This window comes from Ascidiella aspersa, chromosome 3 (genome assembly GCF_963924565.1).
Source record: "Ascidiella aspersa chromosome 3, kaAscAspe10.2, whole genome shotgun sequence".
NCBI lineage: Eukaryota > Metazoa > Chordata > Ascidiacea > Phlebobranchia > Ascidiidae > Ascidiella > Ascidiella aspersa.
The window spans coordinates 14,775,388-14,840,639 of NC_139449.1; the positions used below are offsets into that span (position 1 = coordinate 14,775,388).

The following is a 65,252-nucleotide window of genomic DNA, read 5'->3' on the forward strand; positions in this document are numbered from 1 at the left end:
CTACAAAATATTTGGGTCTTAGTTAACTAGATTTAGAACTTATGGCAGCGCATTTACTGGCTATGCTGACAGTTTTAGATCTTATTCAAACGGCTATAGGTCGTAATCCGACAGGATAAGATTTAAATGTGACTATTTAGGTCCTATTCCAACCAAGTTAGTTTTTTTCTGACAGTTTTAGATCGTATTCTTGGGTATTTTGGTGTTATTCCGATTATTCTGGATGATATTCTGACGGATCTGGTTGTTAATCTAACATATTTTGGTAGTTTTACGACAGCTTTAGGTCTTTTTCCTATGGTGTATATCTTATTTCGTTTTAATGTTAATTGCATTGATGGTTTAAATCCGCCCTGGGTGTTATTCCAGTGCCGATTGTATTAAAATATAGGACCTATAGTTGCGTTGGTGAAATTGTAACGTTTGAATTATTCGAAGTTGACGTTAATCTATTTTCGATCTTATCCTTAATTGTTTTAAATCCGACTTTGAATTTATTCCAATTGCGGTCTTATGGGTATATAAGACCACAGGTAAAACGCATTTGAAATTCACCAGATAAACCGAACGAGGCAATCTAAAGGCCTGAGTGCACATAAAAAGCCAGTACTGATCGATAAGAAAAATTCGTGTAGGTTAAAAAATACAATTCTTGTGGCCATTGGAGTTACCAGGCCATACAATGAAGCAAAGACAGATTAAGCGATAAATCCAAACGAAATATTGCTCTTATTCGTCGTAAATTTGTAAATAAAATCTCGACAGTCCAATTATTTTATTCAAATGTGCCATGAAAAGTTTCGCTATATTTAAGTATTTGTGTTGTGTATAGTTTAAAATATATATATATATATATATGTAGTTTAGGACATGACCTCGTGCCCTCCGTGGATCCTTTCCTGTTTGTGGTGTAGTACAATCAATATGAATAGTTTTGTAAAATAAAATTTTAATATATGTTTTGTGACGCCACACTACCGAACACGGTAAAACTGAGTTGCGGACGATCACTATACAATATAACAAACGCAAAAAAAATAGCAAGGCTTCAATAAAAAAATTCAGCGCACAAAACCTGTTAACATTAACTCGCGCGTTGGGACAAAGACATTTTTTTTAATCAAACAAATTTTTATGTCAACTGAAGTTAAGTGAGTCGCGCGATGTGCGAAAATATTTTTGTTTATTTAGTTTCATTTGACAAAATTTTACTTCTGGTAGGAAACTTGACGCAATGTGTACTTAAAATATTCGCACATTGTCGATGTTCACGTGGGCCATTGACTTCATAGCCCAATGGATCAACCAAAACCACGGTAAAAGATTGAACGAAACGCCAGAAAACATTGCGGTTATCTTGCTCAAATCACCATAGCCCTACATTTGTTTAAGTTTAGCGAAACAACCGTATTGCAAAGATGCTATACATTATACAAAGCGCTAAAATTGCAATAAGTACTAGGTTGAAATAACTTTGTGCGCTAGCAGCAACTCTACTCACTAATACGACAACAAATCACCAGACATATTTTGATTAATTTAATAGGTTTGCAACACAACTATAGGATGATATTTACGCAGGGTTTAAAATCTTGCTGCAAAAAAAGTTGGCAGTCCCAGTCAAGACATTTTACTAGGACCAAAAGTCAATCAAATCGTTTTGCAAAAAATAACCCAGTCCAAGTCATCAGTTGCCCAAGCCATGGTATTGTTATGGCAAGTCAACTTCAAGTCATGCCATTGACATTAAAAAAAACGTTAAACTGTATTATGGACAATAACCGAACTAATAATACCAAAAACGCAACTCACAGCAAGTTTATCGTATAACGTCCAAAAAATTAGATTAAAAAATATCAAATAAAAACACTCAATTGAAACCTTTTTTTATTTGACACAACGACTCAAGTCATTTGTTAAAAAGACTTAAGTCAAGTCAAGTAATTTAAAAAACATTGACTCTTTAAGTCATCACAACACTCCAAAGTGTTGTTGAAGTTGGTCACAGTAAGCGCTTGTGCGATGCTTGTGCTTTACTTGTTCAATTTCTTTAAGCAGGACAGTTGGCGAGAGGTATCCCCCCTCCATAAGTACGTCTAGAACACAAATAAGATCTTTCAAATAAAGAAACTAGTAGATATCTGGACTGTTTAGTAAACCAGGTATAAAGTACACAGCCCAACAACAATCGTCAGTTCGTTTTAATTCGAACAAAGGACCTGAAACTAGTGCGGTATTTTGGAGGCTGAAATACTCTAAATATTTAGGACTAAAAACAAGTTGTCTATAGCAGTGTTTCTTAAAGTGGTGAATGGTTCACCCCAGGGTGAACAAAATTTTTGCAGGGGTGAACCAACCAAAAGGGGGGGGGAACTTATAAATAAACGATAAAAGCATCCACCGTTGGAACTATTTTTTATCCACATTTTATATGATTGGATAACAGGCTAGCAACAGGGGGACGAAATGTTTTGCGAAAAGCCTCCTGATTTTTGCAGTTTAGCGTCAATTCAACCAATTAAATCCAATTTTTTCGCGCTACGCGCGACCGACAATGAACTACACTATTTTTTAAAGTTGTCTCAGTGATATTTAATTAAAAATTCTTTTTTTCGTGGGGGTGCAAGTCATGGGAAAATTACAAAGGGTGCCGCTGCTGAAAAAAGTTGTGGATATGGCACGTATTTCTCAAACGTAACAATTCTATTTTCGCTTTACTTGCAGGCAAAAAAATGTCCTCTTTTTGGGTGCTAAAAATATGGTAACCCTAGTAGAAGTGTTTTGTGCTTTTTTAGCTTTATATTACTGGACTCGAGAAATTGTAGATTTACAATGGTAAAACTTAGCTTGAGTTGATTTTAACAAAAATCGAAACAACCTAAGTCATTTTGTGCTGTTATATATAGACGAGATAGTTTTATCATATCATAAGACAAGGGTGAACGAAATCTGGAGATAGATGCTAGGGGAGAACGAGACTAAAAAAGTTTAAGAAGCACTGGTCTATAACATACAGTTATCCCAACCTCGCACAGCAATTTGTATAGTAGTTTCAGGATCGTCCATATGCACTAGAAGACCTCCATAAATTGCTTCCAGATGGGCCTTGTAAAGACATTCGTCATAGGGAGCTTTAAAGCACTAAAACCAAATTAGAATAATAATTTACACTTTACCCCACTCAAACGATTTCAGTTAGGCAAAGGCTGTGTTCTACCTATATTTAACTCTGAAGTAAAGATAACACTTTACCGCTATCACATTTATATGTTCAAATAATGGATGTAAGCCTAATTTATATTGGATAAAAGCTTATACCAGGGGTGTCCAACTCAAACATGCCGACGTGCCAATTTTTATCTTACAACTTCCTCCCGTGCCAAAGTTTAGCAACTATTGTTTTACTAATATTAAAAGCGCTTTTACACACAAAAAAAAACAGTATAGTGTTATAATATCAGAAGTAATTGTTTGTTGTCATAATTGCAGGGTATTTGAAAAGTGGGTGTATTTTTTGGAGGCTTGCGTGCAATTTTTTATTAGGTCGCGTGCCACATTTGGCACGCGTGCCTCATGTTGGACATCCAACTTATACAGTCTACCAAATACTATGCAACGAAAAACCGGCTAACTTTAGGGTATTATCGTATCGGAGAAAAAACCCGATGCTACGAGGAAGGAACGATACTCGTCTGACACTAGGAACATCAGTATCGACCTAGTACCAAACTATAATATTAAGCCAGTTTGCCATCCAACTAAACGCTTACTATTCATTATTTTTCAGAAAAGTGTAAAATACAAAACGAAGATAAATCTAAAGCTTTTCTAATTTATAATCTTAAAAGCATTACGTTCATTGCGCCCTTTAATTTTACAATTTTGCTTTGGTGACGATTGTATTGATTTAAGCCACTGTTCAAACATAAACCGTTTTTCGAAAAAACTTAGTCCTTATAAAAATTAAACTAGCATGGTAAATTTCAATTTGTATAAACATGGTTATTATTTTGCTAGAAACAAAACAAGAACGCTGGTCTGTCATGACGTAGTTATCCATCACACGTTACTTATTAAATACAAGTATTTACGGAATTTGTTAATCAAAATTCTTGGGTTTAACATTTTAAACTGTCCAAGTATGAACAATTAATAAAGGGTTAAATTAGGCGGTTTTATGCCTACCATTAAACTAAGTAGTTGCTCTGAACAAAAATTTAACAAAAATAAATAGACTATAGGTAAATTTAATTTGACAATCATAAATTTATTTTCGTATTTATCGCGAAGCAAGCTACCACGCAGTAGTTTACAATGTACTTCATTCCATTGTAATTAGGTGTAAAATACATTGTTTTGATGATCAAGTAGAATAATTCAGTTAAAATAAATGGTCACCGTTGGGCAAAGTGACCAAATTAATAATAAAAAAATGTAACAATAAATCAGCGTAATGTTAAATGACGTCAAGTATTGCGAAATAGGATTGTATACAGCTCAGGGGTTCTCTAACAGGGGTAAGCGAGAAAAATTTCGGGTGTACACACACCAACTAATTGCTGTTATAATTTGCTGTTACTGCTAATATATGTAGAAAACTACTAAACTTTGTTCACCATAAGCAACGCTTTATCTTTACAACATTTTCTTGCCATGAGGATTATTATTGTCTGATCTAAAACAAATGAGCATTTAGACTTTGTAACGATAGTGGCCGCAATCTCTACAATTGTAAGCTTTTGATCTGATAAATTAACCAAATTATTAGTACCTAATAGTTCGATTATTTTTGGACAACAAAACAGATAAATTTTGACCAAAAAATAAATTTTTTTGACAAAATTTTCACCTATTTGGAAATCATTAATTTACAAACGCATTGTTGTAAGAAGCGGGGCTGCGTAGTCGGGACTCGGGGCTCCATGAGTCGGTTTGTTTTGATGGAGTCGGAGTCGGGATAAGATCACGTAAAACTACCCGAGTCCCGAGTTTGACATGCGCATGCGTAGTACCAAATTTTAAAACTGATATAGCCGCCAACTGGAATTGTAAAGGAGGAATAGCATATGGTGGAATATTTTCCAACCATGTATTGTAAGTAGATGAATTATACGATACCCCTTCAAGTGGATTGTTAAATATCCACGTCCACGTTATTTTAGTTACGTAAATTGGCGGAATACAGGCTGTAGAGTCAGGGCCGGACTCGGGACTCAACAACATCACACATTTAACCGGAGTCGGACTCGGGAGTCGGACCCGGGTTACTTTTAACCGACTCCGCAGCCCTGGTAAGAAGTACTGCATTAGTGTCTTGGCGTTGTCCACCGCTCGTTTTTAAGATGTTTTACTGACGAACGGTCGAACACAAATCAGTTGTTTTTTCATGTTTATGCAAAACTCTTTGAAAAGGCTATAAAAAGCCCAATAAGAAACAATACGCTGGTTATTTTAGAAAAATATTGTTGAAAATTTTTTGACCTAACGTTTAAGTTTTGACAAATTATGACTTTTTTGACAAGTCAAAAAATAATCAACCTGGTAATACATAATCCGATTGATATTAAAAGTGTCCAAATTAATTTTATTCGAGCTACCTACCACCAAAAATGACCAAATTAGTTCTATCCAAGCTACGTACAGCCAGAAAAGTGCCCAATGAGTTTGTACAACCAAAAAGAACTATACGACAAAAACGTACCCAAATCCGTTTTATTCGAGCTATATGACAACAAAAAATACCCAAGCAAGTTTTATCGAAGCTACAGGCGGACAAAAAAGTGCTACGTACAACTAATATGTGCCAAATTTATTATTAAACGAGTGTTGTCCTTTTCGTGTATTTGCTTTTATTTTATATTTTATTAGAAGAAATATTCGGCATTGACCAGGTTAAAGAGTATTTATTATTTTAATTTTAACTGTCAATGTACTATTCGCGTTGTACTTCCATTGCAAGTAATTACACCTGCAACAAGCGCGATAATTGGTGAAATCTACCTGAATTTCGTGTGGTGAAACAAAAGTAAGAATCCATAATGCTGTGGGCTCTTCGTCATTTTAGCATGTTAAAAATATCCATGTAATTTAGCTACCCTTGTGCGTTTTCAAAATTATTATTATAAAAAAATCAATACTAGCAATTCATTTGTAAACAAAAAGTAAAGTTATGGCTAGCGCAGTGGTTCTTAAAGTTTGTGCAGTTAGTTAAATGTGTTAAATATTAAATAATAAAAGCGAGCCTTTTGTATCCACTTTTCCTTCCCAATTCCTTCCTGGAACAAATTTTCTTCCCAAAATATAAAATTCCCTCAGGGGGCTACCAACTATGCAAAAATATTTTTTTCAAATGGCATAACAATTTTACTTGTGCCTAAACGTTGCGCTACAAGTTCGGCAAAGGTAAATTTCATAACGTGTGAAGTGTTTTTTTTTAGTTTTGCGGTGATCGAAAAACTTGCTGTCTACATTGTGGTACTGCAAGGGCGCTGGTCATTCCTATGTTGTTTGCTGTCCAATAAGAGTAACACTTTATAAGGATAAGGGCATACGGCCTGTGTAAAATCGGCACTTGATCGACTGTCGTGATATTATTGCAGTTATCGGTATGAACGTGAAAAATGAAGTTAAATGATCGTCTTCGTGAACTAAAATTCTTAATTTTTTGCAAAATATGTGTAAATCTCATGGCGTATCAGCGTTTAAGTTTTTAACAAAATGATCGCAAATATCTGCGTGTATAGCTTTTTTTGGTAAAACGAAGTTTTTTACGATTTTTTTACCTAAAAAGTTAGGACTTTGCAAAAACAAAATTTATGGCTTTTTGTTTTGTTTAAACAGTGTACACTGCGAAATTAAAATATAACCAAAAAAGCAATGTTGTGTGTTGGGAACTAAATGGATCGACTAAATGAGAAGTCCGTTGATATAATATAAATGATATTTTCCGAGAAATTAATGCGCTGATTTAAATTTCATTTTTTGTGTTTAGCAAGATATAGCGGAAATTTTAATCTACTGTTCCTCGAGCTATTTGTTGATTGCAGTGTTTTTTAAATAAAATTGAGAGCATAAGTTCAAGCATGAATTTAATAGTAGTTTTTTTGCTATTGTCTCATGGCCTAAGTAAATAGTAAATATTTTAATGCTGAGAATCCCATGTAAAAGTACCTTAAAAAATTGTAACCAAGTGTTTGTTACAGTTGCTCGAATCTCATCGCTCGAGTCGTCCATCCGCTTCAACAGCTCCATGTAGAGTTTGTGTAAAACCTCATCGACATCAAGATCATTCCCGCATATGTTTAACAACCTTAAATCCAAGTCAAATCCATTTTATATAATTCAAAGTTGCATTTAAATCACAACCAGATAAGTAGATGAGAGTGCTTTGATTTTACATAACAGAAAAATCGTTTCACACCTGGTTAGCACTTTAACAGTGGTAAGACGAGTAGTTGTCACGTCATCTTCAAGACAGGAGTTTAGTCTGGGTAAGAGCTCTTTTAAACACAAACAAGCGGTTGTCTTGCTAACCAAACCACTGCGTAGAAGTGACCAGAAGGTTGTCATAGCAATAGTACGAACTGCTGCTGCCGTTCTTCCCCCTTTCCAAACAAGATTGGGTGCGATTATTCCAATAATCATCCGCTTTACAAATTCAGAAGAAAACTTTCTGAAATTAAAACAGGCTACGGTAGACTCATCACAATTCACTTAATTGGCTGGAGTCGGACACAGGATTTAGGACTACTCTAGTCTGAGTGCTACATGCGCCGAAAGTACAGAACTGATAAAGCCATATACTGCAAATCATAATAGTAGAAGAGCATAGAGCACTGCTTTTCAATGGGGTGTGTTGTACACCCCAAGGTGTACCAGAAATGTTGAAGGATGTACCACATTAATGGGATGTACTGGGATGTACAAGATATCACATTAAAATAAAGCCTATGATCACTGATCAGGCATCACTAAAGCAGAAAAATCTATAAAACCATATTATTAAGACCAACGACATATTACAGCCAAATACGCAGTAATATTAAAGTACAGCAAAAGATCAAAATCGTCTGAATAAGACCTAAATATGTCTGAATAAGGCCTAAATTCATCGGAATAAGTCCTAAATTTATCGGAATAAGAACTACATTCATCGGAATAAGGCCTAAATCTGTCGGAATAAGGCTAAATTTAACAGAATAAGGCCTAAATTCATCGGAAGAAGGTCTAAATGGTCAAAATAACGCCCGAACCTGTGGGTAGAGCGTATGAGACGATCGGGGGCCATCGGTCTGGCATCGGCCGTTTTGGTGACTACGTTTGGACGCCCTAGTCTCAGGGCTCAGGGCGCCGCTGTTTTGGAACCGGATTTTGGTCCTGTTTGTGGTTTTTGGTGGGTAATGGGTGAGGTTAGAACATGGGTTAGTGTTGAAATAATTAGTTAGTGATGTACAAGTGTTGATTTGGCCTGATTCTGACCTTTTAGGGCTTATTCCGACGAATTTAGGACTTATTCTGGCGGATTTAGGACTTATTTCGATTTAGACGGTACTAACACGATTAGGATTAGTCCTATTTTATTCCGAATTGTTTTTTATTCTGCCGTTGCTGTTGTTCTTATCTCGGTCTTATAGCTGTAGTCCATTATAACCTTATATTTCTCTTGATAATCGTTATTGTGGGGGTAGTAACTAGTTCTTTATAACGGTTAATAGTTCTTTTTGCAGCACAACAGTGTGTATGTTTCTACAAGGTCAATGTATTGCGTGGACTGAGGTGTAGAAGTTTTCCCGGTAAACATAAAGTATGTACTGTTCCAAAAAAGGTTGACAAGCACTGACATAGTGTATAACGTTTCTCCCATATAAGTGGATTTATGTATAGCCACCCTTTTATGATTAATTGGGTGGGTGGGACACATTGGTGACAAGGTGGACTCTGAATTTCACAAGTCGACTGTGGACTAAATTTCTAGGCTGGCATTGGATCTGAATTGTCTTAAACGAACTCTACAGTCCTGGTTATAATAAATAGTTGAAAACTATAAAGTTAAGAAAAAAAATATATATTTAATGACTTACTGTTTACAGTCAAACGTGCTGTCAGCATTAAGCAATAATTTAGTCAAAAGACGAAATAAGTTCAATCTTAACTCCGGGTCTTTGGCAGGGTTAAGATTAGCTTCAAGCATAGGCATAATTTCAATCAACAATTCTCCCACAACATGACCTAGACAAGTGCATATGACAAAGTAACTGGTAACCTAAAACTTTAATACAAATTTACACAAGAATAACTTCACAAAAATGAGTGATCAACAAAAAAGCAAATCTATACCTGCCCTTGAAAGCAAAGTATCAAAAATCTTTTGTTCAACTGAGTATATCGTCCAACTTTCATATGTGCCTTGCATGGTATCCAACAAAGCTTTGGAATGTTTGGAAAAGAGTTCTAGCTCATTTGTGCCCATGATTGTTGATAAAATTTTCAGTAATCTGTCACACTATGTTTTTTTATTTACACTTTTAAATATTTTTTTTATTGTACACTTACTGAAGTTTAAAAAATACTTACTTTAGCTTGTGCCACTTCCTCTTTGCATAACGCCAACACAGTGACAATAATAGTAAAAAGTTCATTGGTGAAACGGGCCACTTTTCCTGGACAAGTAGATAATATCTCTTCCACACAAGAAAGTAAGGACAAGTGAAAATCAGTCTACAAAAAAAAGAATTTGTAAATTTAGTAGGTTTATATCATATATATCTGTAGTATGCACCAACAACAAAAGAAAAAATTTGAAACAATTAACAATACAACATCTATATCTTGATCATTCCACATTGGTGTGAGACATTTTACCAAATGTTTTTGCCAATGATAACAAAATTAGATAATATTTTAGATAATAATATAAAATGTTTGATTTTATAAAACATCTTTCATTTAATAAAGTCTGTCTCTGTATACACTTTTGCCTTAATAATTTTAAGGTTATGCTTAATTGAAACAACAATCATGTTCTACATTATGTTTTAGGAAAAATTGAAAATTACCTCCTATGCATTTTGATTAACAGTATAAGGTTATCAGGGTTTACAAAATCTGTTTAAATGGGATCAAATAAGGATGTTTGATGTTTGTTCTTGAAAAGGGTTGCACCAACATCGGCAAATACAGATATGATTACTAACACTTAACCCACCTGAACCCAAACCCTAACGCGAATCCTAACCCAAATAATGTGCGTTAACTTAATAATTATCGGAACGCTGGGGAAAAAAGCTCAAACTCGGTGGGCATAAGATAGTTTATCGTCCATTGTATAATGTATAGGATTGTAACATCACAAATTGAGGTATTGAGACCTGAAGCGTTATAATTATTAAATTAACTCATTATTTGGGTTAGGGTGCTGGTTAGCGTTTGGGTTCGGGTTGATCAAGTATTATTAAACTTAATCTTCTCATGCACATTTGTTAAGTCAAATTAGTGCATTGTCCAAGGCCTCAAAGTCTAAAAGTCGGACTTTTTGATCCTTTGAATGTACTAATTGTCGTAGACCTTTTTGCTTAGAACTGCACTAATTTCTGACGGATTGGGTGTTTGTTTTAAATGGGTGTAAGTCTTAAACCCTCAATTAAACGGCTTTAATCCGTTTTTCTAGGGAAAAGCATTGTTTTTTTGATTAATAAACAGCAAACTTGGTAATCAAACCAAATACTGGAAAACTTTACTTAGTAATACAAGCAATAGTTTTAAGATTTATTAGAATCTAAAGCAACTTTACGTTTCTTGGCAAAAATTCAAGGGAAAATGTTGATTGCAAATTTTACATTTAATTTGGGAAGCAGAAAAATCAATAATACCATAGTACTAACACCCATATTAAAGTCAAATACGCAGTACTACCCCCGACAGCATAAGAACTTAATCATCTGAATAAGACATAAATCTGTGGAGTAGGTCCTACATTCTTCGGAATAAGGCCTAAATAATGCCCCAAATGGTAGGAAGAAGGTATGGGACGATCGGGGCCATGGGTATGACATCATGTGGGGGATTGTGGCAGACTGTTGCCGCGGGCCACATTATCATGTAACACCGGAAACTGTCTGCGGGAACCTGGCCCGCGGGCCGTATGTTGCCGCCCGCCCCTGGTTTGGAAGAATGAATTTTTTTAGTAATTCACAGTAGACATAATATTTCATAATGTTTGAGACCGCCATGTGCATGCTTTCAAACTATATTATTTAATTTAACAGGCATTTTTTTTAATAATCGACCTCAATTTAAATAAGATGAAATTAGCACCTCATTTTGTTTTCCAATACTTAAAACAAATAATTCAAATTGTGCTGGAACTAAATACCACAGGCCAGTATATATAAATTATACACAATTTCATACAACTGTGGCTACACAGGTGTTTCAAAATTATGTTTTTTTATATTTTAAATTAACACATGAATTTGAATTTAACACAAAAACAAACACAATTTTTTTATTTGTTTCAATATTTAGCTTACATGTTGGTTTGATGGTTGCACCTGCATACTGACAACACGTTTTTAAAATACAAAGTTTACTTGGCTTAAGCACAACACCTGTAATGCTCTACTGTTAATCGATTCAATGATTTGTTTTTAACATACTCATTGGGCTGAACCCGCTTTGCAAAGCCATGTGTGTGGTTAAAAATAAGGTGAGTAGTTTTTACACAGTCTGGTTTGTTAAGTGCATCACAGTCCAAAAGTAAATGTTATTTAAAATCTTTGGGTGTTTTATTTAAACATGTTATAGGAAATGAGGAAATGAGGATGGCTGGGCAGCTTATTTAGGTAAGCCAGCAATATCTGTAGGCACATTGAAATGCATACAATGGAGAAACATTTACTTGAATTCCAATTGGTTCAACAAAGTTACTGGAGATATCTTTAATCCTATGTTTTACTGTTGTAGCCAATAGTCTAACTGAATGCAATTATTTGCTCTGTTCTTCTCTTAGCATTTTTTTCACAACTTTCTCCATAATTTCCTTTGCACCATAAACTTTAATTGTGACACGCTATAAAAATTTGTACAGCAAAAAATTGAAAATGTTGTAAACTAAAAAATTGGTTTTACTGGTGTAAATTTTAAAACTGATTTTATTGCCCTAAAAATGGTCTATAAGAAATATATATTTTAATGAACTAATAAATTGAGAATTTGAAGCCTACTCCTTATATATATATATGCAAACCATATGGCACGAGCCTAGTAACAAAAAATTTACATTTTTTAAGTACTTGAATAAAAGTCTCAATTAAGGTACAAAATAGAAAAGTGAAACTTTGCTGCACTGAATAAACGCAATTCTGTGAAATGTAATGTTACCTTATTTAGCAGCTATTACGACTCAAAACAGCTATTTTATGTAAAAGAAACAGAAGTTGGCCTATTTTATGTTTAATAATGTGATGCCATTACAAAAGAAAACAAAATGGTGGCAGTTGAAACCAGTGTAAGCAGTGTAAGCACACATAAACTGTACTAAAACAGCAGATATATAGCGATCCCACAGTGGGATCATATTTCACAGGTGACAGGTCGGAGACCACCGATCTAGTGGATATTGGATATAGCAAAACACAACCAAGCCATTTTAGTTTAAATAATATAAGTTCATTTGTTTACATTTGTTACACAATTTAGCTATTTTTCGGTGGACTTCTAACAAATTTTGCATGATATCAGAATTCACAAATATTAAAAACATAAAACAAGTCAGACTCAGTTAACTCATATTACAGCATTTACTACATTGTGTGATTATGACATAACAATATTCCCTTATAGTCCAAAATAGCAGATTTAAGCACTTTTATTAAAAGTAATGGGTTTACCTCTGCAATTTAGAATTACATATTTATAAAAAGAAATTAAATAAATCCTAAAATTTGAGATTTTTTCATATATGAATAAAACAAACCTTTTCTGAAGAACGGCACACTTCTGGATCACTGAGTGTTGCAATAATGTCCACTAGATTTTCTTCAATAGCATTTTCACTACAGCCGCCTATCACTCCAGAAAGTATCTAGTAATTCATATCAATAAAAGAAAGTCAATTTTTTTTAGAACCATCTAAAGTACCAACGTCCAAGACATTTTAATTTCAAGTCTATATTGATGTATTGTAGCTGAAAAAATAGGCTATTATTAATATTTTAAGTTTGCACTTGTAATGAAGGTGTTGAACTGGAATATATTTGAATATTTTGGAGCAGAATGTTACAGAATACATCAGGTTGCACAAATGCTCCTATGAGGTTGCAACATCGTAAGGCCTGCAAATAAAAATAACTTTGGGTGCGAATCACAGATTTGTATGATTGTTTTTAGTAATTTTACGTGATGACTATAACAGAAAATGTTTAGCATCTATGTTGTGATGGCAATGTGAAGGCCAAGATGTGTTATTTTTATCAAATTTGTAACATTATATATACTACATAGGAATATTGTGTTAAATCCAAAAACTAATTTGTATAAAATTGAGATTTATTTCATCTAATCTAAGATTTAATTTTAAAAGTGTTATTGACACCTCTCTTCCAGCAGTGTTTTGTTGTTTTTTATTGCGTTTGTCCATTAGTTTTATATTTTCCTTTGCAAACTTTTTTATTTTTACTTTTAAATATATAAATAAATAATTTGCCTTACACTACTAAGAAATTTACCCTAAAACCATAATTCAGCAACCTGAAACATTTTCAAATATGATCAAACACTGTCTTATTACAAGTCAGGAATCATAGGCTGAGGGTGACATTTGATGTCAGTGCTATTACTGACTGTTAGAAATACAGCCATACTTTAATGGGGAAAATCAGAAAAATACCCTCTAACTTACTGATTGAAGGAAATTAAATAATTTTTTTTTATTTCCGCTTTTTAAATATAAATTACTTACACTTTTTACAACGATAACTTGATCATCAGAGCATGCCTTCATTAGTGCTTGTACAAGCGGTTGCATATGCTGTGTAGTATGTTCTTCAGCATGCAGCAACAATTCATATAAAAGCTGAGAGGTAGCAACTCTGGTTTCGGATACCCAATCATGAAGATCACGGATAATGGCTGGTATTAGCTTGCTGAAATTACGTTGGACCAGCTCACGACAGCCAAGACAAGGCCGTGTCTCTACAAATATATACTTCAATTTTTTAAATATGTTTAGTACAAAAATGTCTTGAAATAATAATATACTAATTTGCAATAACTATGGAACCATAATCATTAATTAGGTAGAAAGGTTTTGACACCTGCTTGTCAAAAAACATTTTTAAGAACATATATCTTATTATGGTTTGCTTTCACTAGTATTTGTAACATTCAGTTTAGCAACACAACCATTTGCCAATGTGCCAATTATAACTTGACATACTGGCAACCATTTAGTTTGGTAAGTGCTGTAACCTAACTCTATGGCAACACAGAAAAATTATAAATTGCATGTAAAGGCAATATATTAACTGTTTGTTCAGTCTATTAAACAACATTGAAGTTTAAGGAAAGATTCACAAAGAAGATTGCCAAAACAGACCCTTAGATCAGTGGTCTTGAACCTTTATAATAAGCGACCCAACCCATTTTGTTTTCAGATAGAAATAAATTATAAATATATAATATTAATGCTTGTAACTAAGTAACACAAGTTCCAGAGAACTGTGGCTATATATGTGCCCCAAAATGATTTCTTTTAGGATTGAATTTGAATTTAGCACACAAACTTTTGAAAAAAATTAAATTTGCTTCAACAACAAATTGCATTTAGTGAGATGTTTGTGCCGTGCATAGTGTCCACCAGTTTTTAAAAACGCGACTCACTTTGCATAAGCATAACCCTGATGCTCTACTTCAAAGTGATTTACGATGTTTGTTTATTTACAGATAAAAAAAAACTTTACTCACAACAAAAAATGTTCAACAACAAATTGCATTTAGTGAGATGTTTGTGCCGTGCATAGTGTCCACCAGTTTTTAAAAACGCGACTCACTTTGCATAAGCATAACCCTGATGCTCTACTTCAAAGTGATTTACGATGTTTGTTTATTTACAGATAAAAAATAACTTTACTCACAACAAAAAATGTACAAACAAAATATAGATTATTATTTTGCACAAGTCAATAAAATGTGAAAAGCACCACTCAAAACAGAATTTTTATGGTGTGGTGGCTATCATTGATTTGAAAAAATATTTATAACAGACAATAGGTGTTTTCATATGTTAAACAACAATATTTGTTAAATTTTTATTTATAACCTGATGCAGTACTGTCTTTTCAAAAACTGAAACTAAAAAATTATTTAATGGATTTCACGCAACATGGGAAATAAAACATACAACAAACCATGTTTTGGATAAAGTGGTGGAATGGGCTGCATGAAATCCAGTTTATCTTTTAGATCTTTTTCATTTTCCTGTTGGTATAGTATGCCAGCTTCAGTCCATAATCTTTTTGCCACCTTTCTAAATTTAAATCAAAATACAGAGCATAAATATAAACTTTCCTACATAAAAACGTATATAAGCAAATTTAGAGATTTTCACAGCAACAGTTGTAAAGAAGAGGTTTGTTGCATGACTTATGACTCATCACCTTGGTGTCTAAAGGTATTTTTTAGTGGTTGGCCAAAATCTAACCAAGTAAACTTACACTTTTTCTGCATTTATTATAATAACCATGGAAAAGTACTTGGTTCTTACCTTATATCAGGCATCTCATCATTAAAACTTGTCAAAATTAGGGGAATAAATTTGTAAAAAAAGGAATATCGATCTGGAAGTTCTAGAAGCCATCTTCCTATCATCTTTGTAACACACATTCGTACCTAGAAAGAGAAAAATATTTGAATATATTGTTGTACCGTCGCATAACAATGTAAATAAGTAAGCTAACACAAAAATTTTAAAAAAAATGCGCCTCACCTGGGCAGAAGGATCAAAAAAACGCTGAGCAAAATGTGATACAACATCATCTACATTTTTTCCATTGCCAAATTGAATTACATCAGCTGTAGCTTTAATCACAGCAATACGTACCTATATTTAAAAAAAAGTTAATCAACTAAAAAAAGGAATAAAAAATGCACATTAACGAATTACATACTTTGGAATGTTGATGGGTTATCGTCTTCATTAAAGGGTTTATCAGAGACTCTGATTTCAAATGAAAGTATTCTGGAACTGTGCGAGCCACCTTGGAAGCAATATTACAGCTACATTTCCGAACTTCAGCATAGGGATCTAATATGGTATGTTGAAGGATTTGTACGACTTCATCTAAAAATCCACCAATCTTCTTTCCAGTCAGATTAATTATTGGTAAAAATATAGTGTCTAACATCGCCATTCTTAGTTCCTCAGATGGCTCATTAATATTTTCCTGTCCCAACTTTTGAAGCAATACTGGAATCACATATGGAAGTGCCTCCTCTGGGTAAGGTATTAGTGACAAATAGTCACCAATAAATGAAACCGCTAGTTCTCGATTAATTTCAGATGTATCATTTAAACATTTTAGCAAAGGCTTAATAACAAGGACTGATTGCTCCTGAAGTAAAGTTCCACCAAGTTTTCTTGATATCATTTCTTGCCTTAAGCCATGCAATCCATTTTTCCGAGTAATTTTTGAATCATCATTAAGACAGTTAAGATGACGCTGGATTTGCTTCATGCAATTTTCTTTGGTGTCAGCAACCACCTTTACAGCTGTATCGTCAGATATCTCCATATCAAAATATCTACACAACTTTTCATTACAATAGAAATAACGGTCATTATGTTGTTATGAAGACAAATCACTTTCAGTTGACAATAAACTCACTAAATCTCTCAGTCCATGCAAATAAATGTTTGAATAACAACAGCACATGCAATAAGCCACAGATAATACAACATTTAACTTTTAGACTAACTTACATCTAGTGTACAGACTTGACATTAGGTTTACCCTCATTACCAGTATTGGCAGGCCATATAAACCAGGGGCCGGCAAAGTTTAGCCATAATGGACAGATAACTGTAATACCTTAAGATCACAGGCCAAATATAAATTTTATTGAACTGATCTTTATATGGTTAAATGACGGAAAAGTAAATAACTGTTTAACAAAAACTTCTGATAATAATTCAAATTAGTTTTCGATTGCACTTGACAACAACTCAATTGTATTTTATCTTCAATGAAGACAATATGCCACAGGTTAACAAAATTAATCCCACAGGCTGTAGTTTGGTGATGACTGATATAAACATACAAATATTTAAAAGTGGTAATAACAATTTTAAAATTGTAGACTGTAATTTAAGTCCCAGTGAAATTTCAGTAGTCGTCTAACAAAATTTTGACTTGAACATACTTTAAATTCTTAAATGAATTGATTTGTTTGTCTAAACTTTAAAAAAATAAAAAAACACTATTTTAAGCATGTCATTGCAAATGATGCAAAAATCCTAGAATTTTGCTTCATCAAATGCCCGACGGGCCTTTTTTAGTTCCTCGTTCATCGTAAGCAAGTCTTTTACCCTTGCATATTTTTGGGCATCCTTCTGTATCAAATAAACAATATCTTCTACCTGAACGCGCCCCTGTCTTCCAGTCATTGAAGCCTTGTGAGTTAAGTCTGTGATAAACTCAATCACAAGTTCTTCCAAAAGTTCTACTGATTCTGTGTATGGGTTTTGGTCATCACCGAACCCATACATCATGCAACGAATTTCCTTAAAAAATATTTTCTTTTTTTTATCATCTGATTGTGCACTTGAACGGGAAGGTGTTCCTTCTCCAGATCCAGGTCCAGAATCATCAGCCATTTTTTATAGGTACGTCTTAAATTGTCCTGGTTATTATGTATAAACACAGTATTATGTATGAACACAGTAAAATATAAATTGTCAAACAATAACAACTACAAATAACAATATTTCTCAAAAAAATATACAAATATTTGCTAGAAGTAACATGATGCAAACTACAACCAAAAAATACAAAATTTGATGATTTTGACTAACTAGACATACACAGAAAAAAACAACAGTTACATACATTTTACATCATAACGCTGTTAATGAATATATTGTTGCCACCAGGCATTGTATCAACTGTAAAATTGTTCTTCAGGGAAACATATATATATTTTTTATATTTGCCGGAAGTACAATTTTGAAATTGATAACATTATTATTCAGTTCACACAGTACTCAATTCCTATCAGGCTATATTTACAATATTTTAATACTTATGCATAAAAGCAAACAACATGAAAAATATGCAAATTTTGGCATAATTATATAGTATTATATACATAATTTGATTTTCCTTGGATTAAAAGGTTTAGGAGTTTCTCCAAAAATCTTTTCGCAGCAAAGATCTCTCTAAAAGCTGTTCAGCAGAAGATCTTGATGAAACCAATGAAACCACATCTAGCGCTTTCTGATTGCGGGGATTCTTACCAAAATGTTGGAATTCCTCATGTCTCAATGAACCTTGAATTGGAGCTCTTGGAGATTGATGCAAGCGTTGAGGTAACTGTGCACCTTTTGGTGATTTACTATTGGTCAAAATATTTTCTTCAGGCTTAACATCCTTCTGTACACATGTTGATTTTGACTGGGTATCATATTTGAGATATTTACTGGAATGTTGTGTTTTAGGAGACCATGTTTTATCCTGGACAGATTGGTAAGGAGAGGATAATAGAGTCCCACCAGTACAAGGAGTAGTTAAATCATGATGAGAACGTAGTGCACCTCCAATTTGTTGTAGTTGTGGTGTGGGCAATCGACCTTCATAACCATTTTTTGAAAGCTTGGGTTCTTGAATATTTTCACATTCATTATCAGTTTGGAGTTCACTGTCATCACCCCATGCAAGCTTGCATGCCAGTGGCTTGTTATCACTAACAAAGCTTGTAATGGATGCTGTATCTTTTACATTTAGGGAATCTTCTTCTAAGCTTACCAAACTTTCACCAGGTTGATTAGGGTCACTTGATCCTGCAATGCTTTCATTGGACCCATTCCCCTCTGACAAACCACCCTCGATAACTGTATCGCTACTTTTTGACAAAATATCCCAACATTTGTTATCATTTGAAGGTAGTTGCACAGCATGAGCTTTATCAAAGCTACAAAGATCACGATTTAGCTTGTTGTGGTTGGCATCATCCCAAAGGTTTTGCTGTGAATTTATTGGAAATTGTCTTTTTGAAAATTGTTCAGAATACGCAGAAGTGTTGTTATTACCACAAAGATTTTGTTGCACAGGAGATGCAGGAAAGTTTTTCACTTTAAGCTTAAGAGATGGTGAAGCTGGGGATATGAATAAGGGTAAAGACTTACTCATTGGTGACATGTTCTGAAACTTGGAATCATATTCTGATTTCATTTGCATTGTTTTGCTTTTATAAGGTGGAATAGCATGGGAGGAGCAGTGAACAACATCCAAGGCAGAGATAAGAGGAGAGCTTGGGAAAAAATGTCTTGGCTTTTGATACATGCGCTGATACTCTGTTTGATAAGCAGAAAGAAATTTTGACTTTCTTGGTTTGTATTTAGGAGGAATATCACCTTTTTCTTTTTTTTGTACTTTTTGTGGAGAAGGTTGAAGTGATTTTTTGTCTGGTTTAATATAGTTTTGTGCATGGTTTGTTGTGACAGAATTTTGAATGTTTTGGGGGATATGTTTTTTTTGTATATCAGAATCCTTTTTAGGGGAAACTAAGTTGTTTTTATTAGAAATATCTAAATCATTTTTTTCTTTCACGGATTTTTCAGATTTCTTTGGTTTTCCATTTTGGAGTTCCTTTGGGTCAGTTTTACTTTTTCTTATGCCAGTTGATTTGTAAGGAGGTGGTTGTGTTTTGACATCTATGTAACTGGCAATAGCATCATTTTCATAGCCTTGTGCATCTTGAAACGTCCAAGCCATAAGTGATTGGGTTTCTGGATAGCGGTGTGGAACTTGACGCTTTCTTGTGAATGTTGGTTCTAATAGCAAATTCATTTGGTCTGATCGCAAGCCTGCTTCAGAAGCTTTTTGCTCGTCGGTTGGAATGAACTGGGCTGATCTATATGAGGGTGACCATTTAAATGAATTGGAATACTCACTAACTCCTTTAAACCGGACAGGCATACTTAAAATGTTAGTCAGAAAATTATAGATACTAAATGTTTATGCATATCTAAAAACAGTAAATTGTAGGAACGTTTAATTAATAAAAAATATGCATTTCATTACAAAAATGTAATAAACTTATATGATAGTGTCGTTTAAAAGTTATCTTAAAATTTAACTGAGTAAACATTGCAAAAACTTTTTACTGAGTGCATTTATTATCCTCAAGTGTTGGAAAAAGTTAACCAATTTGGGTTCTTCATGAAGGATCTACATAAATCTTCATAAAGGGTTCACGCTCTTGTAACTTGGAGAAGGTGCAATAAAAATGCTTTCAGGATGTGGGATAGGATAAGTTTTGTTGTTACATATGTAAAGTTGGCATACCTTGTGGTTTAAAAAGACAATTATAATATTGATGCTCTATTGTTATTTATAAAACAAACAACCTTGTAACCATACCATAAATACCAGTTGGAACAGCCACTATAGACTGGTTTTACTTCTCCACATTATTAACAAATACAGTCATTAAACAATGTCCAACAAACAACTGCACTCACTTTCTAATAATTAAACAAATCAGACATTTCATTTAAAATTAACTTAGTTAGTCATTGCAAAGCTTGTTTTCTTACTCCGTCAAGATTTTTTTTGCTTATTCGGCTGTGTTTTGTAGTGAGCCAAGCAAATATTATTACATACGCCAAGACGATTTCTGAATTTTATTTTATTGAATGCCTGATCAGAGAATCCAGTTGCGAAATTAAACGCACATCTGGACGGCCTTCTTGCTGAGTAGTGGGTAGGAATCTTGGATAGACACAAATAACGGGAGTCATCACTTAATTGTTACCAAATCTAGCTTCATTGCAGTGGTAAAAGCGGAAGATAAGCTTAACTGGAAGATTAACTTAAATACCTGTAGGACGTTTTACAATGAAATGTTTTTTTGGCAACTTAATGTTCTTCAAGAAAATGGCGTTTGCCCAACAGCGTTTGATGGACACTTATTGATTAGGTGAGGGTTATTGGCACACAATTGGTCCCACACTACTTGGCTAAATTTGAAGTGGCACAGTAATTGTTTTGCAACAATGATAGGCGGTGTTAATCCAAACTTGCCACTCACATATGTACTATTAGAGGTAAACTTTCCGACATGAAACGAAGACACTTTATTGGTTCCAATTATCCAATACAAATGTTAGAATTGGATTAAAATTTTAGCATCCGATATTTTACTTTGAACATTACAACTGGCGAGTAATAATTAATTATTATTTAAGGACACGTCAGAAAAATGCGTTACTATCTGTTACAAAAAAGGTTTAGAGTCCTAATAAAAACCACAACTTTTATCATACACAAATATAGAAACCTACCAATAGAGCAAAAATTGGAACCCTAAAGAATTTACAATTACTCTTTGCACCCTTGAGCGTTAAAATGACACCGTAGAGTGTTGCAGCACCCTGTCTGATAATATTATTTGATTTTTTGTGTAGTTTAATATTTTACAAATACTTTAAAAAAAGAATGAAGATTTATCTACATACATGTAGATGATTGCGTTGTTGCAGTTCTATTTGTAGTGACATTACATTAAACCACTTCGAAAATTCTAGTAGTGATGCTGTGATATATTTATTACTTCTAAGGGTGCCGCAAGCCATAAAAGTTAGGAAAACACTGTAGTAGTATGATATTACTTTATGAGATAAAAAAAATTGCAATCCTTTTCGTTGATTAATCTGACGCAAGCGGTGTGCAATGACAAACTGGTGTGCCACAAGACCATGTCAGGTGTCCTGCAGTGTAAAAGACTTTTAGGTGCGCTTTTTTCTAAAATAAATATCTAAAATTAAGTATTAACAATACAAAAAAGTAAAGTTTAGGCTGACATTTTGATTGTATGCAATAATTCTGGTAAATTTACTATTATTATATCTAAAACCTTTTTTCAAAAACCTTTAACCGCAAAAAGTATCAATTAGGAAAAATCTTTAAACTAACTCAACTACCAGGTCATTTGCACCTCTCGGTCATTTTGGGTATAGTTTTGCTCAGTCATTTTGGGTATAGTTTTTTTAATCTGACAGAAAACCGAAGAAATAAGCCCCAAAAATATTTTGTAAAAAAAAAAAAAATTAATTTTTTATTTTTTTTAAAAGATCGATTTTCTGAAAAGAACGCAAAAAATTTTTGCGCTTCGCGCAAACTTCAACGCCCTTTGACTATGCTTGTTTCTCTCCTAGACATGTTCACCCCCAGTCACCAAGCTGTACTTCAGCATACCCCATACTTATTTCTCAATGTTACAAAAAATTTTGCCTAATTTATTTACTTCTTAATAGTCTTGTTTATCGCCTAAACATGGCAAGGTTGATACATTACTTCACATAATTTAACGAACACATAATTTAAGTTTAGGGGCACAACCAAAAAACGAAGAATTTACGCCAAAAATGTTTGTCACCAGAAGTCTGGCAAGATTCTGTCAACCTGCATAACTCAATTACTAAGCCACAATCATAACCTAAATATTGTAAGTTGATTACAAAGTATATAATGAAGAGGTTATTTATCTAGACAACAAAGTGGTTTAAATGGACAATTACTAATAGGTGTATGCATACCCAAACCAGTCAGGCAAATAGCTAATAGGCACTTTATTTGGCTTTTACAAAGTAATTTATATATTTCAATTAAGAAAGGATTAAGGAAAATAATGCAAAACTCAAGAAATTAAATATAATAATATCACCAACCGAACCCAAAATGAATGTATAATCACTAAATGGCATATGACAAATAGCCACTTCCCAATTATTTATAATTATATAAATCTTCATTCTTTTTTTAAAGTATTGCTAATCACAAATTAATGTATTAAGAACAGGGGGATAAATCATGTGAAAAAATCAAAACTGGAAATTTTAGTTGAATAATATTCAGATGGTATAATGTCTTTGTTTTGTTACTTTTAAGGTTATTAAGATTTTATTAAGAATGTTGAATGCCCTGTTTAGCTAAATGACTGTCTACTCTCATAAAATAATACCAAACAGTAGCTGAATGTACAAATTATTATATTCAGGCAGGCACTAAAAATGGCTAACACAAACATGGATGGTATGTTAAGGCTAGGTTAAGAACAACTCAATCACAACCGCAATAATAACTCAATGTAGACCTTAACACTTCAGTGTAGATTTTGCTAAATGAGAACCGCCTTTATTAGTCATTTCAGAAGGCAATTTATGGCTTTATGCTGTTGGATAATTTCCCTTCGCGTTAGGGCAGCGATCACAAAGACATCTCGACGAAGTCTTGTCGGTCGTGGTAATCTGACTGGCGGCAATTTAGAAATACTGCAATTATCTCTGACCGATAGCAACACTAAAAAGTCGGGGGCTTAGAAGCCAACCATTTTCCATGAGAGGGCAATGGTGATTTAAACCTGATTTAGTGTTAAATATACTGACATAATTCCTTAAGTTAAATTATAAAAGGCACAATGTAAATTAATGATTCAAGTCAATTGCAGCAATCCACAACAAATGGAAACCATCTAAACTCATATGACAATGGACTAAGACTAATCTGCAATTAACCTTTAACATTGTGCTGTAATTATGTATTAAGGATTTTTTAGAAAAAATTAGCCGGTCACAAAGTGCGAAATTTAAAGTTTGTTAAACAACCAGTGCCTTCTTTCGCCATATATTTTCTCGCTATGGTAAGATTCAGACCAGCACAAACTTTTCCCATCCGTTTATCGAACTTCAAACTTCGCACTACTGTAACCGGATCTGCAAAATTACAATACATTTTTTATTGCTAAAGCCATTTACAGTACTTCATAAACAAACTTTAAAATTTCCACTACTGGGTCATTCCATTGCTACTGGTACAGTGGTGGCACCATATGTCGTAGATTAATTTAAAATTTCATATGTAGAATATCCGTGCAATTATAAGAAAAGTGATATCAATTTTACCGAAATCTGTCAAGTACTTTTTGAGATATCAGCGATTGAAAATAGGCCCTTTTCAGGCTTTTTCGTGATCGCTCATGCATAAAAATTAACTGCAAATTTTGTTTGACCTATTATGAAGGTGTTTTAAATGATAACTTAAAAATTACAATGCATATGGGTTCTTCAAAGTAAGGAGATTCTGAAAATATATATTGTTGTTTGATTTTGTATCACTACAGGCCACAAAGTGGTTTCACACATGACAAATTCGTGATCAGTCATGCATGACATAACTTTGATCACTTATAGCGAAAAATACTCTACTTCGATTTTTCTGCTACTTAGCTTAAATGAAAGGTAATTGTGTTGGCTTTCTACCCTCCAAATATGAAGTGGGACATTTGAGTTGAAATGACAAAATTTGTTTGTTTTGTAATACAATGCGTCAAGCTTTATTACGCACTATTATATTGTATAACTATGAAGTGGTTGTGTGGTGCCTCCAGGAAGTCAAGAAACTTAAAGAAATCTGCTGGTACAGAAATGCACACTAGAAGTCAATACATAGAACAATATTTTTAATCAATTTATGGAGAAAATTGCTATTAATTTTAATGTTTCACGGCTGAAACACTTTATGCACAGTCCGTGCACAATACATATATATACTAACAGAGAAGGATACTATACGCTGTTAAGTACAAGTATATATGCAATGTGCATATTGGAAGACACCTCATACTATATTTAAGTAACAGTTTACTGCCAAGAGCTTAAATCTGTTATTGAAAAGCATTCCCCTCATTCAGTTCCACCAGGGGCTGGAAACCTTTTCAGCAAAGGGAGCCAAATGTCAAATATTCCTAGTTGTATTTTTTTTAGGACCACAAACATCTAGTTATAGGTTGGCAAAAACTAGTAAATTGTGCAGGGCTGTTTATTTTGTTCTTATTTAAAGGACAAAACATAATATGCACCAAAAATGAATTAGCTAAGTTTGCACAACTCTGATTATATAAAGAGATTCACTCGGAAGAGCCGAGAAAATTTGCTACTATGAGTAGTAAAAAGTAAATATAAATTTAGGAAAGAGGTTGTGGCCGCCTGCAATTTTATTCAGGTTATGCTTTTAAATAATAACTTAGATTTATCTGGAAGCAAGATTCTTTCATCATAAGAGCCATAATGGTGTCACCAAAACAACCATATGGCTTGCGAGCCATAGGTTCCCGACCCCTGAGTTACACAATAATAACAACTGTACAGTATGTTCTAAACAGCCCTTATTACTAAGTAATAACTAATAATACATCTGAAGAATCATCACTCATTAATGTTGAAAATTTGATGGAAATAAGCTGGGATGTGATTTCAAATCATGACTGAAATTATCTGCAAATCACACTACCTGTTACAAAACACTTATAAAGATGCGCGAGACCAGTCACACCACTTTTCCAAAATCAGGCTTTCATCAGACTCTGGGATGTGGTATTGTCCTCTTGATGTTAACAAAACAGGACATTCCATGTGGCACAAAACATGTTCCAATGAAAAAAAGCATTGGTCTTCTTTTGGAGGCCAGTAATATGAGTTTTTGCCAAACTGTTTCAACTATTCGCTTTTAAGTGATTCCGAAGGACATGAAATCAGTTTCTTCCATTTGCAAGATAGGTTTTAGTCTGTATAGACTTTCAAAGGTACTAGACTGTTCCACTATTTCAACCACTGGATGAAGGAGTTATAGGAGCAAAAAGGACAAGTTGTGACCTTTAATTTGCTGTGCAACCCAAAATTTGTAGCAGCACTACACCTCTTTCCATGCCAACGTTTTCTCCTGGTGCTTATGTTGCAGTTGTATATAAGCATGACTGATGCATGCATCCAAAAGGACCTGCTCAATCATATTGCTGGCCTCAAAGGCAAGACCAATGCTTTTTTCCATTGGATCATGTTTGGTGTGACTGGTCTCATGCATCTTTATAAGCTTTTTGTAACAGGTAGTGTGAATTAATTTCAGCTAATTTCAGTCATGATTTGACACCCAAGTTTATTTCCATCAATTTTTCAACCTTAATGAGTGATGAATCTTTAGATGTATTATTAGTTATTACTTAGTAATGAAGCCTGCTTAGATGATACTGTACAGTTGTTATTATTGTGTAACTGAATGAGGGGCAGTGCTTTGCAATAACATTGCTGAAAAATTTAGCTCTTGGCAGTTAACTATTACTTGAATATAGTATGAGGTGCCTTCCAGTATGCATATACTTGTGTTTTATTCACCCCTAGCATCTATCTTCAGATTTCATTCACCCCTAGCATCTATCTTCAGATTTCATTCACCCTTGTAAAAAAAAACTTAGAATTGTTTTTGTTTTTGGAAATTCTCACCTGTTCAGTGAACAGGTTAAACCCCGGGAATACCCGCCCTGCTTGCAAGCTATCATCCATTTTTGACTTATTCACCCCTTTTGGTTGGTTCACCCCTGCAAAAATTTTATTCACCCTGGGGTGAACCATTCACCTGATTAAGAAGCACTGGTGTATAGTATCCTTCCTCTGTGTTAGTATATGTATTATTGTGCATAAACTGTGCATAAAGAGTTTCAGTCGCAAAACATTAAAATTGTTGGCAATTTTCTCCATAAATTGATTAAAATTGTTGGTTTATGTACTGACTTCTAGTGTACATTTCTGTACCAGCAGATTTCTTTAAGTTTCTTGACTTCCTGAAAGCACCACACAACCATCCTTCATAGTTATACAATATAATAGTGTGTCATAACGCTTTTTCACATTGTACTACATAGCCAACAAATTTTGTCATTTCTACTCAAATATCCCACTTCATATTTGGAGGGTAGAAAGCCAGCATAATTCATTTTCATTTAAGCTAAGTTACATAAAAATTGAAGTAGAGTATTGTTCGCTATAAGCGATCAAAGTTTCATCATGCATGACTAATCACAAATAGCCATGTATGAAACTAGCCACTTGGTGGCCTGTAGTGTTACAAAATCAAACAACAATATATATTTTCAGAATCTCCTTACTTTGAAGAACCCATATGCATTGAAATTTGAAAACCATTTGAAACACCTTTATAATAGGTCAAACAAAATTTGCAGTTAATTTTTACGCATGAGCGATCACGAAAAAGTCTGAAAAGGGTCAATTTTCAATCGCTGATATCTCAAAAAGTACTTGACAGATTTCGGTAAAATTGGTATCACTTTTCTTAGAATTGCAAGGATATTCTACATATGAAATTTTTTTTAAATCTACGACATATGGTACCACCACTGTACCAGTAGCAATGGAATAACCCTACTGTAAACGGCTTTAGCAATAAATCGTATGGTAATTTTGCAGATCCGGTTACAGTAGTGCAAAGTTCGGTAAACAGGCGAGCTGGGCAAATACCCTCTTCCAACAAAATAGAAAATCGAGGAAAACAGATCAAATGAACGTCTTTAATTAATCACCGAATTTAAGGTAAGACGGGAATAAGGTATTGCTGTCCAAAAAACATCTCAGACCGGCGCCGCCGTTGCTATTTAAAAAGGGTAAAAATGCATAATATCATTAACTAAGAAAAAAAACAAATAACAAGTTGTATGATTTAATGCTATTTTGGTAATAACTCAACTGCAGCACGTGTCTGAACCCCGTAATTTTCTTTTTACGAAAATACCCTCTTTCCCCTACAAAGTACAATTTTCGTCGTAGGTATTCCCTACCAGTTACTTTAGGCGAAAATACCCTACCGTAGGGGATTATCCCTACGAGTGGCAGCCTTGATTACAAAATCCGTATCAACCGTTTGATTCTAAATGTAGCTGTTTTTTGTTTTTTATAAATATAAAAAAATATTTATTTATAATTAAGCCAATAGCAACTTGCAAAAAATCAGTTCAACGATGAAAATCCTGTTTCATAATGTATGGCGTTAATCCGCTGGAAACATTACAAAAGCAATAATGCCAGTTTTCATAAATGTAAAACTTGCAGCCTACTCGCGAGATAAATAAAATACGCTACCGGTACGTAGTACAGTAAAATTATGTGTTTGCTACTAAATTTCAAGTGAAGGTCAAGTTACTTTTTTGTTAAATAATTTCTAGAAGGGTTTGTTTATTAATCCGAGACAATTGGACTTTTTTAGTATAGAGATTTTAAAAAGAAATAGAGGTTTTCATGCATTCAAATCAGAAACTGTAACAAGATATGTTGTAAAAAGGTTGATTGATAATGCTTTTAATACTTATTGGGATGGCATAAGAGAAATATACCGGTAAGGCAGTTTATGTACGACTTATTTATAACCATTTAACTTTAATATTGATGCAACAAAATGCTAATACGCGTAGTCCTATTTTGGTTATCTTGTATGTTTTGTCCTACTTTTATAAAATATTTTTAACTTAAAAGGCGCGATATATACCATTACTTTAATTATGACGTCACGTGAATTATCTTTCATTGGTGGGGTCCGTTTTGCCCCATGAAAAAAGGCAAAAAGGTTATTTATTCAGAAGGTGTGCTTTTTTAGTGTTTTTTGTTTGAAATAGATGTAACTTATCATAAGACCTTTCGGTAGCTAACCTACTGATCAAAAACTATTTTGTTAAACTCGGAAAATAGCATTTATCCCTTAAAAATATAGGATCTCAAATTCAATTCGAATCTGTTATCACCTTGGAGTTGTGCGCAAATGTACAACTGAAGTCGATTTGATGGTGCAGGCATCGCGCGAAGCGCCTGATAATCGCGACTACTTGATCTAAAATATATACTTTAATTTAATTTAGATAGAGAATGGCTTGACCTATTGAGCACAGATTATGTAGATTCGTACATATGTATATTCCTTGATATGTTGACATTAAGTGGTGGGCTAGCTTTAAACACCTCATGCTAAAACACGTTAAAATTTTGCACAGAACGACTTACAATGCCATTTTTTGCTTATTACGGCTTCAAATTACCGATGTGTTACTTGCGATACAATTGACACATTGCCAAGACGGTATAAATTGGGAGAAACACAAACGTGACACTAACCAAATTAGGTTGGCATGAATCGGGATGTTTTAGAGCAATGATTTTCGTTTTTTTCTATTCCTCCTTACAAGCTCAAGCACTGTCAATTCCTCCCCAGCAAGTATTCTACCTTCTATCTATCACTTCGATGTATCCTTCTGACTGAAAGTCAAACCTGCAGGGAAACAATCGTCAAGTAAAATAAAAAATTGTAAAACTCCAATAGACTCATTTGCGCCAAAAGCCAAGACTTGCTACAATATTTGGATGCGCTAATCGTCTAAAACAAGGTGGTCCAAACCTAGGCCTATTTTTCGTGGCCCGCGAGCACTGTTGAATTATTGCTATGCTTACTTTTAAGGGTTTAATCAAACAAATATAAGTGACCAACAAACAGCAAGCATGTTCGAATTGTTTGGTTATGATTGCATTTTTCCGGTTACAAAATTAAAACCAGTTTACTATCGCTCATCAAGTTCGGATCCAGGGGGTGTATAGTACGCCCAAATTTTGGTATGTGTTAGCCCGGTTTTGAAATTCGCAGTACGTCCTATATAAAAAATTAAAAATGGTTGTTTTGCGAACTTATAAGCATGGCTGCGGAGTAAGACATGAGTATGACGTAAAACTACCCGAGTCCGACATCCGCAGTAGCAAATTTTAAAACTGATGTGGCCGCCAACTGGAAATCGTGGAACCTTTTCCAACCATGTATTGTGAATAACTCGGGAATCGATGAAATCGCACATTTGACTGGAGTCAGACTCTTTTTTAACCGACTCCGTAGCGCTGCTTAAAATTAGCCTATATTTGCGTTTTGTTTTTCGTCTTTTAATACGAACATAGCATACAAAGTTCCACCTTATATAAATGAAAATTTTTGCAACTTTAAAGTAAATGAACGATGAACTATATCACGCTTCTGGAAAGTATTGTTTTACAGGTTTTCACTGCCACTAAAGGCCAACGCCCTGACCCTTTTCATGATCCAATTTCAGCAAAGTTGATCTAGTCAAAAAACATTGTCAAATACGCAATTTTTTCGCGCTCCGCGCGCAACATTTTGCCGGTCTCATTATCACTCAATTTTATTTGCTTAGCCTACATGTTCGATGAGAGCAGTAAGTTTATGAAACCTATATGTCTTTCAACGTTACTTTTGGCGATGCATAGCGGCGCCATATTTAAACATTTCATGCCCCGACCAAACGAAATTTATTAATGGCACGCATGTAGCACTTTTTGTAGACCGCGAAGAATATACAAGAAATATTGTGGCCCGCGATGCTGTCAACCTTGGACCACCCTGGTCTAAAAGTTGAGTTCGTTGGAACATACGATGTATATATAAGTAGGTATTAATTTTAAAATTAACTACATTGGTGTATATTTTATAAGTAGCTATAACTGTGACGAAACAATAGACTTAGACTATTGGCCTAATAGACTTTTTATAATACCAATCCTTACATTTAAAACTTTTGTTATTACATATAACCAATTATATATCCATTTCTCGAGGCATATTAGTGTGCCGCGTCACACATTTTGGGAATCACTGCCTTATACTGTCGATCGAAGCGCAAAAATCCATGTACAAACATTAGGCTAAATTTGACAAACTTTTGTTTCAAAAAGTGTCACAATGCACAGGGCGACTTTTGGCTGTAAAGACCCCAATAATCGCGTGGAACTAACAAGAAAGACAAAAGAAATTCGTGTGAAACGCGAGAACAATTGCCATTTTAGTCTTTAAACAGGCCAAAAATTGAGTTAGCGGGCATAGTTCCGTCCTTGGAAAGAGTGTATATATATTTGTGACAACAAATGACGTAGATAGTTGCCTTGGTTTGAGGTATAAGAAAAATGAATCGCGGGCCGGATTGAATTGCTTGACAGGCCAATCCGGCACGCGACGCGTATTTTGCCCAGGTCTGCCTTTTTACCTACACATAAATTAAGCAACTTTATGTTGTACATAAAATGTGCTCCAGTATGGCTTATTGTATTTTGATTTCAGCATTTTGCAAATTTCCGTTTGAAAAATAAAATTTGCTTATTGTTTACACCTCTGCAACACGATATTTTTCAAACTCTGCCTAAATTTAAGTGGTAAATCATACTAAGAAGCCATTTGATATGAAAGCTAATCGGATTAAATTTGACTACCAGGTGATGGTGGCCACACAATTACAGCACCGGGTGATCAGTAAACACCCCCTTCAAAGAAATTATTTTCACAGAAGTAATTAGACGCCGGAAATATATCGGTAAACGTTACGTCAAGTATAGCAAATCGCCTTAAGTAAAAAGTCTGCTGGAAAAATTTAATCCCGATACAAATTACAAGTTTTAGTCAAGGATGTGTTATCAAAAGTATATATATATGCACAGTAGTATTTTGTAAGACACTGTACTTAAAATAAACAACAATCCTTCAAATAGTAATTATTTTGATGTCTTTCGTTATAATATATTTCAAAAATATCTCTATACATATATAGCCTACCCAAAGTCACGCACAATAAATTGGTTTGACAAATGGTATTTTAAATACAACCTACTCAAAGTTATATCACGCTAGTCGCTAGCCATATTTATTATTATGTAATACGTGAGTACGTCTCTTGTGGAATACAGAAAGTATTGAACGCCAAAAAAAATCGATAGCAAAAATTATAAATGTCATTTTTATGCAAGTCTTTTTGAACTTGAACGTCTCAATGACAAAAAGTTTTTCATTTAATTTTATTAATATTTGCGATAGGCCTACTACCCCAAATTTCTTGAAGTAACGGTAAAGGTTTTAAAACCTTAAAAGCAATTTATCCAAGTTGACACCATCGGAGCACATCAATACCTTCCTGCAGTTTTGGCTTCAAAACATTAAGGAATTTCAGATTCTATGTTTCTTTTATAAAAAGTTAGTTATTAAAAGACAGTGCTATATTTTTTTCCAAATTGTTTTATATATATGCTCATATTACGGTACTTTGAGAGAAATGTAAAAGTCAAAATAATGCAACAAACCAATCATGTGTTTATTTTTAGCTATGATGTCAGCTCATTTGCCGTACAACCGTGAATAAAAGCGTCTAGCGTTGCCAAAGGCCTTTGTTGTCTGTTGCGCACAACAGTGGCCTGGGCAAGGAGACAACCTGGATGTCTATTTTTGCGTTGGTTTGTTGCTGCCTCTTTGGAATTTTCGTTGGAAGTGGTAAGTGATTATTTTTAAAGTTGGAGAAACTTGCGTAGCATTTCAATAGGAAAAATAATTTGACTTTGTTTGTAAATGCATGTGTAATCATCAAATAATTATTGCAACTTGTGTGGATCATTTTATTTATGATATATACTCATATAGCCTATGTAGCGTAAAGAATTAAAATAAAATTTAAACGTATCTGTTAATTACCAATAAAAACTTGTTTGTTTGCTGTCGCCAAACACATCCTAATAAGCGTTTAACTGACATTATTGAGTCATCATTAATTACAAACAGTCTGCCATTTAATGCAATATGGACATAACGCTTACAAATCTACGCGGGAGGGCTTAGTAGGTGACGACGTTTATATAAATTTCGCGGATTTACAAACCGCAATGCTATAATTTTAAGTGATTTTTTTAAAAGAGCTACCCTCGCCGTATAAATGTATAAAAGGCCGTGAAGCATTAATATTAACGTAAATCCTAGTTAAATCAACAAACCTTACGTGGAAAAAGTAATTTCTCCTGGTCGCACAAAGAATTAGCAATATTGCGCCCCGAAAATAAACAAAGCGATCGGCGTTTACGCGTAAAACTGTGGGTGTAAACTGTCTCAAAAACGATTGCTGTCAACCAGCATGTGTCAACGCCAGGCAATCACTGTATATCGAATTATATAGTGTTGTGCGGTTGTTAGCAAAGGCTTATAGTTTAAGAAAGGCCCAATATGTTTGAATTCGATACCAGACACCGTAGGTATTAGCCCATTGATTAATGAAGCGAAATACGTAATATCGAATATTACTATAGTTAGTTTATACATGATCGATTTACCGCATCTAATTGAATAAACCTCATAGCTGGCCTTTATCGAAAATGAAATATAAACTTTCAAATAGAGAAAAAGTTTTTTAGGTTTTAAACACACCGTAATGTTTTTGACATTTTATTACAAAGATATCTGTCTTTGGTCTTTACTGTTTAACTGTTTTTCGGCACAAAGAACAACCAAAAAGTGCGGCATTTAAGGTAAAGTTGTTTTACACTGAATTTCGTTATAGACTGTCGTGCTCGTCCTACCCTCGTGGACGTATGCTTGAGCGAGAAAGAATGTAGCACCAGACAAATGACATGCGAGATTGACTATAAAAGAGATGTCAACGGTTGCATAAAATCTTGTGATCAATGTGTACGTTCATTCGTGTTTGAAAGTGACATTATTGTCAAAGGTATGGGATGTTTTATTTACGGAATGTTTAACACACGCTCGTTTTAATATTTAAATATGAAAAACATAAGAAAACATAACTGTTTTCAATTCGTTCTACACAAAAATACTACTAGCTGAACTGTATGTGTCGTGTCTGCGCTCTTATCCATATCTATTGAAAATATCTGACATTGTTTAATTTAATCTATCGAACTAGATTTGAAGTTCTCGGACATATACCGTGTCTTCTGCAATTATGTCTGGTGTCTTCTGCAATTATGTCTGGTGTCTTTCTGCAATTATGTCAGCATATACCGACCCATTGCTTTGTTTACGACCCAGTCGTTTCTTTATTAAATAAAGGACTATACTGTTTAAACCAGAGGTTCTCAAGCTATGTGCGTCGGCACATCCTGGGTGTCCAATTTTCTAAGAGCGTTGCACAATTATTTTCTTTCGTATCTAAACTTTAGTGCGCCGGGCCGTAAGTTACCGTACCCTGTTTTAAACAGTAACCGAATTTTATTGACTAAATGCAATCACATTAGATTACATAAAAGGAGGTTTTGTGCAACGCCTAACTAAAAATTACAGGAAGAAAACTACCTCACGGAACACAAAGAAAGTGTATAGGTTATAATAAAAACAACAGTTTGAGCTTACTTTTGAATAACCAATAACGAAACTCATGGGTTTTGCAATATCATTACAGAGATACCAATAGTAAATAGCTCGGATTGTTGCTCTATGAATACCGCTCTGTGGCCTGTGGAAGCTTGCCGCATAATTTGCCCAGGGTCACCTTTGTTTTAAATACCCGATGCATTTTTTTTATTGTTAGACACATCGTACAGAAAACTTGAGTATGACTATGAAGAAACCTCATCAACTCGCTATGTTAGGTCGGTGACTAAACAAGATGAAAAAGAGTGGCCAAAAGTTGGGGGAGTTATAGAAGTCCCCTATGTATTCGGACAAATAGGTAAACGTTTTAAAGTACCATATAACCTTATGTATATGTCGCACTGAATATGTGATAATGGAAATCACCTTGACCCTTGCAAGATAAAGGCCGACCTTAATTCCCGTTCAGTAACAGCAGAATACTCAAAGCTAGCAATTCAGGTTAGACACTTTTTAAAGACCTAAAAAGACACATATATTTCGCCAGCAAAGGTATATATTTCGCCAGCAAATCTTCAGCATATCTGAATAAACAAACGCAACAGTATAAGTAGGTATTAATACTGATTTTAATGTATCTGACTAATACTTGAGTTTCTTTATTCTGATATAGGGCCTACTGACGATACCTTTGCTGACAAATATTAAAATATCTCTTAAGATGTTGTAATAGAGTCTGACCTGGAGCCTTATTTATATATAGTTAATTAACAATACTGTTTTACCGCATGTGTTGTGTATAACAGTGCTTCCAACCTTTTTTGTTATGTTGAACCATTAAAGATGTTGTGATGAACTCATACACCCTATTTATTTTAAAGGTAAACCGAGTAAAAAACATATAAAATTCTTTTTGAAAAAAGAAAGTTACAAAATACTTGAACACAAGCACAAATGGGGAAATCTTATTTAAAATTTGATTTGACAAGAGCAAGAAAAACGCTTTCTCATGGGACTTCAGTAATAAGACCGATGTAAAATAACTTTTTGCTTAAGTTAGCCCAACTTTTAACCACCCCTTATCTTAACCATTCAAACTCTATTATGTTACGCACTTTAACTATTTGAAATATTTTTTGCACTTTTTGTGAATTCTATTTAACTTTCTCCATTTTGTATATCGAACTTATTTCAGCCTAGACGTGCATTGAATAGTTTCCGTCTTCAAGTATGAATATTAGTCAATAGTACAGGTATCGCCATTGGCCAGCCATTCAGAAAGAGACCAGGAATTTCTCTTTTTAAGCAGAACAACCACATCTTACACATAGGCAGAACTGTCACAACTTTTCTTCCTCACGGAGCTTTGTTAAATAAATTTAACTTAAGGTTTTACGATTGTTAGCGATTCATGGTCAATATGCAACGTAAAATATGTGTAGGCTACCATGCTTCATCAAGTGTTTTGTGTTATAGCCCAGATCATTTCAGAAACATTGCAGTTTAGTTGTATGTTAATAGCCACAATCTTTTTTTTAAATCATCGGCTATGATAAGTGGTCTAGCAAACTTACACAAGATTGGTTACAACAAATATTAAGGATTAAGGGGCAACAGCTTGATTGCTTTAATTAATATTAGAATGTGCGCACTCGTGTCGTATACTACGCCAGTCGATTTAAAGCCGCTTGTACACAGGTGGTCGAATCCTTTATAATCAGACACAATCAGCGGCAAACAGTCAAGGGACTATCAGTGCCTGTTTTACAATGTAGAGTACATGATTTCCGATCACCGCGAAATGCAAAAAACACGTCTCATGTTATTCAATCTTTATGTACCGAAGGTGGAGCGCTACGTAGTGCAACGTTTAGGCGTAAGAAAAAATGTTATGCCACTAAATAAAATAGTTTCGTATTATTCAGCCCACTGACAAAGATGTTTTGGTTACACGCAATTGACGCATTAAAGTTTTATAATCATGGGTTACAACACGAGGCTATTTAGTTCCACGGACATATTACACTGTTATATGCAATAGAGATGAAGAGCCCACAGCTTGGTGGACTAATGGGCCGAAAATTCATTTCGGGACATATTTTGTTTTTGCCGCTATATATGGACCGAAAATTTATTTATATACATCATAGTTCGTACAATTTTACAATTTTCAGACATGAAGTGGTATGGTGTAATGCAAAATCGGGTGGTAATGTAGACCTCCCTGGTGGCAACTGTTTTGCTTAACAAAGCAAAGATGTTCCTGCAAAATTGGGTAAACCTGAGGCCCAATGAAACCTTTATTGTTCTTTTACATAACGATCATTATATTCAAAATTCCAAGGTAAACATATAATACTTGGTATGGCTTTTAACGGAAATCAATTAAGGATGGAAGAAACGTATCATAGAGTAAATAAAAAGTATACATTTATGTAATACGACACAGTGTATATCTACTATCTACATAAAGCCTATTTATCAAATATATTTTTCAAACATTCCACAATTATCTCGTCGTAATTTAATTTAATTTCAAGTTCACCCATCGTATAACGCAGGAAAGGGGCTTTTGGCGATATGCACTGTTTTTGCTGCTGCTGTTGTTGTTGCCGTTAAACATTACACTTTTGCCCCGATCAACTTCCTTTCGTCGCCCTTGTTCGATAGCGCCCCTTCAGAGTACTTTGACAATAGATTATTTTTCCAGGGCGGTGTTAAAAGATGTTTTTTGGGGGGATGGGCTCTTGGGTTTAGTTTCTTTTCTTTGTGGTGGGTAAACAAAATTTTAACTGGCGGAGGGGAGATTGATACTGGGAGATAATATTTATTTTTGTGGGAGGTAGAATTCTTTGGGTGTTTTTAGACAGAACATTTTTTTTAAGACGGATTGTTTTTATTTTGGATATTGAGAGCTACCTTTTGGTGTTTTCCTTAGAGGCCTTAAATTCGGGAACAAAAATCATAAATTCAGTGTGGTGTCATCGTATAAGCGCTTAATGCTCTAAATCCCTATCGAGCGGTAGCAATAACTCGTAATAGGCCTTGTTCTGGCAATTTAGTAGTAGTTTAGTGGCTTTGTGTTTCAATAAGCGCTAAAATTAATATATTATTTTGTTACCGATTTATATTGTTATCATTACTTATTTACGCTTAGTTTTTACCTAAAGACCGCCACTTAAATTGTATCTCATTAGAAAACTGTCCCTCTTGGCATGGGCAAAGTCACGTTAAAAAGCTCGACATTTTCGGACTATTTACTGTTTTTGTTAGCAGAAACAGGTCAAGGAATAGTTAGAAGTATTTATTTTTCTATTAATGAAACGTTTTACGGTGCGAGCTTAGCAAGACTGAAACAAATGATTTATGCATGGTCTTTACAAAAAAAAATCTATAACATAAAATGTACCCTTGGCGCCCCATTGCATCCCTAAAGTTATACAGGAATATTTTCGGCCCATAATTGTTTTTGCTTGTAGAAACAAGTCAAAGGAAAGAGCAACTTGATATATATCGTGTAACCAACAAACCAAAGTGTAACATATAATCTTACAAGAATTAACCTGATAATTAACCCTATTTATAATTATCCAATTACTTTGAAAAACCCCCCTTAAAACTACGGCTCTGAAAATTACCCCTAAAAAATGTCTTCAACTCATCTCAACTTATTTTATAGTCATACACGTCCTAGATTTATATTTTAGGTCAAAAACGTAACGATATTAAACGTTTGTTAAAACATGTTTAGCAGACGTTTCCGATAAAAGCGTCTTTTTCAATTCAACTAACGTGTGACAATATCAGCGTATATCTTGCTTTCACCGCAATATATTAATCTTGCGAACTACAAAACAAAAAGTGCAACGATTAAGCTACAGTTTTTTTTTACAAATCACTGTTCACAATTGTATTGTAAAGTATGTGGCCCTCGCCCATCCCACACCCCCCACCCTGTCGTAATTAGTTTGTGTTCTTTGCATTTAACTGCCTTATTAACATATCACACTTGTAATGAAGTATAATTAAAACACAGCATTGTTTTTGTTGCATTCACAAATTGTTGCATAACCTGGTTAAGCAGTCTAGGTTATCGAAAATGTTAATATTAATAGAGAAAATAATGTTCTTTACATATCGCATTAGGCAAAAAAATATCTGGTTTAAGTTTGCATATTTTAATATTACGATGTCTTGGTTACAGAAAACGGGCTATAAAGTAAAAGGGAGTTTTTGTAAAAGACATACTATGAAGTAAAACCAGATTCCGGCTTGACAGATTAGGTGGTGTTACAGTAATGGCCCAAAATAGTGTTGGATTGCAAGCGCTTGTTTCCCTCACCAGATAACGAAGGTCTCACGACATTTAATGGGGCTTTTAGCCTTAGCGTACTGTATATATTTCGCGTGACAATGCTAGTCGCGCTCAAAGTAAGACGGCTCTCTTGTATATAATTCAGTGTACTAATGGAAACACTTCAAAACTTGCACACTCCTTGCACATTGCAGATTCGGTTCACATAACTTGCACATTAGCACAATATGCAGTTTTGAATACATTCAGTGCACATTTCGCCGATGCACATTTTTGGTGAACATAAATCGCACATTCACGCGATGTGCACATTTCGCCGATGCACATTTGGTGCACAATGTGCACATTTTTTTTTCAACCCGCATCGTCAAATGCAGAGGTTCCCAACGTGGGCGGCACCGCCCCCTTGTGGGCGTTGGCAAGTTACAAGGGGGCGTTTTGGGTCTTTTTCTGATTTGGGGGGTGCTGTTCGCACATAAGGGGCGTTACACAAAACTAGGCCTACTTTTGCGAACTTAGAGTAGTTTTCCGCAAAGTGGTAACTTCTGGCGTAACAATTGGCTGTATTATGTAAAGTTGTTGGTTGTTGTTGCGTTTCATCATTTTATACGCGGCAAAATCTTTGTATATTTAAACCAGGGCTCGCCAACCGAAGGCCCGCGGGCCTGATTCGCCGCCTCTGTGACAACTAGACACGAGCCCATTTCAAATACTTTTTGACTATTTTAACTACGTACGTGAAAAAAAATTTCGCGCTTCGCGCAATTCATCTTTCTACGTCCGGTTTGATGCTGTCTTTTTACCTATACCAGCATTTCTTTAGCGTTGTGCCGTGGAAGGCTGCCAAGTGCGTCGCGGATATATTGGACATATATTTTTTAACATTTCTTTATTTTTTTCGACAATGTAATAAAAACTAGCAAGATATTAAAAAAAGCAGGTATACCCCCAAAATTTTGTCATTAGTAGTATGAATGCGACGTATGGCCTCGAATTTTAAACAGAACAAACGTTTTTTTTATCGCGCTTCGCGCCAACACTTTGTTACTGCCTCCTTAAATGTAATTAAACACGTTTTTAAGTGCAAACAAATCCGAGGCTCGCCTGATTCACAGTTCTTCTAACATTTGAATAAAACAATTCTTTGTTAACATTTTGTGTGGCCCACAGATACCTTTTTGGGTTTGGCTGGTGCCCGCGACTAGAAAAGGTTGTCGACCACTGATTTGAAGTCTTTGTGCAGAACGTTGAATTTTTTTCTGGTAATGCCATAACCTTGTGAAATAATGTATGTATATTAAGAATTAATCTTTTATGTTGAGCTGACGGCAAAACTGGATTTCAATATAAAACTATTATATGTTAAATCGTCAGATTAATAAATTGCAGTGGCGCAAAGTACTTTGCACAAGTGTGTTTAAACCTTAACGCAATTAATGTTGTATTTAAATTATATGTTATGTTACCTACATAGTTTTTTTAATTGGCACCTACTTCGTTAATTTAGTTCAATTTATACACATACTTATGTAAATTCCTATAGTGAATTGTATGTTAGACAACCTAAAGTATGACTGACAGCTCATCGAAACGAAAGTGCAGACAATATGATGTTAGACAACGATTAATATAATACTTTACTGTAAAGCAAGATGAGGGGTTCGATATTATTATGGAGCCGAAGGGGGCACTCGTGTAAAAAAGGTTGGAAAACACTAGTCTAATGTCACCATTATTAACCGATTTCTGCGAATTAGGTTTGGCAACCTGGCACATTGTTGCATCATCATTGAATTTTGTCATTCCTTTTTTCTTTTACCAGATAGCAGACTTGATTGACTGATATGTAATATGTCTTTGCTATACTGCTATAGCCTAGTTAGAATTACAATCGTTTTTGTGTATTAGTTGCCTGGTTAATTAGAGCTGTAGCTCTCAACCTTTTTAGCTTACGGGCAAGTAATTTCGAAACAAATTTTGCGTACGGGTGGATATTCAAAAATCAAAATCCACCCAAAATGTTATTATTACGACAAAAGCATGTAACTTTAAAGCAAATAATTATAACTTCAATATATTGAGCAATTTGCTGATGTCTTTTTGATATCATACGTGTTATACGTGGTTCTAATTAAGTTTAATTACACACAACTGGTCTTAAAGTTTAAGACTTAAACGAGTTGTAGCCTACTTTTTAACAGTTGGGCATAACACTTGCAGCATTGTGACGTACGATAAAGTCGGTATTTTAACATCTTGCATTTTGCAATTGAGATATAAAATTGTAATATATTTGGCGAGCCGGCGGTTGAGAACAACTAGGTTAGAGTGTTTTTTAAATTAGGGCTAGGGCTATAGGCATTCGGAAGTTATGGTAATTAGGCCCTTTTTAAGTAAACAGCCTTTTGCCAACAGTACCCTTAATCCGGCACTGCTTACACTTAAAAATTGAGTGAAAATCATTTATGTTTGGCCTCTTTTAGCCGATGTTGTCTGTCATACTAAAAATGAGCTCTTTCGGCATTTATTTTGCCTTCATAAGAACAACATTAAAGTATAGTCATTCAGGGACCAGATTGTAATATTAATGGATTTAGCTGATAAACTATAAACGTTCAAGTCGTCTATTTGGAAGTGTTATAAAAAAACAAGTTCGTTAAATGTATGATTACTGTATCATTGTATGAGAAAGTTTTATTTAATCGTACCGAAATATAGCGTTTAACGATCAAATATATATATATTTTTTTCAAGTTATTTCTTGTGGTCAATCTTAAAAAGTTGGGTCTGAAACCTTGAAAAAAATTTAAAAGGGATTCGCGAATAAGAAAAGGTTGGGATCCACTAAATAGAGCAGACCTGGGCATACGGCCCAAACATACGGCCCGCCAAGCAGTTTAATCCGGCCCGCGGCTTATTTTCAATAAAATACATAGGCTAAGCGAAAACCAGGGCAAGTTGACAGATCTTGTCAAGACCCCGCCAAATTCGATTTTTAGCCTGTTTAAATGCTGAAACGGAAATTGTTTTCGCGCTCCGCGCGAATCTCTTGTCTTTGTCGTATGTTACACACTATTTTTTGGCAACTTCACAGACAAGTAGCGTCCTCTGCTCAGTGGCACTCTCTCCAACGAAAGTTTAACAAACTTAGCGTAATATTTAAAATATATATAAATATTAGGCTAAGTTTGTTAAACTTTGTAACACATTGGTAACTTGAAGTTTTAAAAAAGAGGAAAAAACATAAATGTAAGTTTTTCGTAAGAAATTTTCACGTATTTTTATCTTAAGTTTTGGGTCAACGCGCTCAACAACTTAATAAATGTTAATATATCAATCAATGTACATTTTTAGTCGGTGCTCAATCCTTCACGTACCATCTAAATCTAAATTAAAGTTTGCATTTTCAAACACATAGTCGCAAGACGTTTTGTGACCTTTTTTAAATCCGACTTAAATTGCACATTTTCGCACAACTCTAAACGTAATAACAAATTGGTTGATTATTTGTTTTACACCGTAAGAGTATGACGTCATATTGTATGTATTTTAGATCCTATATTTGACCCGGCCCGCCACAATATTCTAGGTTTCTCATGCGGCCCGCGGCTACAAATAATTGCCCACCCCGGAAATAAAGTGTTAAACTGGGGAAACACCATGCACGCGAAGCCCTAAAAAATTGCATATTTGGCAAAACTTTTAACTTAAAGGAGATAAAAGGATGTATACGGAGATGTTTTGGCAAACAAGTTGTGAGGGGCATTGACCCCTTAATAGCAAGGCTGCTCAGAAAACATGCAATATGTTCGCGGGCTAAAAGAAACCGTGCGTTTATTTTCGGGTAAAATAAGGTAGAGGTATTGTTCATTACACCAGGGGTCCGCAAATACGGGGTCGCGACCCCAATTTGGGTCGCGGGACCATTCAGTTTGGGTCGCGAAAGCCTTATTAATAGAGGCCTATATTTTGTGCTTGTTAATAGAGGCCTATATTTTAAGTTTTCTAATTGTTTCCATTAGTTGATTAGTACACTGAATTGTAGGCCTATACAAGATAGCCGTTTTACTTAGAGCGCGACTAAAATTGTCACGCGAAATATATACACTAAGCCCCGTAAAATGTCGTGAGTGTTCGTTCGATCCAGGTAATGGCAAATAGCGCTTGCAATCCAACACTATTTTGGCCATTACCACACCAAACTGATCTGCTTACCGCAATCTGGGTTTACTTCTTGGTATATGTTTTTAAAAAACTTTCTTTTATATTTTATCCCGTTTCTGTAACCAAAGCGTCGTAAACACGTTGTTCTCTTCGTTACATCGCGTCTTAAAACAGGGGTCGGCAACCTTCGGCCCGCAGGCCAGTGAAAATCATCCTGCCCGCAAACTCTTTCACAAACTGCATACAAGGCCAGCATGCTCAATATTTTTAACTGTTTTAACTACACGAAATTGCACAAAATTTTTCCCCGCGCGTATCAAATTTGACTTTGAATTACATTGGCGTTTTGATGTAGTCTACTCAGACCAAAGGTGACGTGCGCATGACAACTATAAGTAGGAAAGTTTTCCATAGCATGAAACCCTCTAAAATCATTTTTTCCAAATTAATTCGCTGAGTGGAAAATCCGTCAAGTCTCCTTGTAAATTTAAAGGTTCGCCAATTTAAACATTTTTTTTCCGCCCGTTGCTTTGTTGTTGTGGTATAACTAGACTCATTTTTACTGCGTCAAACATATGGGTTTGTCCCTGATTAAGAGTTATTATATTAAAGTGCTTAGAGGCCACACGTTTTTATAAAAAAAAACTGTTAGCGGAAATTTAATACGGCCCGCCGAGAACTTGCTGAGTTTGGTCTGGTCCGCGACTTGGTTGTCGACCTCTGTCTTAAAATTTATATTGCCCTCTGAAAAATCCTTAGATGCGAGCCTTATAATGTTGAGTTTTCTAAAACGATTGCGATGAGACGTCTGACATTTGGGCGCGCCCCCCTAGGGTGGGAGCCAAGCAATTCTTAGGGGGGCGCAAGCCCTACTTCAATATTTATATTTTTTAACATACAAACTGCAAAATTTTTTTTTTCATCGAAGGTATAACGGCCCCATTTAAATTACACTTTTGCTAACTTATAGATAACTGACTAAAGGCCCCCTTTCAAAATATTTTTATTGATATTTTATATATGATAACACAGGCTACCAACAGGGGATCCGAACTTTTTTGCGTGAATCTATATAATGTTTTTGCAATGTGATTGTGTGTCCTCACACCAAACGATAACGCAATGTTTAAATTTTGCGCTTGACATTCTTTTGGCGCTCGACAAACATCATAGCCTTACAAGTTACAACTGTGGAGTCCATGCCCTCACAACACGTTTGTCAAAATCGGCTTGTTTCGAGCACGAGCAATTTGTGATGTGCCCAATGCGAAGTCTTCTGAATTACCTACAGTTTAGCCAATTTAATCAAATAAAACTCAAATTTTTTTCGCGCTTCGCGCGGCCATCACTACACTTTCCTATTTGTGGTCTTAGCGATATTTTATTCAAAAAGGACAAATTGCTTTTCGTAGGGTGGGCGTAAGGCATCAGAAAATTACCAAAGGGGGGCACGGCTTAAAAAAGGTTAAGAACCACTATATTAGACTTTATACAATATGAAACTAAGAGAAAGAGTTAACAATGAATGGGTTCTTGACTACCTTAATAAATAAGAATTTGTATCCAACTATAACAAGCATCATTGCTTTCCCTACTACATGGATTGCTGAATCTACATTTTCCGATATACTAGACTAGATACTAGTAAAAAGAGAAACAAATTGGATTAAATTAAGACAAAATGATTTGTCAAAATAGATTTTGATTCCTTTTGCCAAAAAAAACAAGTTTTTCATTAGCACTGTAAAGTGTTCTATTAAAACTACAGTATGTGTGCAGTTGTTTTGTTATAATAAGTTCAAAAGTATGTTTACTCACTAATATTTTAGTGGTTGAAATTAACAATTAGTTAGATTAAGTGTGTAAGTTAAGAAGGTTCACTTAATTAGCCTATTTTCTTATTATTTTATTACGACCTAAGATTGAACACGTCCTTGAGTTAAATGACCTATGAACAATACATTTTCAACTAATAGCGTACATGGGGTGTCAGCATGTAGCAATTAGTGGTCAATTGGATATTTTTACAAAAATACAGTCCATTGACCAAAAAAGTTGAGAATCACTGGCATATCTGCATCTATTTCTGTGACAGATCCTATTACACAACGAATCGTTCAACTGGCGATCCAAGAATTTCAGCGCAAAACTTGTGTGCGTCTTGTCAGACGGAAAGCAGAGAAAAATTTCATCGAATTTAAAGGTGTTGGAAAATGTTCGTCACATATTGGAATGGTTGGAAAAAAACAAGAGGTAGGTTAATAAAACATCATGAAGGCGTTTTCATTAGTGGGTTTATTCAGCCATCGCTGATCTCAATCACAACCTCTTAGTAGACAACTATATAGTTAATCATAATTTTGGTCAGTGGCGTATTCAGGGGGGTTAAGGGTTCCGAAACCCCTTTGGTTAGTGAAATTATCGTTTTTTGGTCGTTTTTGTCAGGGTTTACCTCACCGCCCGAAGCGGTAATGTTTTTTATGTAATGCATTCGAGAATTGACAACGCTTAGTCAAGCCTTCCTTTTTTCTGGCTAACATCGTCGAGTAATGTTTCTCGTTGTTCCACGTCTTTCGTCTGCGCTAATATCCGGTAACAAACAAATTGTTCTAGTATATTTTTATGTAATGTTAGTTACCGCAACATTTTCTCTTTAGGTATTTCCCAAGACCACGTGTTTAGTGTGTAATTGACACAACTTATTTTCTCTTAACCGCAGCTTGTATTTTTGCTCACACATGAAATTTTAAACTGTGCTGATAGTCTAAACCAGGGTGGTCCAAACCCTGGCACGCGAGCCGCATGCGGCCCGCGGACACATTTCGTGCGGCCCGCAGAATAATTTTAGTTTACATGGAAAAATTTCAGTTTCGTTCATTAATTGCCGAACGATCGCCATGTTTTTTAGAGATACCTTTCGTTACATCATGATAATTAGGGCCATTTTTATTTTAACCTAAAAAAAAAATTTTTAACTTCATTTTTATCAAATTTTAACTTTATTTTAACCTAACGAAATTGCTTGTTTGTAGAGGCCACAGTTCTATCTTGAATTGATGCCAGTTGCCCAAACATAATATTTTGTTGTTTTCAGACCCAAACGTAATATTTTGGCGCAAAGTCAAGTTGTTTTATGGATTATAAAAAGTGCATCAGGTTTTTTTGCGATAGATTTAGCTTGCTTAGGCATTTTTGTTTTACAGAATGTCAGCAGGCTATTTCTAAATTCAAATTGTTGATCTTCGAAAAGACCACGTTTATGAAGATATAGTGTCTTATAAGAATTATTTAAATACGTAACAATAAATAAAAAAAAATGGACAATTTGTGATAAAAGTTACCGCTGATCCAAGTGAGCATTGTGACATTTTGCCTGCTTTTGTGGGTTAATATGGTTTAATTGTGTCGCAGTTCCCCATTTACAATGCTTCCACGACGATTTTTACAAAAATTACTCTCAAGAAACAAAAAAATTTGTCAAAAGCCATAATTTGACAAATTTTGCCTTTATTAAAAGATTTTAACCTTATTGTAAATTTTAACTTTATTTTAACCTATAAACTTCTTAGAAACAGTCCCCTAGGTACTGAAAACAACTTTATTCTTTGATTCGTGGACAGACGAGGTCCAAATTTTAACTTTATTGACTTTTGCGGGCCCTAATGATAATGCAGTACTGTAAACAGCTGTTTTTGGTAGTTATGACGTAACAGTGGTATAAAATTACTTTTCATTGGAAGTTGGGTAAGGTAGTGTACTTGAACACAGTTAGCTACAATCACGTGTGACAACAATCGCAACTTAGGCAGGATTTGTTGTTGTTTGACGATAGTAATAGGCCCTATTTATGCTGAAAGTTATAAAATTAGCCAAGTACAACAATTCCTAATAAAATGAGTCTTAAAAGAAAGGTGACAGAGGAAAACAGAGTGTTTAATTCTAACTGGGAGGAAACGTATTTATTTGGCGACAACAATGGTAAACCACAGTGTTTGGTGTGCTTTCAAGTATTATCTGTTCCGAAAGAGTTTAATTTGAAACGACATTACAACACCAAACATGAGGAAAAATACGGAAAATACCACGGGACTTCTCGGGAAGCAATTTTTTTAAGAACTTAAGGGTAACTTCTTCAAACAAAAAATATGATTTCCAATTTTGCCAAAAATGATTCAACCGCAAACATGAAAGCATCATATGAAGTTGCATTAACGCTCGCTAAGCATGGTAAGGCTTTTTGTGACTGGGAGATCATAAAAGAATGTGCAATTAAGATGGCTCTTGCATTTGGAGATAAAAAAGTTGCCAAAAAGAGTGAAAATGTGTCTTTATCGCATCAAACCGTTGCGAGAAGAGTGGTCGATTTAAGCGACAATGTTACTTCACAATTGAAAGAAGTTGTTCAGCAGTGCAAGTTCTTCTCTCTGGCATTAGATGAAAGTACTGATATCAGTGACATTAGTCAACTCCTAATTTTTATCCGCACTATTGATGAAAACTTTGTTGTTTGCGAAGAACTGCTCAAGACAGTTCCACTTCATGGGACTACAAAAGGCTTGGACATTTATAACAGCCTCGCCTCTGTCGTTGATGCATATGGAGGTTTTGAGAAATGTTCTTGTGTTGCAACAGATGGTGCCAAGGCAATGACAGGAAGGAGAAATGGCCTGGTTGGCATTCTTAAAAGTCATGGTGTGGAATGCCTAACATTTCATTGCATCCTACCAAGTAGCACTATGTGACAAAGTTTTGAATATGAGTGAAATTATGCATAGTGTTTCAAATATAGTAAACATCATCAAAGGGGGAATAAGGCTCTTCGACATAGAAAGTTCACCCAATTCCTTAAAGACGCGGATGCGGAATATGAAGATATTCTACTATTCTCCCACATCCGATGGTCAAGTGCAGGCAAAACACTGAAATGCTTTTTTTCTTCAAGAAAAGAAATTTTGACTTTTATCCAGAATGAAATAGAAGGGTTTCCTGAATACGTGATTGAATTGAATCATGATAAGTTTATAGGTTCACTGGAATTCTTGACTAATATTACTAATCACTTGAACATCTTAAACATGAAGTTGCAAGGTAAGAAACAAAACATATCTCAATTGGTGGGATACGTTGAAGTTTTTCGCAAGAAACTTCTATCATTCAAGACTTCTTTGCAAAGAAATGATGCTACTCATTTTCCTTCAAGCTGTGAATTACTTGGTGAAGAAAAAAATATTGATTTCGTCAGATTTTCCGAGAAAATAGGTGACATTATTGACGAGTTTAGCAGCAGATTCGCTGACTTTGATTCACTGAAAGCAGAATTTGAGCTTTTCAACAATCCACTGGAAGTAGATACTGAGTCTCGACCATCTTTTATTCAACATGAATTATGTGAACTGCAATCAGATCCTTTTCTTTTGTCAAGAAAAAATTAGCGTTACGACACCTTTTGGAAACTTGTAAGCTACGAGCAGTTTCCACGCTTAAGAGAACTTGCACTGAAGATGTGTTCCATGTTTGGTAGTAACTACATTTGCGAAAGCACTGTCTCAATTATGAAGCGGATAAAAAGTGATGTACGAAACAGAATAGCTGATGAAACGCTGGATGCCTGCTTACGATTGTCGACAACTGAAATCAAAGCTGACATTGAAGCAGTAATCAAATGCAAGAAACAATGAATTGTTTTGTTATTTTGTTTGTGCTTTATCTATATTTCCCTAATGTAAAAAAAACACCGCTCTTGGCTAATTAGTTCGGTAAAGCTTATTTAATATAGAGCAGGGCTACTCAACTATTTTTAGCAAAGGTACAGTTACAAAAGTTTAAAATTTGCTTAGGTCCGTTATAACTCTCACTGATAATTCTGTAATGTAGGCTACGTGACTAGAAAGGTTTTTTTAATGAACAGCAGCAATTGTTTGGCAAGAAAAAACTCATCAAATCGCATTGCTTAGTAAATACTGAGACATATAAGGTCCAGATTCAACACTGAATAGGTTTCGGACCGCGGTCCGCCAATTGAGTAGCCATAGAGTAAAAACTTTTGTTATGCCAAGTTTTTGTGTGGAATGAGCTACTTTATGGAGAAGGACTAAAATACAACTTGTTTAGAGACTACCCTCATCTCCGTCAACGTGATAAGTTAAGAGAACTAGGAGATCTTTGCCATTCTCCAACTACAACTGTTTTTTTAAATGACTGGACACTTGGGCAGCCTTTCAAACAATGAGGACATCAGCATCTTTCGGAGCATGAAGGAATGTACATTTGCTTTGAGTGAGATATGACCCAAGCAAGCTAAAAAGTTTTTGCCTGTTTTTTTAATTTCTTAGAAACTCCTTCTTTTGCATGTTACATAGCGTTTCACCACGGAAGTCAACAGTTACTCCAGTATTTCCATGGGTCTTCTCGTGTGAGTGGACGTTTTAATTAAGAGTGTCCCAGATTCGTAACCATCGAAAACTACAAGAGCTGACTTATAGTTAGTCATAAAATATTCGCAATACGTTTGACAAATTTCATCGTTTCGTGGTATTCTGTGAAGTAGTGCTCATTCATCAACCACGTATTGGACTGGTTCAAGGTCATTTAGGAATATCAACATTAACAGTTTTCGATGTTGTCCATAACGCATTTGCCAAAGTTGGTTTGTATGCTTGCCGCATTACGAAAGGGGACTAGAAAAGGGCTGGCGAATAAGTACACGATTCAAACTTAAAACACTCTTTGAAAACATCTTCATCCAAGTTCGTCGCAGCAATTACAAAGCGTTGAAACAGTAGTTGTGGATTGATGTGTATTTCATAACCATCAAGTTTACACATAGACTTATGCCCAATAACCCAACAGAGTTAGAGTTAGAGTTGGCTAAATTCTGTACTCTTACTCTAAAGTCTAACGCCATTTTAAAATGTGCGCATATTTTTTGCACATTTTTGCGTGCACATTTTTGCGCACATTGTGCAAAAAATGTTTGCATCCCCGTATCTACCTGTTGATTTTTCCAAAAAACAAATTCTAAAGCAATTTTCGTGTTCATTCATTTTAGGATTTTTAGGCCAATTAAGTGACTTTGCTTCCAAAATGTTAACATCATTGTCAGGGTACATCCTTCGTTACAACGCTGCAAAGCTCAGCTTTCGACATAAAAGGATTTCGGTCTTGGCGGTTCCACAACAACTGTATATTCTGCTACTTTACTCGTTGGTCTGGCTAATTTAAGTGAATTAAATGTTTTAGGTCTACAATGGGAGACTATTTACCAAAACATTTATGCAAATTTCTGTTTCGAAATGTATTATTAAATTACAAATTGTCCCGTGGTAATGGGACAGTTGCCTTAAAGTGTTGTGATGCTATTATGACGTGATATGCTCATATGCAAACTTCACCTTTCACATGAGACTAATCTCAAGATATTAGGACTATTATAAAATTTTAGCCTATATTACCATGCGTATGGTTTTGACGTCATTATGACGTGTTAGACATCATATTTTTTCGGGGACTTTTTTGGGGGAGTTCCGGGTACCTTTCCTGATATGATTCAGCAAAAAAAAACCTTCTGTTGCAATTAGTCCTAGGTTTAAGCCTTTTTTCACCTAGATTTACCGGCCTATAACTAGGTTCAAAGTAGAATATCGAATCCTTGGATTCCAATTCAAATGGGACTCGTATCCAATTCTGCCGATAATTTCGGTTAATTGGAACCGATATAGCAGTGTTTCTTAACCTTTTATACTTGGGGGCACACCTAGAGACGTATGAAAACGTGGCGGCGCACCTTACGAGCGAAGCGAGCGCGAAATTTTTGAGGTGTGCCGATATTTCTCTTGAATTGCCTGCATTTTTTTATTATATGGGTTTTATAGTTTCCTATCTTTAAAGGGACTTCCAGCCTTTGAGACTAAAAACGTTATTTTGTCCATTAAAGTCTTATTCCGATTAATTCACTTATTTCGATATGTTTTTTACTATCGCTTGCGGCGCACCTAGCAGCCTTCCATGGCGCACCGGTTGAGAAACGCTGCGATATAGTTTAAAGTTTTACTGCCATGGTTGCGCCGAATTGTACATACGCGAGTGACAAGTTTAGATAAGACCTGTCGCTGCGGCGACACATTTATAGTGCTTGTTGGTTATACTTTTGAGCTTATCATGAAACTGTAGAAAAATAAATGATTGCCAAACGTGTTGTATGTAAATTTGGAAATTAAATAGCTTGAAGAAAACTAAATGATAAAAACAAACATTCGATTAGATTTTTCTTGGGCAACACTGCAAGAACAAAGGAATCGTAATCCACGAAATAATGCACTCCCTGGGGTTTTGGCACGAGCAATCGCGTGGAGATCGTGATCAATTCATCAACATTCAGTTGGAAAACGTGATATATGGTATTTACAAAAGTCAAATACGGACATGGTGAACATAAACCTCCCATCGTGATTTTATTATTAAATTGCATTATAATAAAACATAAAACTTAATCCTAAAAGTATTAAATTCGAACAAATAAAAAAAGTGCAAATGTTTTAATAATTTAAGTAGAAAACGTAATAAGACTTATCATTCAAAGGGTTAAACGATCCTTATTAAATTAGGTCAAGAGTTTAACTTTCTGAAACGAGCTGTTCATTGGGACTCGTACGGATCAAATTACGACCTAGACTCAGTGATGCAATATGGAGGATATTATTTATCGAGGGGAGTCGGGTTTCTGCCAACTATAATAAGCAAGCGGTAAGAGACCAGAAGAACATGGTCGAATCAAAAGAGACATAAAAGTATGACCCAACCCAACCTAACGTAGTGTATTTTTGTATCAAAAAAAACGACTAAAGCGTGAATTGATTCGTGTTTAGCATGAAAATGACTTTATGCAGTAGAGGTTGCTTAAATTTTCATTTTTGATGGTGTGATGAGACGCACGGCGCTTTCGAGCTAATCCGATTTTAACAAAACTGGCCAAGCTACTAAAAACATGCTTAAGAAAAAATTGCACAAAAACATGGTAAAAAAGCCAAATAAGGCAAAAAATTCAGTTTAGAGAGGCCATGGCCATAGGTCCTGAACCCTGACCCGCCTTGATTTATATCCGTATTTTTCTTCCTCTTGTTTTGATCAACTATTGTATTGTGACGTTAAAACTAAGGGCATTTGTTGCATCTTTTTCAAATAAAGTCCCTTGTATAACTTTTCTCACAGAAACAATCAACCGGTAAGGGCTCAGCGAATTGGTCTTTCAATTCAAGATACACTTCGAATTAACAGAAAATATCGATGTCTTGGTAAGATTTGCTTCAACCTACTAAAAAATGCAGAGGCATAAGTGTGTTATATATGTTAGCTACATCTAATATAAATAAAAACCTTAAATAATTTACAAATGCCAAATGAAAATCAATTTTTAAATTTGAACCGAGATTTTAAGTTTACTCCAATTGACTAAAAAACTGCTTAAAAGCCAAATGTTTTTATAACATAAGTGTTAGTGGAAATTTGAGAACATATTAAGTTTGGTTTGACCCGCCACTAGGAAACGGTTGTCGACGCCTGGTTTATTAAAATCAATACATCAAAAAAAGATTTTTTCTGAATTTTAGAAGTTGTTATATGTATTATTCCATCACAACCTAATGTGGCTTTATATAGAAATTTCTGAACCCAACGGAAAGAAATATGTTGTGACCGTTTAATCGAAGTGTTCTGATGAGACAGTCATAATATTACCATATGGCGTCATTTCTATACAAATCAGTGGTTCCTTTTTTATTTCGATGAGTTAATGACTTATTCCCACAGGTTTATCTGTCATTTTAACAATTTAGGTTTGTATTATGACATAGTTATTACTGCGTATTTGGCTTTAATAAACTAAAAAAGTGACTTTGAAACTGTTTTTGGTTTTGTACATTTTGCCTATTTCAGTACAGTAGTGACGTATTTGGCATCACATCGCAGTACTTTAGGCCAAAAGTATCGAAAAATATTGGTGTGGTAACAAAATACCAAGTTTCGAACATCTCTGTTCGTAATGTTCTACCTTTATAGCCTATCTTCCAAAATATGGAAAATCTCGATCAAAATATATTTCGTCCACTCCTAAACAAACAAGTTCGTCGTTAGCCCACAATTGCAAAGACATGATATCGAAGTAAGTACCGTATCTAATGTATGCTAAAATATGATCAACACTTTTAAAATCACAAAGCTTTGAAACTATCTTTAAAAAGTGCAACTAACTCAAACTTTCTAAATTATTGTCACAATTTAAAACAAAACAATTTTTTAAAGATTTCTGGAAAATTTGAGAAAAATGCGCAAGCATTAAACAGACATGGTTCATATTAATTCATTCGTATTTATTAATGATATAGAGCGAATCGAAAAACAACCATACGCCAATAGAGTGCGAGTCCAGGGGTGAAACGTTCACATATTTGAGAGAAATATTCCATGACATCTTCTGAACTAACTGTTTTGCGAGTTTTTTTAGGACTAAATGTTTTTTTACCGCTGTGAGAGAATGTTTAATGTCTTTTTTGAAATAAACCTAAGATAATAAAAAAACGGACCCGTTCAAAAAAACAATTTATATCGTTTAAACTTAAGGAACCATAAAACTTATCCCGCTTTAAGCATTCTTGGTAAGTTTTTTTATGGGACATTTGGTTAGCGCCCTGATTCTTGCCAAAGATAATTTGAACTAAATTAAACTTGTTTTTATTGGAAAATTGATTGCGAAGGCAAAAAAAAGTTGTGTTTGGTGAACTATAAACGTTACTCAATTTACTGTTGTTTTTATTCGGGTAAAAGTAAATAAAAAATACCATGTTTGTTTGGCCGAACTACTCTTTCAATGCTTCTCGAAATGATTTAACCATTTTATAGAAGATATATGTCATGGGATTGAAAGTGATGTTTTGTTTAAACTCTTTTTAGAATTAATGACTTTGGTTGTGATCTTATCCGAGTTGGATATTAATGACAAACTCGGCAGTCTGTTTTAACATCGATTCGTAAATCAATTTTCATCCTATGTATTTAAACCCCGACCTTATTGAGTGGCATCGAGTAATCTAACACCCGACTTTCACACCGTCCTTTGAAAACTCGTTCTAAATGCCATTTTCGTCCCATTAAAACTAATTGATTATTCTATTTTGATTTTATACAACCAGCAAATAACTCTTCCAACGCTAAAATCATTTGCGCCATGGAACGATACCTTTCCGTCATTTCATATTGTCGTTTTCGTCTGTCGTATTAAACGTGGAAATTCCATCTGATTAGTTACACTCGCAATATGGAGTGGTTAAGAGATACTATAGGGCTTTGTGTCCTACATAATGCAGCCATAAAGTGTACATCGGTCCGTGGCTGTGACATGGGAAACATAATGTTATTTCAGCGGTTGTTAACTATTGGGACGCGGAGTTTCGCAAATAAGCCTGGGTGCGTGCCTTTGTTGCTCCGGCAGGCTATTTACTACTAGGGTTTTAGGGAGAAATTTAATATTGCTGCCGCTATGTTGTGATCAAGAGCCAGTAAGTAGCACACCAATAATGTTACATACGATTAAAATTTTAGGGGGGGTGCCAACTCACTTAAGGACTCTAACGGTACAGACCCTTAAACTCCAAAACTGTATCTACATAGGTACATATAACTGTACATTTTGTCTGAACATATTAAACCTCTGCGGCTTATAGTTCAAAATAACCAAAAACTAATTTTAACAAAAAGAAGATGTTTCACGAAAATAAAAAGTTTCTATCCATATATTTACCCTATATTTAGTTTGTGCGAAACAGAGTATTTAGTGTAGTCTTATATTAAATTTGCCGTAACAAAAATGCCTTGTATTGCGTTTCTAAAGTTACAGATTCTTTTTATTTTTTATAGTTGCGCAGTATTCACATCGAAACACTATTGCAGATTGTCGAAGGATTTTAAAAACAAATGGTGTCGAAAATCATGTGGCACATGCACTGGTAAGTGATATCACCGCCTAAACAAGCGGGTCTAGGGAAGCAGAACTAACTCCAAACTATTTTTGTGTATTTCAACTAAACATATCGGAATAAATAACCTTTGAAATTTTTGGATAAATACAACTATTGAATAGCTGTCAGTTTTAAAAGAAATACATCACTATGCGGAAGCAATTGCGTTTCGGAAAATTAATAGAACAACAGTCGCGGGTGGACACATACAGATGACTAGGCTCCCCAGAAGAGGTTATGGGTAATCTTGGAACATATTTATGTAATATAAAGGAAGGAGACAAGCTGCTCATGTTTAGACATCTATTTTCTTTCATATATCATGAGATGGGCAACGGATCAGGTGACCAGTTTAACGGGATGCTTAAACACATAGCGGACGACGCCGTGCTGCGATAAAGCGAAAAAATGGGACACGTTGATCGGCGAAAAAATGGGACACGTTGATATCGCTTTTTGCCTACGGAAAAGCTTTTCAAAATTCATAGTGAGATTTCGAAAATTTCGGCTGGATAAGGAAAATGGCAACAAAACTACCGCCGTTTAAGCGTGGAGGAAGGTGGACAAGCAGCAAATGTCTGCAGTTTTTTAATGATTTTAGAGACTCCATGGAAGAAGAACCGCATTGAAATGACCTACAAAAAGTTGTTGCTCAAAACTCTGTATATACCGTCCCTAACACTTAAAGCAGGGGCAAGGAACTAGAAAATAGCACGACGACGAAAGTAGGCTAACGATCAAGCCATTGAAGTATAATTGAAACATTAGGCTAAGTTTCCTTGGCCATATTTCCAAGAAGAAGATAGGCTTAAATGGTGTCAACGTATATTCAACCGTAACCAAAATTGCTGTGAGGTTAATAACCTCGTTACTTAATAACTTTCATAATCAAAGAACACCATTTAACTAAGCTCTTATACGCGAGTAATTTTATTCTACCAAGGGGTCGCACCTACTACTAAATATCAATTTTTGACCCAAACCAGATCAAGTTTCTATATTTTCTATATTGATGCGCATCTACCGCCTGTCCCAAACTTGTTGATTTTTTGTAGATACCACTATTGTGATTTCAACTGTTCAAACAATGCAGCAAACCGTCGCCTGTGTTGATTTGCACCGGTATGCTAGTAAATTTGTTGTTTTTTCAAAAAAAAGGCAATCACAGCTCATAAATGCAGAATTCATCTTGTTTCAGAGATTGCAAATACTTCGCGAGCAAGAACTTTTGTACTGGAAGGCACGAGTCACTTATGACAAATCATTGCCCTAAGAGTTGCAATTTATGTGGTGTTTAAGGTTAGTCGTGTACCGTTCATAAAGAGATTTTATATATAAACACATTGTTATATATTATTTTGTCCACAAATTTAAATGTGAAATAAATTGGGCAGTAAATGTAATCAAAATTTGCATTTTTACGCTAATGTTTAGAATATAAAAAATGATCTTTAGGACTTTTCGCTCATTTAATGAAACAAAGACATTCCTATATTTAACATTTTATTCGTAGTGTGTACTTACGTTACTGTTACGGCACAGGTATGTATAATACCAATGTCCAGGGGCGCATCTAAAAGGGGCTCCCCTCGCCCGTCCCTTCTAAAACACCAAGAAATGTCTAAAACAATTCTATCGTTTCGTATTTTGACAAAACCATGTGCTGTTCTCATTACCTGAATCATTGATAAATAAATATAGAAAACGATTTTTGGACGAGACGCTTAGGTTTCTTGTCAATTTGCTGTATTTGTAGAGATGGGTAGAATTGCTTGTGATGCTACACATTATAACCATGGCTGCGGAGTCAGTAAAAACTTTACGGTGTATCGTAAAGATCAATATTCCTGACAAAAACACATGACACAAATTATACACTTAGCCATACAAGCTTGTAGCCGTAACAAAGAAGCAGCATACAAATATCTAACATAACTAGGGCGATTATTTTTTGACTTGAAAAAAAAAAAAAAGTCAAAATTTTGTCAAAATTTACACGTTAGGTCAAAATTTGTCAAAATTTTTTCAAGTCAAAATCGAATAAAAATGCAGATAAATCGCTTAAAAAAATAGAAAAAAAAAACTAAAGTCAGCTTATTGAATTTGGTCGTTCAGTTATTTTGAAATTTATCGTTCATTTTATCAAAAAAATTTAGTTTTGATGTATGTTCAAAGTCATTTTAAACGTATTATATCTGTTTTAGAGCAATATACGGTATCAAAAACGCGTGATTAACGACGCCTAGGTTATTTAAATCAATGTATTTCTAACAGGTCAAAATTTTGTCAAAATAAATTATTTTCAGGTCAAAATTTTAATTTTTCAGGTCAAAATTTCCTATTTTTTAGGTCAAAAAATAATCGCCCTAAACATAACAAATTGTGTTTTTCAGTCATGTTGATGACAACCATTGTGTGATATTTCAAATCTAATGGGAAAATACAATAACGCTAAAGTTTCTAAAAATGTAAAAACTAGTGTAATGAGGTTTGAGCGATAAATGGCCTCGTGGTGCTCAGTCCTTACTTCCATCAATGTCTTGAACAATTTGTCCAAATTAGGACGAAAAACTTAATGTCTTAGCGATTTACAAACCGTCGGACACACACAGCAGTTAAGTTCTGACGTTTTTGTCAGAATTATAGGTTATGGTAATTATTATGCAATTATCAATACATAACTAATATCGATTTGCAGTGTTCGTGTGACAAATTAGTGTCTTAACTGTTGTATTTAACATCATTATTTTTTGTTAGCGTTAAACTTGTTGTTTGCGACTAACCGTTCGCATTACGTGACAAATACTTCAAAGTAGCGTGATGTTTACTGTGGTAAGCCACTGATCTCTATTCATAAAACGTTAAGCTAAAAGAGTAACTGATATTTAACATTTCTAGGTATCGGCTAAAATGCGTCGAAATATATTCCAAAATAGCAGGCAGCACAGTATTGTGTTCGTGACAGTACGTTTTTTTTCAGAAGGTTTGGGTATAATTACAGAATTTAGCGCTTGTCTACAATCCTACGATATTATTTTACCACTAACGAAACGAGGTGCCAAAGGTAAAATTGTAAGAAAGGTGTAAATATGTAAGAATAAATATACTAATAATAATACTGAACCCACCCAAACCCAAACGATAACTCTCACCATAACCCAAATATCGTTAGCAATATAACCCCCCGGACAAAATGTGGCAGGATTCTGGATCAGCGCCCATAATTTTACATGAAATTTGGTTTAATAGCGTCTTCCAAGAAGCGTAAATTAGATGTCAGATCATTCGTAAATTAGCAGATAACAGCAGGGCTACGGAGTCGGACTCAAGTAAGACTAAGTAAAACTACCCGAGTCCGACGTGTGCGCATGCAAATTTCGAAAGTAATAAGGCAGCAAACTGTAGGCCTAAAATAAGGTGGAATAGCTTATCGTGGCATATTTTCCTTGGGCCCTATGAGTGGATTGCTGAATATCCATGTTATTTTAGTTACGTAAGTGGGTGAAATACAGGATGTAAAGTCGGAACCAGACTTGGGACTCGACGAATTTGCACATTTGGATGGAGTCGGGCTCAGGTTCAACTTTTTGGCCGAAGTCGGGCTTGGGTTGTTTTAACCGACTCCGCAGCCCTGGTTGCTAGTGCAAAACCAAACATAGAAAAATGTTTGGCACGCGAGTTGTTTATATTTTGACATTTTTCATAAACTGGAACACTGCATACGAAAGGTTGCCGACCCCTGTCCTATTCCCTATTTTGATAATATCATAGATCTTGTTAAATTTTTGTAATCATTTTTTACCATTTTTACCATGTATTTCAACTAAACTGTTTACTTAACAAATTTCCATAACCCGCGTTTTTTTCTTTGCCATGTTGTTTGTTTGTCTTTTTGATTTAGAAAAACATAACCGAAGCATTTTCAAGAGTTTTCCATTAACAAGAAATAATAATGATTTGTGTTCCACGGGTCTTCAGTAAGACATCAAAATCTAGTGACTGGGGCGACGCCAAGACACACTACGTCAGTGCTTCCTACAACAATGTGTGGTTTACATAAAAAAAAATTCTAAAAATAAATATTTTTGGGTCAAAAAATAATCGCCCTATTCATAAACAATTTCAAAAGTTTGCCCGGCCCTTTTCCGTACAAGTTCCTTCATAAAAAGCCGTCATTGATAAATTACATATGCTTGGTTGTGTCCGCTCTTTACTTACTAGGCCATTTTATATGAATATATTCTAATGCTTTATACGGCCACAACTTAATGCCTCGAATAGTATTACTGTATTAGGGTGATTGACTGATTGGGTATACGAACACCTTCTCTTTTTCGTAATTTCTGTCAGCCAACAATTTTATTTGTTTTATGCTTTGTTGAGAATTAATAAGTTATTTGTTTCTGTAGGATTAGATCAAGTTGAACATGAGAATGGCATGCTACGGATTACACTACGAATGTTACAAAGGACCACAGCTTTAGAATGCCAGAAAAATCCGTTCTATTTTTTATACTCAATTGTATTCCTTTACCAATATGTTTGTTATTTATTTACCTCGTCGAACTGCCTTAAAAATGTGGAGGTAAAGTTACTTTTTACTTACTCATCCTCTCTTTCTCAATGCGATGGTATTTTATACATATTTATAAAAAGAGCAATGCATCTGTTTGCCATCAATATCATGTTTACCATACACAGCGACTTCATATATAGGCTACACGACAAACGTGTACTGAAAAAGGATTATTATAAAATGATGAGATACCGTTTTATCATGTAACTTTCATTGTGAATGTGGCCTAGGAAATTCTGTCTCTGTTATTAAAAGTGCTTGAAAAAGTTCGTTTAGAAAAAAAAATCACTACCTGGCAACATATTATTAATCTTAAACTGTTTAGTATGTTTAGTAGAAAGTTATTAAAGAAGGGTAACTGGGTATTTACTGTGAAAAGAACACGAATCACATAATTATTTAAAGAAACGCTTAAATACTTTACTTAGATCAGTGCTTCTCAGCCAGTGGGTCGCGAAGCTATTTTAGGTGGGTTGCGAAACATTTCTAATTGTTACAGTTTTCTATTAGATCAGGAAATTATTGCACTATTATAACATAACATTTATGCAACAATGTAACAAATACGTAACAATGTAATATGCAAGCTCAATTTCGCATTAATAGTAAATTGCATGTATCAGCATTGTGTCTTTTGTCATAAATTTGTTTTTCATTCGTCTGGTCATATCTCATTATGGGTCGCACAATAAATACGCATTAAAAGTGGGTCGCGAACTGAAAAAAGTTGGGAAGCACTGACTTAGATTATTACTGTGTGTGTAATAACAATTTGGTAAGAATTGATTTAGGTAACTTTAGATTAGTGGTTCCCAACCTGGGGATCGCGACCCCCCCAACAAATACAAACTTAAAGTTAACAGTAGGCCTATAGGCATAGGGGCAATCTCCAGCTGTAGTGTTTATAACATTTATTTGACTAAATCAGTCGTGCTTGCAACCATTGTTAAGTCATAAAAGCACAACACTTTTTTATATAAAAACAAATTTTAAACCATAACTTCAGTTATTCTTGCATGCTAATCAACTAAATCCAGATATTCTTGCCAAATTTTTATTCAGTTTGTTTAGAACTGTAAACTTTTCCCAATTGTACATAATTGTGATCTGATTGACGAGGTAATTTACCAGAATTGAGGGATCGCATAGGTTTTTAAAAATTGAACAAAAATGTTGGGAACCACTGCTCTGGATATTATACATTTAATCTCATGAGGTAGGACACATTCAAATCATTGGCTAATTGACTATAAAGAATCAACGGTAACTTTTGTCTTTGTTGCGTATCGGTAGCCTACATAAGAAGTGGGTTGCAGGCCTGTTGTGACACGTTAAGGATCACTGAAAAACTTCTAAGCGTTTGCAATGAAATGTTTATTTCATATTCTTGACTATGTGCTTTTGTTTATAATTCAAAACTGGGTTTATGTTGAGAATACCGTTCATTATCTAAAAATTACTAAAGTGGGTCATCTTTTTATTTTGGTGTGTCTAACTTTGAACAGTGTTCAAAGTAGCCCCACCTACTTTTTTGGCGTCATCAATACGTTTTTAGTGCTGTTCAAAGTAGCCTATACATAACGTGTTGTTGTTGCATTAAAGTATCATTGATAAATATTGTCCTACTTTAGAATCGTCATACCTTAGTGGTACTTTCGTTGACCATGCAAATGATATGCATACGGAAGTTTAATTTTTTTTCAGCGTAAAAATACATCCATTAATTCATCATATTTTATGTACTAGATCAGGGATGTCCAACCTTTTATTATAGTGGGCCGCATTGTCACTCGAAATAATTTAATGGGCCGCAGAACCTATTAAAGTTCAAGAAAAATGGGAACATAAAGAACAGTTAAAAAACAATAATTTCGTCTTTCAAACTGGTAACAAATAACACACACATAAAAAGAACAAAAAAAGTTTTTTACAATATATATAAATTCAATGAGATTTTTGATATTGTTTTCCAGCTTAGATGTTATCAATACTTGCATTAAAGGACGTTGTCTTGATTCTTAGGAAGTTTGCCAAGTGTTTGTCGGCCAATCTGTTTCTTTCTGCAGTTTTGATGTTTTTCATGGATGAAAATAACTGCTCACAACAATATGTGCTGCCCCACATGCACAACAGTTTTCTGGACAAATTAACTAGTTTTTTAAATTCATTACATGAATGTAATTCTTTATAAAATAAAGGAAGAGCGTGTTCTCTGTGGAAAGTTTTCAAACTTTCTCGACTTTGCAGTTCAATCAGTTCAAGTTGGAATTCGGGAGGCGCTTTATCACACTGAAATGAAAATGGGTCACTGAATAATTTTAATTCAATTTCAATCGTTTTAAATTCAGAAAATCTGACTGTAAATTCTCCAAGTAAATCTTCACATAACTTAGCATACTTTTCATAGTTTACAGAACGGTTCTTAGCTCTTTCAGATAGACTACGAAAATGTACAAGTTCGCCAGTTTTCAGTTGTGCTATGAAAAGTTTTAATTTCCTGGTAAAGCTACTTATTCGCTCATACATTGAACTACATAACTGACCTCTTCCTTGTAAATGCAAATTGAGCTCAGCTAGCAGTTCTGTGATGTCAACTGAGAAAGACAAATCATTCAACCATTCTTCATTTTCTATAAAGCTTACATTTTGTTTCTTTTTCTCCATGAACTGTTTTATTTCGGGTAACAGTAACTGGAATCTTTTTAAGGTGGCTGCTCTACTGAGCCATCGGACGTTAGAAAAGTACACAACGTCTTCGTATTCACTGCCAACTTCGTCCAAGTATGCTTTGAATTATCGATGATTGAAACCCCGTGATCTAATGAAATTAACTACTTTAACAATTTCTGTCATCAAATGTTTCATATTTAATTTCTGAGCACATAATTGTTGTTGATGAATCAAGCAATGGTAGTTTAGTATTTCATGGTCGACAGATTGTTTGAATAAAGCAACAAATCCATTATTCTTACCAATTAGAGCAGGAGCACCATCTGTTGTAATTGAATTGATTTTTGTTCTATCAACATTATACTTTGTTAATGCCAAATTAACTTCTTCAAATATATCTTTGCCTGTCGTTGTCCCCTTCATGTGACACAGATCCAACATTTCTTCTGTAATGTTTAAGTTTTCATCAATTCCTCGGATAAACACAGCCAACTGTGCAGTATCACCTTGATCTGGCCTCTCATCTAATGCTAAACTGTAATGAACGCAAGTGGATAAGTGTTCTTTCAATTTACCTTCAATGTCTTCACTCAAATCGTCAATTCTTCTGCCAATTGTCTGATGTGATAGACATGTTTCCTCTACTAAATGCTCTTTTATATTCAGACTCATGTTTTGAGTCATAATGACGTTTGATATTATATTCCTTGCATACTGCAATTTTTTCTTGGCATATAAGACAAAGTATTTTATCAAATACTTCAGCTACAAAATATTTGTCTGTCCATTGAACATGAAATTTTTCTTTTCCTCTCCTATTTTCCTTTTTTTAGTTTTTGGCTGCATCATGGAAAGAATTATTAACGGTGTTTAAAATGACAAATATCTGAAAAAAAAATTAGCCAATAAGTTTTAAACATTATGTTATTAGTGTCATATAAAATTAGTTATTTCGAGTCTTAATGTACCAGGCTACAATCAAACTGCTAGTAACAATAAACAGCTGATTAATCACGTGACTTTGTAAATATAGACTCAACGCAGCCGTAGTACAAACGCAAATTCACGCTTTGCTCAGCTCAGCCGTAGTGTAAACGGGCCTTTATAGATATATTTTTTTACCCATACAATACTATTAATACGCCCCTGAAAGTTGACTGGCACATTTTAATTAGGCTAAAATTCAAAGTTCAAAATACTACTTGGAATGAGAATGGCTAGCGGGCCGCACAAAAATATCAGGCGGGCCGCAATGCGGCCCGCGGGCCGCAGGTTGGACATCCCTGTACTAGATTATTGATAAGCACTGTAAAACATAGTTCGTGCATACAAACGATCACCTGGATCACGAAACTATACAGCCTATTCGAGTCAAACATTGTCAACAGCGATGGGGGCGGTTCAGAAAAAGTCTATGTCGTTAGAGAAAGCAAGCAAAATGCACAACATTCCTTTGGGAACGTTGAGCAACAAAGACACTGGTACTACCGGCCATCTAACAGTTTTTAGCGAAGTGGAAGAAGATGCATTCGTTGAACACATCCAAATCGTTGGAAAATGGGGTTTTGGACATGAGAATTATAGAGGGACAAATTTCCCTTGAAAGGTTATAGAAATGGCTTAGGAAGGTGCCAGGGTTTCTACCTTAGCAAAATATGGTAAAGGTTGGCGATTGCCATACTGTGTCGACGAGGTTAACTATGAGTGGGATAAAGAAGCACAACATAGTAGATACCAGCATTAACAAACGCGGATTTTTCGGGCTTCCTGATTCTAAAAATGAGTGGGGCCCTAAATATTTATTTGCATAAGCAATTGTTTTAGCTGTTCGTTGTTCTTTTAGATGTATTGTTATTGAACTTTTATTAAATAAAAAGATTTATTTTTCTATCCACGGGGGGGGGGGGGTTTGATTTTTTAGAAAGTGCGGCCCTTCTTACTGAAAAGTACCCATTTTAGGCAATTATTTCACTAAACCTGTTTTAAATACCCAAGTTTTTTTTACTAATAATGCTATGTGAAGTGTTAAATTTGAGCAGAGCTTGTCAATTAAGCCCTAAAGTGCTTGTAATATGTAGTGTTCAAAGTTAGAATACCCCCTACCTAACTTTGAACACATAAATTTGGCGGGAAATCCCCCAAAATTAGATATTTTAAACAAGGAAAAAATACCATTTGAAACATCTATACACAGCCCCAATTTTGACCAAATTTCAGATAATTAGCATAAAAAGTAAAAAAAAATACAGAACAATAACTTCAAAAAGTGTTCAAAGTAGCCACCCTTGACGGTACCCTTATTTCAACAAACACATTTTCTCCCCTTATTGATTTGTTTAAAATCGAATCAGCCTGATTTTTGTCCCCAAACGAATTTTCGACGATAGTCACTGTTCAGTAAACAATTTTCGAGAAAAGTGAGGAATCCGTTTTGCCCCGCCTTCCCTATATATTCATATTGCCCCCCCCCCCCTGGAAAATTTTCTGAGGGCGCCCCTGATCCCAACCCAAATAATGTGCGTTGATTTAATAACTACTTAGGTCCCAATACACCAATTTGAGATGTAACAATCCTATATACCCTGGACGAAAAATTATTAGTTTTTCAGCGTTTAAGCGTTAAAATAAATTTTAAGCTACATTAACGCACATTATTTGGGACAGGGTGGGTCAAGTGTTATTTATACTATCTCACACTTTCTGTTATCTTTTTAGAATTTTTTCAATTTATTTACGCCGGGAGTTTACGCATTGTCCAAGACCTCAAGGTCTAAAAGTCAAGTGAATGTCCTAATTATCGTAGACCTTTTTTCTTAGTAATGCACTAATTTCCAACGGATCGGTTGTTTTCTGGAATTTAGGCTATGTCAATTCTAAACCTAAACCAGCTTTCTACTTCGATACGCCTACTTGTGCTAACTGGTTTATAACGTCGTCTACTTCCCTGTTATTTTTGTCCTTTTTTGTTAGGTCTATCGCCTCTAGGCCTTTGTCTCAACAGGGGACGTGGCGTTATTTTGCACAATGTGCGCACATTTTAAACTGCCTTCAAAAATGTGCGCACATTTTGAACTGCCTTCAAAAATGTGCGCACTTTTTTCTAACAATGTGCGCACATTTTAAACTGCCTTCAAAAATGTGCGCACATTTTTAAGTTAGAGCACCTTGTTAAGAAGGCTCGCACATTTTTGAAGGCTGTTCAAATTGTGCGCACATTGTTAAAAAAAGTGCGCACTTCTTTGAAGGCTGTTCAAAATGTGCGCACATTGTGAAAA

At 34.7% G+C, this 65,252-nt stretch overlaps 4 protein-coding genes across 4 annotated transcripts; 1 reads left to right on the forward strand and 3 right to left on the reverse strand.

Annotated features, from left to right (window-relative positions):
* Window positions 1–935: 935 nt before the first annotated feature.
* On the reverse strand, window positions 936–16,803 carry LOC146160343 (dynein axonemal assembly factor 5-like). The gene is made up of 14 exons (XM_083386021.1): window positions 16,164–16,803; window positions 15,983–16,096; window positions 15,761–15,885; window positions 15,405–15,523; window positions 13,958–14,190; window positions 13,224–13,331; window positions 12,974–13,081; window positions 9,574–9,717; window positions 9,337–9,502; window positions 9,081–9,228; window positions 7,421–7,672; window positions 7,171–7,309; window positions 3,027–3,141; window positions 936–2,096 (listed from the first exon to the last, which is right to left on the reverse strand). The coding sequence occupies exons 1-14, from the start codon at window positions 16,785–16,787 to the stop codon at window positions 1,972–1,974; spliced, it is 2,520 nt and encodes an 839-aa protein (XP_083242147.1). The 5' UTR covers window positions 16,788–16,803; the 3' UTR covers window positions 936–1,971.
* Window positions 16,804–17,504: 701 nt separating this feature from the next.
* LOC146160344 (transcription initiation factor TFIID subunit 13-like) lies at window positions 17,505–17,869 on the reverse strand. Its single transcript, XM_083386023.1, has one exon. The coding sequence runs from the start codon at window positions 17,867–17,869 to the stop codon at window positions 17,510–17,512; it is 360 nt and encodes a 119-aa protein (XP_083242149.1). The 3' UTR covers window positions 17,505–17,509.
* A 519-nt stretch (window positions 17,870–18,388) lies between these two features.
* Window positions 18,389–20,234, reverse strand: LOC146160345 (nuclear protein MDM1-like). The gene has a single exon (XM_083386022.1). The coding sequence runs from the start codon at window positions 20,187–20,189 to the stop codon at window positions 18,390–18,392; it is 1,800 nt and encodes a 599-aa protein (XP_083242148.1). The 5' UTR covers window positions 20,190–20,234; the 3' UTR covers window position 18,389.
* A 12,084-nt stretch (window positions 20,235–32,318) lies between these two features.
* On the forward strand, window positions 32,319–60,007 carry LOC146160346 (zinc metalloproteinase nas-6-like). The gene is made up of 12 exons (XM_083384471.1): window positions 32,319–32,417; window positions 33,472–33,639; window positions 34,462–34,602; window positions 44,819–44,976; window positions 50,984–51,119; window positions 51,327–51,465; window positions 51,931–52,013; window positions 52,777–52,879; window positions 54,631–54,719; window positions 55,787–55,853; window positions 55,930–56,030; window positions 59,141–60,007. Exons 1-11 carry the CDS (start codon window positions 32,363–32,365, stop codon window positions 56,027–56,029), a joined length of 1,239 nt encoding a protein of 412 aa, XP_083240597.1. The 5' UTR covers window positions 32,319–32,362; the 3' UTR covers window position 56,030; window positions 59,141–60,007.
* Window positions 60,008–65,252: the final 5,245 nt, after the last annotated feature.

What these genes read in the sequence shown, in the direction of transcription:
- LOC146160345 (XM_083386022.1), bottom strand. Translation starts at nt 20,189, where the DNA reads ATGCCTGTCCGGTTTAAAGGAGTTAGTGAGTATTCCAATTCATTTAAA.
- LOC146160346 (XM_083384471.1), top strand. Translation starts at nt 32,363, where the DNA reads ATGTCTATTTTTGCGTTGGTTTGTTGCTGCCTCTTTGGAATTTTCGTT. An exon ending in TGGAATTTTCGTTGGAAGTG is followed by an intron (nt 32,418 to 33,471) that starts GTAAGTGATTAT and finishes ATTTCGTTATAG; the next exon opens with ACTGTCGTGCTCGTCCTACC. An exon ending in GCCTGTGTTGATTTGCACCG is followed by an intron (nt 55,854 to 55,929) that starts GTATGCTAGTAA and finishes ATCTTGTTTCAG; the next exon opens with AGATTGCAAATACTTCGCGA.
- LOC146160344 (XM_083386023.1), bottom strand. Translation starts at nt 17,869, where the DNA reads ATGGCTGATGATTCTGGACCTGGATCTGGAGAAGGAACACCTTCCCGT.
- LOC146160343 (XM_083386021.1), bottom strand. Translation starts at nt 16,787, where the DNA reads ATGGAGATATCTGACGATACAGCTGTAAAGGTGGTTGCTGACACCAAA. An exon ending in TAACCCATCAACATTCCAAA is followed by an intron (nt 16,097 to 16,163) that starts GTATGTAATTCG and finishes TTTTAAATATAG; the next exon opens with GTACGTATTGCTGTGATTAA. An exon ending in CTTGGTTACAATTTTTTAAG is followed by an intron (nt 3,142 to 7,170) that starts GTACTTTTACAT and finishes ATTTGGTTTTAG; the next exon opens with TGCTTTAAAGCTCCCTATGA.